Source organism: Myotis myotis, unplaced genomic scaffold (genome assembly GCF_014108235.1).
Source record: "Myotis myotis isolate mMyoMyo1 unplaced genomic scaffold, mMyoMyo1.p scaffold_m19_p_9, whole genome shotgun sequence".
In the NCBI taxonomy this organism is placed as follows: Eukaryota; Metazoa; Chordata; class Mammalia; order Chiroptera; family Vespertilionidae; genus Myotis; species Myotis myotis.
Genome location: NW_023416401.1, coordinates 43,771,059 through 43,843,147, shown reverse-complemented (window position 1 = coordinate 43,843,147; position 72,089 = coordinate 43,771,059).

Genomic DNA, 72,089 nt, shown 5'->3' with positions numbered 1-72,089 from the left:
CTGCCCACTGGTGGTCAGTGTGCATCATAGCGACCAGCCCTTTTGCTGTCAGGCCTATACCAGCTCTCCAATATCCCCAGAGGGGTTGCAGGTTGTGAGAAGGTGCAGGCCAGGCCTAGGGACCCCACCAGTGCATGATCAGGGCCAGGGAGGGACGCGGGAGGTTGGCCAGCCAGGGAGGGACCGCGGGAGGACTCCAGGGCCTGTCTGGCCCATCTGGCTCAGTCCCATTGGCTGGACCCCAGCAGCAAGCTAACCCACTGGTCAGAGTGTCTGCCTCCTAGTGGTCAGTACATGTCACAGCAAGCAGTTGAGCGGCCTTAGCATATCATTAGCATGTTATGTTTTGATGGGTTGAACGGCTGACCGGACGACCGGACACTTAGCATATTAGTCTTTTATTATATAGCACTAGAGGCCCGGTGCACAAAAATTTGTGCACTCGGGAGGAAGGGGGGGTCCCTCAGCCCGGCCTGTGCCCTCTCGCAGTCTGGGACCCCTTGGGAGATAACGCCCTGCTGGCTTAGGCCTGCTCCCGGGTGGCAGAGGGCAGGCCTAATCCCTAGGTGCAGCCCCTGGTCGGGCTCAGAGCAGGGCTGATTGGGGAGTTGGGGCACCACCCCCTGTCATGCACAGAGCAAGGCGGATCGGGAGGTTGTGATGCCACCCCCAGTCACGCACAGAGCAGGGCCAATCCGGGGGTTGGGGCGCTGCCCCCTGTCACACACAGAGCAGGGCCCATCAGGGGGGTTGGGGAGCTCCCCCCTGTCACGCACAGAGCAGGGCCCATCAGGAGGTTGAGAAGCTCCCCCCTGTCACTCAGAGAGTAGGGCCGATAGGCGAGTTGGGGCGCCGCCCCCTGTCACACACAGAGCAGGGCGGATCAGGGGGTTGGGATGCCGTCACTGTCACACTCAGGGCAGGGCTGATGGGGAGGTTATGGCTCTACCCTGTCACACACAGAGCCGCAGGGGGATCAGAGGTTGGGGAGCTCCCCCGTATCAGGCACAGAGCAGGGCTGATCAGGAGGTTGGGGCGCCTTCCCCTGTCACAAACAGAGCAGGGCAGATAGGGAGGTTGTGGCCCCCCACCCCCGTCACACACAGAGCTGCAGGGCGATCAGGGGGTTTGGGCGCTGCCCCTTGTCATGCTGATCCCGGTGCCGGGAGGCCTCTCGGCTCTGCTGATCCCGGTGCTGGGAGGCATATTACCCTTTTACTATATAGGGTAGAGGCCTGGTGCATGGGTGGGGCTGGATGGTTTGCCCTGAAGGGTGTCCTGGATCAGGGTGGGGGTCCCCACTGGGGTGCCTGGCCAGCCTGGGTGAGGGGATGATGGCTGTTTGCAGCTGGTCACACACCATTCACGGTTGGGGTCCCCACTGGGGTGCTTGGCCAGCCTGGGTGAGGGGCTGAGGGCTGTTTGCAGCTGGTCACACACCCTTCAGTGTGGGGGTCCCCACTGGAGTGCCTGGCCAGTCTGGGTGAGGGGCTGAGGGCTGTTTTCAGGCTGGCGGGTGACAGAAGCTCCCAACCGCTCCTTTTTTTCTTTTCTTTTTTTTAATTCTGGGCCAGCTTTAGCTCTGAGGCTCCAGCTCTTAGGCCTCTGCTGCTGAAAGTAGGTATCTGGTTTGTTTCGGTTTGAAACAATGTATAACTCCAGCTCTGACTCCAGCTCTGAGATCCCAGCTCATTGAAAGCTGGTTTCTGGGGTTTTTTTAGCTTCTATATTTGTTAAAATGTTTCAAACTGCAGGCTCAGAGGCCTGCAAGGCAGGCGGGGAATGTTGGTTTCCTCCGTCACTGAAGCAAGCAAGCCTCATGTTAGTTTCAAGCTGCCTGGTTGCCGGCCGCCATCTTGGCTGACAGTTAATTTGCATATCGCCCTGATTAGCCAATGGGAAGGGTAGCGGTCGTACGCCAATTACCATGTTTCTCTTTTATTAGATAGGATGGATCAGCACAAATATCAGTTCTTCTAAAAGAGCATACTGAAGTAGTCACTAAAGAACTCAACACCAGAAAAACCACCTAATTAAAATGTGGGAAGAGGAACTGAATAGACACTTCTCCAAAGAGGACATACATACGGCCAACATTACTAATCATCAGAGAGATGCAAATCAAAACCACAAGGAGATGATACCTGAGATCTGCCAGAATGGCTATAAATCAACAAACAATAAGTGTTGGTGATGATGTGGAGAAAAAGGAATGCTTATGCACAGCTGGTGGGAATATAGATTGGTAGAACCACTTTGGAAAACAATATGAAGGGTCCTCAAAAAAATTTTAAAAAATGGAACTGAAATAAGTCAGACAGAGAAAGAAAAATACATATTATTTCACTTATATGTGAAATCTCTAAAACAAAGAAAATAGAAACAGACTACTGATACTGAGAACAGACTGATGGATACCAGAGGGGAAGGAGGTTGGGAGTCTCGTTGAAAAAGATGAAGGGATTAAGAAGTACAAATTGGTAGTTAGAGTATAGTCACAGGGTTATAAATCACAGCTTATAGAATATAGTCAATAATATTGTAATGACTAAGTACAATGCCAGACGGGTACTGGAAATATCAGGGGGACCACTTTGAAGTACATGATTGTCTTACCACTATGCTGTACACCTGAAACTGATACAGATAATATTAAATGTAAACTGTATTTTAAAAATTAAAAAAAAAATAATTAAAAAGTAAAGAATAAAAGCACATACTGAGTATGGCATGAGTATTAAGAGATTTAAAGTTATAAAGTTAAAATATTTATAAATCTGGCCTATTAGGTGGGATTCATGTCTTCACAGATCTATCTGCTTTTTATGTTTTTACTATTGCCGAGTTTGACCTGGTTTCTGACAATGGAACTGTAGCCTAACATCTGACTCATTCAACAAGTCCATCCCTTTTGCACAATCCCCTAGGAGCACCATTTGTCCAAGGTGAGATACCAGATTGTTGAGCTGAGATCATGGATGGAAGCATGTTTAGACTCCACTCATTCTGGTCTGTTCAATAGGGAATCTCCACTCAGAATATTTAGCAAAAGTAAACTGAGCATTGGCCAAAAGAGCAGGTGCAGGTGAATTAAGCATGAAAGAGAATTGTATAGATACATTTATGGGGTTGCAAACTTGTTGTTATATATATTTTTAATTTTATATTTAATTATAAGAAATTCATTGGTAAATATATGTACTAGTAATTGTTATTAGGAACATTGAGTGTTTGTTACATGTTTATCTTTACTAGTACTAACAGTTAGACTTCAGTGACTGTTCTTTAAGTACCAGGAAAACCGCCACTGAACATTGCTTCATCTCTCACACTTGAAAATTATGCAGACCCCTGTTAATTAAAGAGGAAAGTGCATACCTCAAATATCCCAGAGGGCTTCATTCATGCCTTCTCTAGTTTTAGAGGCTGACCTAAAAAAACAGGAAATTACCATTAAAAATACTTTTCAACTTATAAAATATCTTACTTTTTCAAAAACCAAAATTTCAAACATTCTCAAAGACTTCATGAACCATTTATGTATCTCCATGAACCAAAGCTTAAGAAAACTGGTTTGCCTCATTCTCTGTTTAGAAGTTTTCAGCAAATGAGTGGTGTTAGGTATCCACTCTCATCTGAGGAAGCTGGAACTATAATGAAATGACAGACATGGATTTTAGACAATTCAGACCTACTTTCCATCTATTGCTCAGGTGAGTGTCTTGGCCTATAACCATTTTATTATAAATTAAAGGGTATATTTTTGGCAGCTAATGAAAGGCTCAATTTTAATTCATCTAATAGTCTCCTTAATGGTATCTAATTAGAAAATCTGTTAAAGGTTCATGATGTTACATTCTTCATTTGTTTTTTCTCATTAAATTAGCATTAAGGTACTCTTATTAAAAGTTCATTACTAACGGTTCTATATATATGTAATTTCTACATATGTGTGTAACTTTTGTGATGCTAGAATATGCTTCCTAAGTAGGCTGAATGAACTTGTTCTTTTTCTTTTAGTTAATAATTAAATTAATCTTATTAAGGATTTAGAATCTCCTTTTCCTTTCTTTCTCAGAAAATCTCTAAATTGGAGTACCCCCATAGAAGTTCTATCATTAACTAGATATTTCAGGTGACAATGACTCAATGATCAAAGTGATAATGTAATGAGGATACAAATATATGATGTCTTTTTTTTCTTTACGAATTCAGTTATGCATTAATATTACAGTAATGAGGCTTTGAGATATCTTCTTGAAGAAAAAGAAACCAATTTTATCTCCAGCTTATAAAATTTATAAGGCCCAAAGACTCATTATTAATTATACTTAATGGATTTTTCAAAACATCAATGAAAAACTCTCTCTAATGTTAATATATGTGTTTCAGTTCCTGCAGTGATTTTCTTTAACCATACAAATGACAAAATATAAGGATTCAAGTGAAGTTCTAACTTTTTTTCCACATGAAACTACCATATTAATATTTTCATTTGTAAAGATATACCTAACTTCAATGTATATGTAGTTTTACCATGGAACATAGATTATAAATTCAGTAAAAATCCATCATACATATGTATTTAACTCTCCCAATTAATGTCACAGGCTTTCAGAATTAATGCATTCTATTAAGTATCCCCTAGTGTAAATAAATTAAGTTCATTAGGAAACAATGAACTTATTCTGGTCACTGATTTACCATTTTCTTTGAATTAATATTGGTATAAAAATATCACATAAGCCTACATTACCAATTTCTACATAAATCTATAAAAATAAAACACATTTTTATAGTGTGTCCTAGTCCTGTATTCCTATTGTTATTTATAATGTAATAACAATACTTACTACCGTGTCTGCCATGGTTCTAAGTACTTTATATGATTTAATGCTTACCAGAGCTATATTTGGAAAGTATTAATACTATCTCCCACTTATTGATTAGGAAAATGAATCACAAAAATCTTTCATTCAAATTGCCCACACAGCTAATAAATACAGAGCTGGGATCTGAACCCAGGTCACCTGTATCCTTCATCACTGTTGACACCCAGGCAAACAAATGTTCCCACTTTCTTTGTCATCATCACTGACCAACACATGGTTCAATCCATCCTGATAACACCCACTAGAGTGCCTTCAAACTTATGACCTGAATATCCTGTTAAATAAATGTGTGAAGGCAAAGTTATTTCAAATAATATTATTTAAAATTGTTAAAACTAACTTGTTAGTCAAGCATTACCTGTAAAGTATTTTATTAACCTTTATAGCAGTTTGTGCATCAGGAAGTGACAAGCATCACTAACCCCATTTTGCATACTGTCAAACTAAAGAACAGGGAACTTGAGCTATTGTCTACATTTTCAGAGACCATGCATTGAAAGGATTAGGACACAAATCTTCTAAAAGACATTTCCATGATTAGCTTGAAAGCCCTGGCTGCCTCCTATGCTTACCAAACATATTTCTATTGCCTTACGACTTTAGCATCTAGCATAGACTTTATTGATCTGTCTTTTCTCATTTTATCCTGCAATCATTTTCTCTTTCACTACATTTTTTTAGTTCTTTGGCTTCATTTCCTTCTTAGTTTCAGAGCTTTATAAAATTCCTGCTTTAGCAAAATCCTTCTTTCAACCTCTCCTAACTTCCCAACAAGACTTTCCTTTCCCTATTATACTCTTGTTTCTTTGAAGGACACCACCATTAAAGACCTTCTTCCACTGATTTTGTTTTTGTTTAAACATTTTATTTCTCAAAAGTTTTAAAGATGTACAGACTGTATTTTCATTTTTGTTGTCACTATATTATGTAATTATCCTACTTTATCTCAAATGGGAAAAATGACAGCAATACTGAACTTCCTGAGTAAGTAGTACTTGAAGTTTCACTTTTCACATTCCTCACTCCATTTTTCCCCTCACACACACTTTAGGTAGAAGTGGAGCAAACCTTCATCAATTTTCCCAAAATTTCATCCCAAAACCCAAGAAATGTTTTCACTGAATGGTGTGAAAACACACATCAGATTATAAGTATTTGTGTCTGATGTCTCAATGTAACTAATAGTACCTTTACTAGTATTTTATATAGAAAATTACTTTCATAAATTTTTTTCAAGTTCATCTGTATACTCTGAACTGTTTTTAATCTATAGATAAAATTATTATTTGTGAGGATTTCTATGTCCAGCATTAATACAGACAAGATACCCTGAAGACCTTTCTAATAACAAACAACTACTAGTAAATTGCTAAAGTCTCTCTCTCTCTCTCTCTCTCTCTCTCTCTCTCTCTCTCTCTCTCTCTCTGTGTGTGTGTGTGTGTGTGTGTGTGTATGATGAGCACATGCATGTATATATCTGCCTGGGGAAAAGGTAAGATGATTCTAAGAATACACTGCCCTGTGAAAAGACTCTAACCAGGGGTGGGCAAACTTTTTGACTCGAGGGCCACAATGGGTTCTTAAACTGGACCGGAGGGCTGGAACAAAAGCATGGATGGAGTGTTTGTGTGAACTAACATAAATTCAAAGTAAACATCATTACATAAAAGGGTACGGTCTTTTTCTTTTTTTTAGTTTTATTCATTTCAAACGGGCCAGATCCGGCCCGCGGGTTGTAGTTTGCCCACGGCTGCTAAGCACAACTCCACAGACCTGCAAGCAAGAGCATAGAAGATTATGTCTGTTCTAAACACCTGTGCTAATCTGTGGTCTTTTTTTTTAAGTGAGGGGAAGAGCAAAGCCTAGGTGGGGAATTGCTACAGAGACCTGGGCATGAAGTTATGAAGACTGTAAAAAGAGGATCCAAAACAAGCAAGCAAGCAAATAGCTAAGCCTCAAATGTCTCCAAGATACACAGTACAACTATCTCAGGTGTGACTTTAGGTGTGTGGGGACCTCTTGTGAAACCCAACATTGTTTTCAAGTACGTTTCTCACGTGAGTTAACATATTCCACATATATAAAAGCAAACAAGCAAACAAACCAACCTTCAGTGTCATTGGGTTAGTCTGGGGAAATAGGCATGGTCCTGGTTAGGTAGTGACTTGGCAGGTGATGGTAAAGACCACTTAAATCTGGGAAGGTGTGTAAGTGGGAATGTAATATGATTGATTTCCATTTGGGAGAATTGTTCTGGCCACTGCATGGAGAATAGGTGAGAATGGGACACATGTGATAGATTTGAAACCATCAATGAGGTTCTTTGTAACATGATTTGGAATAGTTCAATAACAGAGGATGGGTGACAGTTCTAATTAGAGTGGTAAAAGCAAAAAGGGAGAGACACATAAGCAAAAATATTTAGAGGCATAAGTCATATTAGTTGCTCACAAATGAAATTCACAGATACTGAAGTAGAAAAAAAAACCAGCTTTTGTCCAACATTTCCAGGGAGACCAGGTAGACGAAGATTAAAATCATCAAAATCACCCAAAAGTTTCTGAAATATATCTGTATATTCACCCCTTGCTAATCCCAACAATGAGACATAACTGAAAAATGATACCAACCCTGAAATTCAGAAGAATATGATCTTCATAAATCATGGGAAATTTCCAGTGACAGTAAAAATGCTGAACAGAAAGCACATAACTTAGAATGTCTGCCAGTGAGGGGTGACTGATCAAACAACCGTGCAGCAGCATCCATGACCGATGGTGCACGAGCTCATTCAAGGTCAGGCTCTGCCAAGACCTTCACCCCACAAAAGCAGCGAGTGCAGGGCAGAGACACATGAGCTTGCAGTCACCGCTGTCACCAGTCGTCAGCAGTGGAGTGGGGCAGCCCCCCTGGAAGGAAGCATCTAGTATAAGGCAGTATTTGAACTCTCTCCATTTGTTTCTTAGGAAAAAAGATTCACTGATAAAATAGAAAGGGCCCTCAGCATGTAGTAGAAAAGAAAGTGACTGTAGAGTCATATGACCGGGGCTTACATAAAAGGTCTTTGTCTGACTAGTTACCCAGCCTCTTTGAACCTCAGTTTACTTCTCTGCCAGCTAAGTTAGTTGTTGTGAGGAAAAGACATTATAATTACAAAGGTCATCAATAGTTGTGTGCATTGGAGAAAAGCGAGCTAGAGATGGAATAGTATTAGATTCTCTATTCATCTCACCATATCTTATTGATCATTGCTCTGCTGAAACTCTCCCAGTCTCTGCATGCCATAAAGACACAGCTTTTAGAATCAATTCACCGATTCTTAGGAGGTTTCCATGCTCCATCTATGTCATGGGTGCAAAGTTCTCTTCAGGAGGCATGCTGGGTCTTCACAAATGCTTTACATTAATATATGGACACTGGTGGTGGTGACAAGGCAGCAAAGTTACCTTAAGAAGTTTTAAATAACTAGATGCTCCCTTGAAGCTTCTGTAATAATATATACCATATATGAGCATTTAACATATGCATAGTACATTTTAAGTATTTTATATAACTTATATTTTATCTTTCCTTATGAGACAGTTGTTGTACCATTCTCATTTTACAGATGCAATGTGGAGAAGCAAGCAATGGATCTGAGGTTACAGAATCAGGATGGAGTCTGGTTGCTATTTCCAACAATTGTTCTCATCACACACCTTGTGTTAAATGAATACAAAGTCCATAGGAGATGAGCAGAGGCCAAGTTCATGCTTCACAGAATACTTGTAACACATGGATATAACATATGGTAAATCTGTGAAATTACATTTTTCATTGATAATTCCCCCATTGCCAACCATTTCTCTTGCTTTGAGCTCCTAAATCATTCTATGCCCATTACCTTAGGAGAGGACTGTATTAAGGACAAAGAGGGGAAACATGTCTTTTGGATCATGTGCTGTGTCCATGTGTGAGGGGATGAGGGGGTCTCAAATAGTATCAGACACCACATCCTGTGTTTTCTTGCCAAGGATTTCTACAGAGCCTAGCATGGCAGAGATACTGCAGCTATAAAAAAAATGAAGAAATTTCTATTAACTGATATAGAACAATTTCTAAAATATGTTGTGGAAAGAAACAAAATGCAAAATAGTGCCTACATTATATTACCTTTTGTGTAAGAAAAAAGGGAGTAAGAAAATACAAATGTGCCTTGAGAGGGAGGGGTTCAGATTTTGCTAAACTCATTTTTTTAATATACCAGGGAATTGATATCTTAGGAGTCTGGTATAAAGAAAAATGAGCCTATTCACCTCTCAGTCAGTAGTTTGAATTCAGCTCAGCTGACTATGAGCTCTAAGTATGAAATATGTGTTGTTTAGGTTGGCTCCAGAATAAAAATGGAATGGCTGCCCTGTTCAGAGCTGAGAGTCATTCATATTCCCCAAATCAGCAGCCCTCTCTCCATGACAAGTGAGACTAAACACAGTAGAATGCAGTAAGGTCCCTCCATGGAGCACCTCACTCAAGAAATGTGTAATTACTGGTATGCTTCAAATCTCTCCCAAGACTACTTTTATTCAAAACTAGAGGCCCGGTGCATGAAATTTGTACACAGGTAGGTTCCCTTGCCAGTGATCAGGGCTGATCTGTGGGGCAACCAGCAGGGCAATTGGGGGGGCTCTCACTGGCACCAGCCTTGGCCAGCCTGCTGCTGCTCACTTGCCAGCCCCGCCCCCCACCACCACTACTGGTTGCATCCCTCTGTGGGATAACCAGCAGGGCGATCAGGAGGCCCCGGCTGGCACCCACCTTGGCTGGCCTGGGGCCTGAGAGCTGGGGACAGCTCCTGTGTTGAGCATCTGCCCCCTGGTGGTTAGTGTGCATCATAGCGACTGGTAGTTCTGCCAGTCATTCTGCCATTTGGTCTATTTGCATATTAGGCTTTCATTATATAGGATAGGAATTTGGGCCATGTAGCAATAGTGGGATGTATGAGTCTATGTCTAAATAAGATGATAGAATTTGGGTCAAACCTTATTTAGGCTAAGTAGGAGGCTTTCTTTGGGAATGAAGAACATACCCTAAAATCCAATGTGCATTAAATGAATATGTATATTTCACTTAATTCCTATAATTATATTCTTCAGTGGCACCATAATGCCTTCCATCAATGTAGATGCTCCTAAATCTTTTCTACAGGATGGTTGATTGAATAGATGAAGAGTTTATGAGCTAAAAATAGAAATATAATCCATAGTGTATGTCCATGTCTAGTTGCCAAATAGATTCGTTTCCTATGGCTGCTGTAACAAATTACCACAAGCCTCGGAACTTAAAACAATACAAATTTATTATCTTATATTTCTGGAGGCCAGAAGTCCAAAATGGGTCTGAATGGGCTAAAACAAAGACGTCAGCAGGACTGTGTTCTTTCTGCAGGCTCTAGGGGACAGTCAGTTCCTTTGCCCTTTCCAGATTTCAGAGGCTATGTTTATTCCTTTGTGCCCCCTTCATCCATCTGCAAAACCAGGGACATTAGCTTAATCTGCTCACATTGCCTTCTCTCTGCTTCTCTCTCCCAATTCCTGTTAAGAACTTGAGACTCCCTGAATAATCTCCCTAGATTAAGATGAGCTGATGAGCAATATTAGTCCCCCCCCACACCCCCTTTACCTAAGGTAAACTATCATATTCACAGGTTCCCAGAATTAAGATGTGGACATCTGTGGGGGTCCATTATTTGGACAGTCACAAAGTGATACTATCAGGAAGTAGAATAGAATAAAGTAATGGTTTTGCCCACATCATGAAGTGACAGCTGGAAGAACCTTGGAATGTATATCCAGGTGAGTTATTATAATGTCTAATTGTGAAATTTCAGCAGAATAAGGAGGATAATGGGTACATGACAGTCTTGAGATACTCTGAAAGGAGGAGTCAACGATATTGGGATTCAAGTTACAGGGGAATGAGCAGAAAAGATATGATGCCAGATGTGTGATGTTTGAAATTGAGATGAAGGAAAGGTGGGTTACAGGTAGTGGTTAGGACAAGACTCAGGTGTGAATATGGGAGTGAGCAATGGGCAGGAGAGGAACAATCATTGCAGGAGAGCAGGTCAGATGATTAGAAATATCAGCTGTGTGGATAATGAAATAAAAAAATATATGGCACCATTCAAATAGAATTCTCCAAATAATGTGTCCAGCAAATAAAGGAAGCTTAATTTAAAAAGAAAATTGACAATTTGGCATATTTTGGGCACATAAGAGACTTTTATTAAATGTCTGTGGAATAAATCTGATGCCACTGATTTGTGTATGCAGAGCTACACTGAATAGAAAGGCTACACACCACCTGACCTTTCTTACTTTATGAGACAAGGTCACATTATGTCCCGTATCTGACTGGTATGAGTTTGTGTCTCACTGGCTACCATTCCAAAACACCTACACATGCTGGAACCTTCTACACTAGCCCTAATGCACGCTGGCCATACATTTATTCTAAATATTTCTGAGAGGCAGGATCTGGTAGTTCTAGCTCTCAGGCACCAATACTTCCCAATGCACTGATCCCTAGGCAAATAAACACCTGTGATGATTCAGGGCGGCATAGTGCAATGAAGGCATTAAGATTCCTCAAAGAGTATACAAATCACTGCTCAAAAAGGAACTAGTAAAATATTTTAAACCATGAATTTATGCAATTATCTTAATCCTATTTAAAATTCATTTGCTTAACTTTTTCAATTAAAAGCAAAGTTTTAATTGAAAGACTATAGCAGAGGATCAATACAATCATTTTTTGCTATTACATTGTATTTGGTACAGGGCGTAATGTTTAACATAGATTTACAACAGAACTTCCACAGATTTATTTTGATGATTAAAAACAGTGAACTATTTAAGGAATTTAGAACAGTGCTTCACAGATTAATTATTCAATAGGTACTAAGCAAGAAATAAATTGTACAGGTAACCTTCTAAACACATGTAAGCTTTAAAATACACAAATGTTTGTCATTTGTTTTTATAATGTATAATAAGTGGAATCTGCCAGCTGTTTCTTAATTATTTTTATTTCATTCAGTTGCAAAAAAAAAACCCTGAAGCATCAAAAGCAGTGGTCAATTTCAGAACTATGAGGCAATAAAAGAAACAATCTGTCTTCACATCTGAAGAAAAAAAAAAGGGTGGGGGGCAAAAGTAAAGATGTGGAGGAGAGCTGAATTATTGATGTTAAAATGAGAGCTTGAGAAAATTGTCATTAAAGTGGCCCGGGTCCTCTGTCTGGGTTAAGAAACCTTCAATGAATGGAAAGTGATCTGCAAAAAATTCTCACTCTAGTGAGATTATCCCAATCAGACACCTTAATGAGACAGTTGCAAGAGCTGCAGAAACTACATTTTCTGCTGGCTGTGAAGCAGGGAGGTCAAGAAAGATGTCTGAAAGGAACTGTAAGTTTTAGATTAGGCTAAAACCCCTTACCAGGTTTTGTTTTTTTGGGGTGTTTTTTTGTTTGTTTGTTTTTTGGGTTTTTTTTTTTTTTTTTTTTTTTAATGAATCTTTTGCTACCAGCTTTTAAATGCTACTACATTTAGAGTCTCTGTTAAAAATACAAGTCAAATTGGAGCTGCTGATTGCCACAGAAAACGCTGGGAACAAACACTCACCAATCATGGACTCCAGCCCTGTCATTCTGTGAAAAACGTTGGACTGTGAAGTGGTACGATCACTCTATAATGAAAGGCCGGCTCCATTCCCCCAGTCACTGGCTAATATTGATACAGGCAGGACTGAAGGCCAGACTTCTCCAACCAAAGCACCGACTTGTATATGAGAGTTAAGGAGGGATCATGACTCTTTTTTTTCAAATTGAGTAAGTAGCAGGTGGGAGATTAAGATGAGAATACCAGGAGAAAAAAGGAAGAGATCACAGAGATGGTAGGGGGGAGGGGAGGAGGTGACTTTTCTGACTAATAACAGGGCAACAGTGAGAGGATGGAGAAATTCATGTTGTCTGTAAAACACACCTGAGAGCTTATCTAAGTACTGTATGGGTTTCCAATCGGCGCTATAACAAATTACCACAAACTAACTGGCTTAAAACAACATAAACTGATCATCTTACAGTTTGGGAGGTCAGAAGTTTGCACTAGGTCTTACAGGGCTAACGTCCAGGTGTCAGCCAGGCTGTGTTCCCTTTGGAGGCATGGAGAGGGGTTTTCTTGCCTTTCACAGCTCCCAGGGCTGCCTGCTTCATCTTATTGCTGTGAGCAGTAGCGTCTTGGCCATAATGCAACACTATGAGGGAGGCCCCCGCTCTTCCATTTAAGACTCCTGTGATTTAGCTCCACCTGGATCCATCAGGATGCTCTCCTTAAGGCCAGCTGGGTAGCAGCGTCAATTCCCTGGGCCAAGTACAAGTAACATAGCCATGGGTTCTGGAGGTCGGGGCCCGGGCAGTTTGGAGGCAACCAATTGATGTGTCTCTCTCACATTGATGATTTTCTATCTTTTCTCTCACCCTCCTCCCTTCCTTTCACTCTATCTAGAAAACAATGGAAAAAATATCCTGGAGTGCAGATTAAAAAAAAAAAAGAAAGAGTTTACTGCTATGAAATTAGTTTTAGATAAACATGTTAAGTAACATATAAAATATATAAATATTTATATATTTATAACATTGAACCTTTATTTACATTAAATATATGGCTATTTAAAAAAGATGTATTATAGTGCAAAAACCATTCATATGAAAATGAGAGTAAATGGATCCCATTTCTCACTTTCTGTGCCCATAGCTCTACATCAAGTCACTTAATTATAGAGACATCAGTTTAATAAATCATAAAACAAAGACATTGGACTAGAATTCGGAGATACATTCTAGCTATAATGCTATAGTGTTGAACAGAATATTTCAAATTATGATATGGGATATTCATAGGCCAATTTTAGTGAAAATGTTAGGAAAAACTATATAGCTAACTCAGAGAATCAAAACAATCATTGCATATTAAAGCTGATTATAATATGGTAGTAAATTTTTAAATGATTATTTTTGAAATAATATGTACTACACAGTTTAAACTAACATATTGTGATAAAATATTGGATTCCTTGAGTATTAATTAAAGAACCAATGGATGTTTTTCTACTCTATGTTCAATTTATTTCAAGAATATCTGGAATATATAAACCAATTTTAAGAAGTAGAATATACTTACAAAACATATATCTTAAAATCAGAAATGTCAGATTTTCTTATGGGAATACAGAGGGTAGAAATGTTTATGTGTCAGGAATTAGATAAGTGTTTTATAGCATATAGATCTGTGGGAAATAGCCTAAACAAGATTGGGTCATAGTAACAATGGAAATACAAGTGACACGCGTGATGGAATCTTGGAAAAGTCTAATCTAGAGAATTTTACTGATCCCTCCAAATGTGAATGTTTAAACTTCAAAAATAGAATTATAAAACAAAATAAATTTCAGAGAAATATTTTAATATGTAGAAAAATTCATAATTAGGTAAAGCTTCCTAAGGAAGCAAACCAGGGATAAATATAGAGACAAATGAATAGAAAAGTAGAGGTGTACTCAATTCTAATAGTTGCACAAGGCAGGAGATACTATATTCTAAGGCAGCGGTGTCAAAGGGTGGCCCACACCATCAGCATCAGCCTCCCGGGTACTTGTTGGACAGCATATTCTCATGCCTTACGTCTCACCTGAGAAGCAGAAGTTCTGGAAGAGGGAGAAGGGACTGCGTTCTTATTCCCTGAGCCCTTCTGAGATTCAGACTTAGACTAGTTTGAGAACAACTGTTCTGAGGTATTTAGGTGACACATAAAAGGAAATACATGAGAAGAGAAATACATTTACTTCTGATCCATTACATGGTGTTCTTGCCACTTCGTAAGTCAACTGGTCTTAAAGTCCTTTTCTTTTTCTCAATAAATAAATTTTTAAATATATTTTTATTGATTTCAGAGAAGAAGGGAAAGGAAGAGATAGAAACATCAATGATGAGAGAGAATCATTGGTCGGGTGCCTCCTGCCTGCCCCCATACTAAGGATCAAGCCCACAACCCTGACATGTGTCCTGACCGGAAATCAAACCCATGACCTCCTGGTTCATGGGTGGATGCTCAACCACTGAGCAACACTGGCAAGGCTAAAGCCCCTTTCAAAATGATGAAAAGAACCAACATTATCAATACTGTCACATTTGGAAACATTCCATCTCAACTCTAACTTTGGTGAAATATAAATGATTACGTTGTACATTTACCCTGGATATTCTCAAAAGGCTCACTTTTCAATCATGATATTTTTCTCCTTAGGGCAATCTAAGCTTCAATAAATAAATAAATAAATAAATAAATAAATAAATAAATAAATAAATAACAAAGTATTAACATTGATTTTGGATCAAAGATTCCTATCCACATATATTACTATTTTGTAGATATATTGAGTAGCTGTAATGGATTAACACCAGTTGGTTTTCTTGTCTCATGTATAGTTTTACATATCCAGTTGCTCGGAAACTATAAAAAATAAAATCAATAGGTTTTTTTTCAATTATATTCACAGCTGGCGATTCTGAATTTGACCTTTTAAATTACTATAATTTTATAAGGTTGATTGTGTTATATTTATTGCAAACATTTAGCTTTCCCTTTTGTCTTTAGCAAATTAACTTTTCAGAAGTTAATCTCAAACACAGTTGCTAGCAAGAGTCTTTCCTCGGTTCAGTAGTTTGCTAGTACAAAATATTAACAATAAGCCTAGGGAATTCTTCTTAATCTAAAACAAAACAAACAAACAAAAAATGGTTTGAGAAAAACAGACTGTTATCCTATGATAGTTGCTATGGATACTGAGCTCCTTCACAGACTGGAGCTGTGTGTGGGAGCAGAAAATATTATCCATTTGATTAAGTTGTGATTTTATTCAGAATTGTGTAATTCACATGTTTTATATGTTCTACCATAGATTAATGTATTTTCATTCACAGATAAGACAAGATTGAGAACACTCTGCCAGCTGATTTCCAATTTCTTTGGAAGAATGATTAGAAATACAGCAAGAATGTTTGAAACTCTTTAGTTCTTGCTATCATTTCCAAGTTTTTTATTCTTTAGTCTTTTATTATTCCACTCATTTTATGTCATTTTAAGTCAAAACACATTACCCTTATAACTTAGCAAATTATGATTTCTCTTGCTCATTTTTGAGTTTAAGAACTGCTAAAGAAATAACAATTTTTCTATTATTAACTTTTTCCTTTTAATAAAGTATCCTTTGCAAAATATGTTTTAATGTTTTAAAAAAAGCAGAATCCCTATAGATAGGTCTCAGACTCTAGAATTAATAAATAATTAACTTGGAAAAAAATGAATTATTTAGACAACTAATATTTTTTACATTATAATTATAATAAATAAATATTTTTAAATAAGCTCTTCTTTTATTTTCCATATATGCTTTTTGGCATATTGGAATATATAAGAAAGAAGTATGTTTGGTCTGGTATAAAACTGAAATTTAAATATTATTTAGGTACAAATCAACAACCTACAAAACTGTTACATGATCACTATGCAAACACTAACTGTGTCTACATGCAATGGCCATGAATGTAAAATTAAGTGGAAGGTATTTTCTGGTTTGCTTATATTTAATTACACCTCATTCATAAAATATTGACAAAGAAAATATATACAGTGAACTTTACTGTTTGTTTCTTGTTGTTTTAATGGTGCAGGTGATTTAAAGTCCCAAAGTCTGATTTAGACCTGTATTGTGGAGCCTTTGTATTGTAAACAAGTCTCACTCAAAACCAGGTTATAATAAAAATATGAAGCAACCATAATATTTGGCAAGAAAAATACATATAATGTACAAAGATCTCTCAGGGACTATTAAAAGAGTAAGAGCCAACAATTTTTGAATTTCTGAGGTTCTTGGTCCAATTTTTATAAAACAAACAGAAGAAAATATGCTGAACACTAGATATATTTTCCAAAGGTGAATACAGAGTATTGAGGCTTTACCACTTCAATAGAGCAGATAATTAAACAATTGCATTAATTATAAGTTGTTGAAGCACAAGCAAACCCGATAAATTATTAGTGTCAGTTATAAATGTAGCAAAAAGAAATGCAGTAAAAGTTATTTTTTAGAACAGCAATAATACCATGGAATTTCTTTCCAGTTTTAGGTAAATAGTAAATCTTACATTTGAAAGATGTAAAAAATTTATTTTTAGGAAATTATAAATCTATGAAATGGGAGGTACTTTTGATATGACTAAACTAAGAAATAAAATTTCTGAGTCTTTTCTTAAAGTTGTTTCCATATAATTAATCATTCAACCCACATATAGCCAACACACAGGAATTTAACTCAAAAGAAATGGAATATAATAAAGATTTCAGAAAGAGTAGCTGCATGTGTAAATGTGTACTTAGCAAAAGTCACTTAAATGTTAGTGGGTATGGATAAATGATACTGGAGGCCAGGGTACCAGGTGGAAAAGCTTAATGGGAGAAAATCTGGTCTTGGCCAAGAGCAGAGAAGCTGGAGAGGAAGGACTGGAGCTCAGAAATACATCGACACAGAAGTAGCAGAACTTCATAATGATCGATTCAAGCGAGGCAAGTGCCAAGGAAGAGTCTACAATGATCTCAGTGTAGATGATTGGCTGGGTGATGTAGCCTTGATCCATCCTAAGAGAGACCACTGAGAAGTATGGGATGGCTGGGGAGGGATGGAGACAGCGTGAGCTCCATTTTTGACAAGTTGGACATGAGGAGTGCTCAAGGTTCCCTGAAGTAGATAGGCAGATGCTGAAAAGGAAAGGATCCAAAGTGAGGCCAACCTCTACACTGAACAGCAGCATCTGTGGAGTGGACAGAAGATAAGGATGAGGTGAAATGGATGGAAGAGAGCGTCAGGAAGGTACAAAGAGGGCTAGGGGGAACTGCATCACAGAAATCAGGTGAGAAAGAGAACTGCAGAGGAAAGTGAAAATGTAACAATTGAACTAGCTGCTCAGGGCCTAGCAAAGGGGTGCAGAGAACTAGAAGCATCTGGCCATCACAGCTACATATCAGATAGACACATTTTCACATCTGCTGCAGATAGGCTTAATATTGCTTTTCTGTCTGTCTTCCTTGCTCAGAGCCTGTGCTTTGAGAGTCTATTAACCTTTATTCCCTTTTACATCCCAAGATGTGCATTACCAGAAGGCTATGTGACACAGGTATATGGACTATATTCTGAATTTTTCATGCTTTATATCAATGAGGAGAAACTAACCCTATCACAAACTGTCTTATCACTGAGGCTTGTCAATGAAATCTGGTACCAGTGCTATCTTAAGACTGAGGTGAGAATTTAGCTTCATTCTGGGAAAACTAAGAAATAAAATGGCTATGACCTATCTAAGTCATGAATACATTTAGAAAAAAGAAGCAAAGCACATTGTGTATTTTCTTTATTCCTCTATCAGATATCTTTTCTCTACCAGTCTTCTAATTTATCCATCAAGTAAAATCTCTTTCTATTTATTAGGAAAACTAAATTAGAGCCACACTCATTCCTATTGGACCATCTGTCAATGCAAAACTTTCATTTGCAAAGTGGACCATTATTTTTCAAAGCAGAACAAATTCTCCCCCTCCCCCCCCCCCAGAGTAACACTGAGATAAGGATGATGATGTTTTCTTTAGACCTTTCAATTTCCTCTGTGGTATCTCTAGTTATGTGAAATACTAGGGTAAGGGAAAAGTTTGACAACTCACTCATGTGACCCAAGTGGCAAGTTGCTCTGTGGTTGAAAGACGAATTAAGACAGGTGCTAGAGGGTAAGGCAGTGACCACCCTTGGGATACCGTTTCATGGGTATTTGGCGTATCAATGGCAAGTTAGATCGTTTTCCATTGGCAGTTATCCAAGAGAACATTGAGAGCTCATAAGTGCTCAAAAATCACGAGAGGCTGCACCTGCCAAGTCCTGTGGTTCATGACCAGAACCTGTGCCCTGCTCCTGCTGCTCATCATGCTCCTGCTTGATAAAGATGGAAAGCATTCAACTTTCCAGCATGGCGAAAGCGTATGATCAATGAGTTTTCCCCTCTCAACTGAAGGGACTATCTTTTACTTCTGCATTAGCAGATGGATCCGAATCCCATTTTAAGTAAAACGCTATGAACAGCTTTGAAGTGGCAATTCTGAGACACGTGCACCTTCCTCAAACATAATACAGAAGGAAGGATGTGATGGAAGGGACTGAAGATTTTAATGTCTTATTTTATCATGGTGAGAGATATTCAGATTTTTATTCCTCTTTATTAAATAGAATGAAACAAGTGAGGAGAGAGGATTATGTGTGATATGCAGGCATTTTAAATCCCCATCATGCTATTGTTTCCAGCTATGAACATCATTTATCCCATCAACCCAGGTCCTTGAAAATAAATGAGCAAAGACACTTGTTGGATATGCATGGCCACCCTGAGCTGAAGGCCCTTCATTACCTCTTCATGAAAGATTTTTGTTTTGTTTTTAATGTTTTCTGATATCTAGGCCAAGATTTTTTTCCCTCTTGTCTCATTGGATTATTATATCACAATCTCCTAAAGTTCCTTCTTACTTTGCTTTTATGTTTTAATTTTAAATTTACATAAAAGGCATCTAACTGGACCAAAGTAGGGTTTTGTTTTAGGAAAAGAGGTAGGAAGGATAGTGGGACAGACGGGTTAGAGCTTGGGCAATAGGATGGTAATGTAAAGAGACCCCCCAGACATGAAAGGGATGGTTTCAGCTGAAAGCAGAAGGTACAAGGCATGGGAATTATTAGGGATCTTAAGCAGGTGTAGGCATGAGAGAGACTTGAAAGAGAAAAAATTTAGGGCTGGAATGGAAGCCCAAGCATCATTCTGGAGAGGATGGTGAGGGCAGGACTGTTACTAGAGACCTGCAGTGATGGTCAGCACACATCTTGAACACAAAAGATTTTATGATCTATGTGTGGCATGAAGGACATAAAAACCATGCTAGGCAAAGATAGAAAAGTTCATACATAATGTAAACTTGTAAAAATTTTCACTGAAAAAAAGGTTAGCATTGAGTTGGGTATTTCTGTCACCTCTGGCCAAACATCATGTTAATCTTAACCTTTCCAATAGTCAAAAAATATGCAAAGCTTCTTTCTTATTTATTTTCGCTCCTTTTCTTTCTTGTTTGCATTCTTAACATCTTTTTAAAAAAATGTTCACAATACCAATAAATACATGATTAATTTTCAGTAAGATTATAATTCACATGTATTTAAAATTTTAAATTAAACCTTTATCTAGTCAAGCAAATATGTGCTGTCACATTGGGTCACTAAATTATTTTAAATACATACTCTGGTTTCTCTTCAGACCATATAAATCTTTCACCTTTTAAGTAAATGTTATGCCCTACAAATTTTGAGAAGAAAATTGCATATTATAGTATATCTTAGTGGCTGGGTCATGGAATACTGTGCTATTAAAAGATGATTATGTAATATACGATATTCATTTCAAGGGAGAAGTGCTAGATTTAGATAAGAAAAGGATGTCTCTATGGATCATGTTTGGCTATTGGAGTCCATTTAGACATTTTACTAGCCCATAAAACAGGGCAAATGGCCAAATTTAGTCTTATAAAAATAGTTTAGGAAGATTTACTATTCCTCAAATAAGAGATAGCTCAATTTTGGAAATATTCTTTTTATTATTATTTTAATTCTTTATTGTTTAAAGACCTCTCCTCAGATGTTCCCACACCAGCACATGCCCTAAATATTCTTATTTTTATAACATTGAACTTTCTTGTTGATAGAGAAAAGGCACTTTCTCAAATAAAGCTTTATAGATTGTAGTGAGCAAAGACACTATCATTCAAATCATACCTTTTACAATGTCTTTTATTTTCAAGCTGAAACACAAGTGACACTGTTTGCTTAAACTGTTAGCATCATATGTATCTTGGACAGGGAGTTTTGGGAAACAAATCGTGTTTAGTATGTGTATCTAAATGAATGCAGCAGAACCACGTCCAGGAGTGATAGGATTATATCACAATGCCGTTTCTGCAGGGCCTTATTAAAATGTTTCTCTTAAAAAAGATTTAGAGTTAGAAATGTCTGTGCTCACATTACATCTTCATTTTCTCTCACTGTGAGTATACTCTGGTGCTCATCACAATCCTCTATAACTGCTGCTGATCACGGACACTTCCCCAAAGTTTAAGAAATGAATCAAGTCATAGGTTACTGTTACCACTCTTTTTACACGTATGTGTTTAGTCCCACCCTAGCCTTTGATTTATTGCTTCTATAATGCAAAATATGACATAAAAACACCCGAGACAAGGTCAATGCCTGCCCCCTTTATATGCAAGGTCATAGCTCACTAACTCAGGGAAGCATCTTTATTCTAGATTACCCTGAGTAAACACATTCCATATTTATTATACTAGAGGTTAGAGCACAGATGTTCTTTGCAGACTGCCATTTTATAATTCAGAATCACTCCATGTAGCTCTAATTTTGTGAAGCCAGCTTAGATTTGGCAACAAAAGGAACAGAGATGTCCCATGCCAGGGGTACTGTGCAGTTGCATTATCACGCATGCCTTTGGCCAGGTGGAATTAGCCATGCAGTTTTTCTTTTGACCCTGTGTACTTTTTTCTCTTATTCCAGCTGTGTGGAAATTCTCTAGTCCACCTTTAATCTATGTATCAAGGCCTTTTATAAATGGTCTAATGACTGATCATGAGGAAAAATATTACACATTTGCCAACATTTCAGAAAATTTCTACAGAAATTTATAATTGAATTTGTCTATATTTAAGTCATATTGTTCCAGTATTGTTCAAATAAAATAAAATGTATAAGCAAACATTAGTCATGCAGGACAATGTACAGACTCTGGAGGAAATGTGTTATTTAAGGCGCAACCCATGGCTTTGATGAGATTCCAACCAACCTGGACAAACAGAACTAAACCATATGGACAATCATGTTTCTAATGCAGTACATAGGCAAGTTCTGAACTGTATAACTTTATCAGGGCTGGTCAATTTAGGAGAAACATGAGGATAATGAAAGAGGAGGTGTCAGGAAAAAATGCATATAGGTGGAAAAATTGTAGCTTAGAAATAAAACTCATGAACTTACAGACTGGGTTATAATCCAGGCTGCAAAATTTACAAGATGTATGACCTTGGACAAACTCATTAAAATAGCTAAATCTCAGATTTTTACCTTAAAAAAACATGCAAAGTGAAATTACTAACTCTTACTAGGGTTTGATAAAGTTAAATGAGATAACAGTAGTTAGCAATTACAAAATACTGTAGGCACTCTTCAAGTGCTTTACATTTTTTAACTCATCAAACCCTCCCAACAACCCTATGCAATAGATACTATCATTTTCCTCTATTATAGTAGAGAAAAGGAAATATGGTAAAGGTAAGTAACTAGATTAAGGTCACCTCTATTAACGGGATTCTAACTCCAGAGTTCAGGCACTGGAACACTATATTCTCATTGCTCAATCCCTTTGCTGATTATCACTATTGTAGCTAGAGAGAGTGAGCTATGCCCTGGACATTGAAACATTTTTAATGTAAAGAGTCAGAAGAAATATATACACAACAATGCCTTGACATATCTGCATATTCAGTCTATGAGATCCGGGAGTGCTTTAGTTGCAGAAAGTTGTAATCATCCCTAAAAATATATTTTTAAATGTTAGTCATTTTTTACAGATTTTTGCCTACATAAATAATACTACTGAGAAGATATAGGTGAGAATCATCACAATTTTTCCACCCACAAATAAATCAACCACATTAGTAATTCATTACACTCTATGACAATTTAATGGCCTTGCTTCTTCAGTTTGAGTTCATAGGTATGTGGAAGATATCTGACCAAGAAAATTATTAGTGAAGCTTAAACCTCAACAGTTGTTACTCTCAATAAAGTAATATTTTATTGAAACATTTCAAGAGTATGAAATGAATCTCAAAGTCGTGACTGATGAATTTCAAAGAGCGTGCCAGTATATGAATTGGGTTTTCTCTTAGAGACACAGTAATCATGGATATTTCTCAGCACAATACATGAGGAAACTGATGAGGAGTTTTAATATTCTCTGCAATTTGTAATTCATATTATCATGGACAAATTACATTTTGTTCCATTTCATAAGTAAGATAAAAGGGGGAAATTTTCTACTGCCTATGGTTTTGATGTAGTTTTCTGCCTAACAGTTATTTTTATTTCAAGAGAGGGAAACAATGATTATGTCAATCACGTATATCTATTTAAATGAGAAATATGAAGTTGTCTCAATCTTCATATTTACTCTGGGAATTGAGTAATGCCATATTGAGGAAGTACATATTTACACCTCATTTTCTGCATGACTACTGAAGGGTCAATTTCTTTCTAACATAAATCTTAAAAGCTAAACTGATCATAAATGTAGGCATCACACTTAAAAAGCCAGATTCCAGGCTCAATCCCTAGTAAATGGAATTTTCTAGAGCAGGTAAAGAATCTGTAATTTTTGGAATGCAAGCTGAATATTACTAAAGCCTTGGAATATCAGAAATACTATTATAATAAAATTGCTACCTCAGGAGATTTAAAATTAATAGCACACAGAAGCTTCTTTAACAATGTATTATTAATAGTGTGAGAAGTTCTGTGACAAAGGGCAGCAGGAACATAAGAGCGTTCAGGGAAGGTGCGCCTAACAAGGAGGATCTAGGTAGTCAGGAAGGAGAGAATGAGTCTGAACTGAATACTGCAGGAATCAGGGGTGAAGAGGAGGTGAACAAATGCAATAAACTGGTTCATTCCCTTTACCACCAGGATCAAGAGCAAATTCCCTAGACTTGTACAGTCATTCTAACTTTCATTGCATATTTTCTATTTCATCTCCCACTCCCTGACTGCATCACTAACTTTCTGCTCCTATCAAACTTGAATACGTGGGTCTCTTAAAGTCTTGTGCTCTCAGGCCTCCTCTTTGGGGATGGTGAGCGTATTATTATTTATTTATTTATTTATTTATTTATTTATTCTCTTTAAATGGCAATGCAGCCTTTAACACCTACTCTGTTCTTTCAACTCCTTGAAAATTCCCAAAGTTTTCTGGTTCATGATTCCTTCTTCCTTTGAATTCAAAGCATTTTTTAAAACCATACTCTGAAATTTCAGCTATAATATAGATAATTGTATGTCAAGAATTGGAGTTGGCTCTGGTGGTTTCTGCAGCTTTCTGTGCAACAAACAACACAGGGACAATAAAACAAATACTCTGAATCCAATGTAATTCTATTATCTTTTCTTAAAATATTGCACAATAACTGGGGAATTAATTACATTTTAATGTCCTTATATTTTTTTTTCATCACTTGTACCCCTCAATTCTCCAAATAATGAACTTGTGTGAAAATCATTGTTTTAGAAATTTTAAGCCTTCTGGGATCTCAAATTATTTGACAGAGGGAAAGAATAGAATAGGAACTCATCATTATTGATTGTCAATGTATCAGGAACTCTGCAAGGTATGTGAAACAGGTTAACTTTTCAAATACCTCCAAATACATATAAGTATTATTTCCATTTTCTGTGAAATAAAACTATTGAGGGTCACTGTAGCTGGAAAACCTACCCAAATATCTAGCTGGCATCCTGAATGTGGAATTCAACCAGCAACAAAGTCCAGACTATTTCAGCTCTAGCATCCCACCTCCTCTGTGCAAGCAAGCGAATCAAGACCCATGCAGGCAAATTACTTCTCAATGTCATACAGCTATTTAGTGTCAGGACCAGCCTGATTCTCACTTCTATGTAGTGGCTACATGCCTTGCTGGACATATGACCCAAAGCAATTTTCCACACACTAGTTTCCTCACTTTTAAAATGGGGCTTAAAATAGCAGCTATACTATAAGGTTTTTGTAAGAAATGAATGAGATAACATAAGGAAAGCAACAAGCCCTGTTGCTATTATTGTTGTTGTCATTATACTGAGTCATCAGACTATTTATTTATTTTTTCTTTTCTTACTCTTCTATGGCATAGAAATCATCCAATACTTATTTATTTTTATGGTTTCTGGTTTTAATTTTATGGCAGTCTTTTATTTTCCAGGATATAAAAAAAAAGGAATGATATTTGACTTCAGTTCAAGAGCTTGACAGTGTAGTCACACATAAGTGCTTAATGAAAAAAAAGGTATAGTTAACTGTCAGGAAAACATGGGGCTTGTCACACAGCCTTGGGCAGTAGTGACAGGGGCAAAGCTGGTCATGTAACCTTCTCTCTCCCTTCCTAAACATCTAAGTGTGCTAAGACTAGGAACTTTGACTTTAAGAGCATGCCAAGAAGAGATACTATTTCAAATAAAGTGAAAAAATATATAATATATGTATATATAAAAGGCTAAGTGACTGACTGGCCATCCGACTGACTGACTGGCCGGTAGATATGATGCACATGGAAATTTAAAAGTAAACGTTGACTTGCATATGCGCAATACATATAAAGTTTTCACTGGTGCCAATCGCATGCGTGTTTTAATTTTATAATACTATATTATATATACTATTTTGACATGTGATTTTTTTGCAGTAACCTAATTATCACACGAATCTTTCTTCTAATTAATTTCCTTTCAATATGCAAAAAATCGTACATCAGGCCACTAGTACTATGTTAATAATTAGTTCTCATGTGTAATAGCTTCTCAAAAATTGTGAATAAATTAAGTGAGTTTTTAATATTCTTTTGAACCATGAATCCATGCACAGCATTGTATTACATAATTAAAAATGTCTTTGATCTGAAGGTCTTAGATTTATCCTCACAAATTAAGTGTGGAACTACTGATTTCTGGGTTTTATTCAGAAAGCAAACAAGTCAAGGCAGTCAGTGCCAACTTTAGGGTGATGCTCAATATGGAGGGGACACTGGACCTTCATTCATAGCAACTACCATTATGTGTGATGTGAGAAAAAAGGGGGGTTGACATCATGAGAATTAATTCTGCTCATATTACAACAGTAAACACATTTTGACTGTTGTGAGTCTGAAGGTAGACAACCAGATGTTCAAATAGACCCAAAAAACAGAAAAGGAGTACTCAGCAAAGACATTACTTCACCTGGTATTCCATCAAACAAACCTGAGTTCATGTCACTGTTTCCCCAGAAAAACATGTAACACTCTTCAAAACAGGTCAATACTAAATAATAGAGAGTAAAATATGAATTTGTGTATCTGTATGGTGATCGACAAGGTCGCCCATCACATGAAAAAATGTACTATCTTCAGTTCCTCATGACTAACCATGCCCACGGTCAACATGGGTCACTGTGGATAAGCTGAAAGTCAGTGTGAGGTGGATGTGATTCAACTTGCTCTTCACCAAAGATTACAGTAGCTATTTAAACTTTTCATTCTGCACATCTTTTTAGATGGAGATCAAAACTGTACCACAAAGGTAACTTTAAAATGCTTGATCTTAAAATCCCACCTTAATCCATGGATTACTGAAGCTGTACATCATGGAATTGTGTAGGATAATCAGCCACAGTACTAAGATGTGACATGTCTATGGACCTTCCTGGCTCCATTACCTTCCATAACTTTGCTGTGGATACTAAAAGCATATAATATGTGAGAATAATTTAGAAATAAGGAGTGCTATAAATAATTTTGTTATATTGTTATTCTTTAAGTGGGCCATGCCCATGGCAGAGCAGGTAAAGTTTTTATCTGACCACTTACATGGTTTTATTTTAAAAAGTAGACTATTGATGATAGCCATTCTGACAGGTGTGAGGTGACACCTCATTGTCATTTTGATTTGCATCTCTCAGATAATTAGTGACTTTGAGCATTTTTTCCTATGTCTCTTGGCCTTCTGTATGTCCACTTTCTAGAAGTCCTTTGTCCATTTTTTATTGGATTGATTATCTTCCTTTTGCTAAGTTGTATGAGTTCCATATACTATAAATTTTGGAGATTAAACCCTTATCGGATGTAACATTGCCAAATATGTTCTCCCATGCAGTGGGCTTTCTTGTTGTTTTGTTGATGGTTTCTTTTGTGGTTCAGAAGCTTTTTATTTTGATGTAGTTCCATTTGTTCATTTTCTCCTTAGTTTCCATTGTCCTAGGAGCCTTATCGGTAAAGATATTGTTACGAGATATGTCTGATATTTTGTTGCCTATGGATTCTCCTAAGATCTTATGGTTTCCAGTTTTACATTTAAGACTTTTATCCATTTTGAGTTTATTTTTGTGTATGGTGTAAGTTGGTGGTCTAGTTTCATTTTTTTGCATGTATCTGTCCAATTTTTCCAACACCATTTATTGAAGAGATTGTCTTGACTCCATTGTATGCTCCTGTCTCCTTTGTCAAATATTAATCCAGCATAATGGCTTGGGTCAATTTCTGGGAAATCAACAAACTTCAAGTTGTGGTAAGGATGTGGAGAAAAAAGAACCCTTGTATACTGCTAGTGGGAATGCAGACTGGTGCAGCCACTGTGAAAAAACAGTATGGAGTTTCCTCAAAAAATTAAAAATGGAACTCTCATTTGAACCAGTAATCTCACTTCTAGGAATATATCCCAAGAAATCAGAAACACCAATCAGAAAGAATATATGCACCTCTATGTTCATAGCAGCACAATTCACAATAGCTAAGATTTGGAAACAGCCTAAGTGCCCATCAGCAGATAAGTGGATTAAAAAACTGTGGTACATCTACACAATGGAATACTAGGCTGTTGTGAAAAAGAAAGAACTCTCACCATTTGCAACAACATGGATGGACCCGGAGGGCATATGCTAAGCGAAATAAGCCAAAGAAAGATAAATATCATGTGATCTCACTCATTTGTGGAATATAATGAACAACATAAACTGATGAACAAAAATAGATACAGAGACATAGAAGCATCAAACAGACTAACAAACCTTAGAGAGAAAGCAGAGGAGGGTCGGGGGTGGGGGTAAGAGATCAACCAAAGGACTTGTGTGCATGCATATAAGCATAACCAAAGGAGACATACAGAAGGGGAGTGAGGGCATGTTCTTGGTAGTGGGAGTGGGTGGGGAGAGGTCAATGGGGGGAAAAGAAGACACCTATAATACATTCAACAATAAATAATTTAAATTTAAAAAAGAAGTAGACTATTAAGTGATGTAAATGAATCAAATTTGGAAAGGCCACCTTTTTATTTTGGATTAATGGATAAAAAGCTATGACTATTGAAAGAAAATACCATTATCACATCACCAGCTTTGCATATAGTTTATTTATTACAGTAATTTATATAATGTGTAGCACTGAATATATAGGCCCCCTGTGAAGAATAAATGAGCCTAAAGAACAGGTCCATGCAGCCAGTAAAGGGACTTGGAGATACCAGGGTTTGAACCTAGGGCCTCATTCATGCAAAACATAAGCTCTACCCCTAAACTACAACCCTAGCCACAAGAGTAGCTTCCTATGTTGATAAATCAACACAACCATTCTTGTTAATAAGATGAGCTAGACAATCTCTCTCTAGAGAATGAAAGAGCATTGGATTCCTCTAGTTTCTATTGCCAGTCACAGAGAGTTCTTAACATTTCTCATGGGCTTATCCATTTTGTCCTATTACTTAGTGGTTCAACATCATGCTAGTTTCCTTATTTACAGAGATGAAGAAACACATCTTCCTTCAAAATTTATCTTATTCACATGCTCTCCTACTCAGCAGTCCAAGTCAGTCCAAAAAAATACTTTAATTATATTTCTCAATTTCCCCATTATATTAGTAGGGTGGAAATAAACAAACAAACAAATAAATAAATATTAGTCAACTGCTCTCCTAGGTTCTTTAGCTGGGGTCCTTGTGGGGCACGGCTAGAGTGTTTTGGACAGGTTCAAGCCTTGGACTACTGAGAGGGCACAGTCCTCTCATTGCCACGTGCAAGTCCCAGCTTGGCTGGCAGAGCCCTTCCAGCACAATTATATACAACAGCTTGAACCTGTGATCCGAACACGTGGCCCCACGTACCTGAGTGATAGAGTTCAGGTGCATGTAGTGGAGTGGGACTGAAACTAATGAGAATGTTGTAAACAACTTGATCACACCCTTACTTTGCCTCATGGCATCAGCTATAAAATAAAGACATGGCTTGTGGGCGTGGTTACTGTCTCTCTCCATCAGAGGAGCAGCATCCCACCGAGACCTAGCTTTCGTTCTCATATCTGTCTTTTCTTAATCCTTTCATCACCCCTACTTGGGTTCACTCTTGGTTGTGCCAGCGTGACACAATTGGCACCCGAACAGAGACTGAGTTCTGGGACCAGGGACTGAGTTATGGTGCCCGAACAGGACTTGAGTTCAGGCTTCCCACAGGTCCTGAAAATTAAACTGACAAAGGACAGATGAACAAGAGGAAGACAGAATTTATTATCATGAGCAGTGCCAATATGTATGGGAGAAACCCACTTATGAGTAAATCAAAGGGTGGTTAAAACTTGGGACTTAGATGGCAGCTTAACAAGAACAATGAATTTGTAGATAAGTGACAAGACAAGGAATGTAGGGTTTAGGGGTGGCAAACTCTGAGAAGGTACATATATGGGAGAAATTAATAGAAGATAAGGAGGCCCTTGCAAGGTTTGCTGTAGACTTCTGAATGCCTTGCAGTCTCAGGTGACAAGGTTGGTGTCCCCTCCCTGGCACAGTGGGGTGGTGACAACCTTCACAAGGGGATTTATAGTCTGCTTCCAGGCAGATGGGTGATGGCAGAAAGTTCATCTTGGGTCTGTGTGGTGTTTTTTTCCCATTTCCTCAGCTCCAAGTTATCTTTGTGCCAGACTGACATATTTGAGGGTGGCATATTCTAAACCCCTCTAATTCCATCCTGTGGTGAGGGTGAGCATAGAGAGTCTTGTTACTGAGAAAAAATGAAAAAGAAAACGAGCTTACTTGTTCCAATAACAATACTTCCCTCAGACAGGGACATGACAATTCATTCATTGACAGAGCTAACCATCTACCCAAGTTACATTGCATATGGTGGGAATCACCATCGCTCTGAGGATTCTGTTTAGAGACACATGTCCAAAACATGGAGCATGGCCAACACTTGATTTTTATTGGCTATGATGATAAAGGTGAAAGAGATATTGGATAACTAACATTTTCACAATGAAAGGACAAAAAATACTACAAGTTAATGTAAAAGGTATTTTTTATTTCATCTACTTTACTACCACAACCCATAAAGCTGAGTGCAGCATATCCCTTGATGTGATATTAGCATAGGGCCCTCTAAACATTTTATGAGCTTGTTGGAGCCTTACAGAAAATCTCATTTCCAGGTTCTCACTAATCGCATATTCTGGCTCTGGCACTGTTTCTCTTCCCTAAGAAGATGCAAACTTTAAAGCACATTTTTGCTCTACCTTAGCAATATTTGGACATTCTTGGTCAAGATAAGATAAGATACTAAGAACAACACTATCATTTATGAACCAACCAGTGATATAGGAACCACTTTTATCAATAAAGCTAATAGGGGCATGGTCCACAATGATGTAGAGTTACCAAGAAGGAAAGAAAGCACCTCTTCTCTTTTTAGCTCAAGTTCCAATATTATGACAGCTTACCCTCACATTATGTTCTGTACGATACCAGATATTTAATTTCATATGTATGTGTGTCTGTATATGTGTCTGTACTGATATTCCTTTTGAAAAATTTGAAAGTAGAGAATAATTAAAATTTTGATAAAAATAAATTCAAATCATAGCTAACGATCTTGAGCAAGTCGTGACTCAACTTTCTTTTCTGAAGAGAACAGAGATACCAAATAAACAGAGCACTTGAGACTGCCTCTGAGAGAAGGAACTATTTTATTAATTCTCTTACTCTTTCAAAAAACACAATAGAGCTACATTTTCTTCTATCACTAAAAATATATTGAAATTGTTCTTTCTCTTAGAAGCTGACAGTACAATAGAAAGAAAAACATATAGAAGTGAAGCGCATGTGCTGCAGTTCACTTGAATACTGGTTGGCATGGACACACAGGAAAAATACTAAGAATGGTGGGAGGTCAGGAGAAATATCCAAAAAGGGAACATTTGAGCTAGGTTTTGAGGTTATTTTTCAGTGAAAGGAGTTCACTGGGGAAGGTTTGCCTATGGTAAACAGAGCAAGTGGGTGGAACATTGGGGAACTTCAAAAATGAGGGCTAGATGGGCAGATTCTAGAAAATAAGGGAGAAAGAGATGTGGTTTGAGATTGTCTTATATCAGGTAACCGAAGGCCACGAAATGTGAATGGTTTTATTTTTTGAGAAAAGGATAACAAGTTAATTAAAGATTTTGAAGTAGAAGGACATGATTGAATATGCATTTAGAAATAAATTTTTAAGACAATATTGTTCTAGCAGACATAATTAGTTGTTAAAATGAGGTCATATTGGAGTAGGCTGGATTCTCATTCTACTGTGACAGGTGTCCATACACTAAAAGGGGAAATTTGGACATAGATACACAGGAAAACTCAATGTAAACGTGAAGGTGGAGATTGGGGTGATGTATCTACAAGCCAAGGAACGCCATAGATGGGCAGCAAACCTCCAGAAGCCAGGAGAGAATCCTGGCAGATTCTTACAAACTCAGAAGGAACCAACTATGTCAACACCTTGCTTTTGGACTTCTGGCCTCCAGAACCTAAGACAATAAACTTTTGTTACTCAAGCCAACTTGTTTGTGGCACTTTGCTTTCGCAGCACGAGCAAACACATCCGCCCTCCTCCGCCGTGACTCAGCCAGCCTCCCCCAGTGCTTTCTCGTAGTCCATGGGTCCATTTTCAGACTCCGTTAGGCTGTTTCCTTTCACAGCCTCCCCAGGGCTGTTAATGGGGAGTCATCACAGTTGTGTTTTCTTCTCATCTCAGCGGAAACTGCCAATTCACCTTTTCAGAGAGTAACATCTAAATACACGCTGAGAGACTAGATACACTTCGGTTTCCTCGCTCTCAGTGTTACACAGCTCTTTTTCAGGAGTGGTTTTATTTATTATTGATGACGTTTTTCTCTTACACTCTTTTGTTTTGTTAATAATTCATCCCCATATTAGAAATGGTTATATCTACTACAACTTGATCTCCCATAGTTTTTATTTGTCAGTTATGTAAAACCAGCTAATTCTGTCTCTAGTGTCGGTTAAAGTGAGGGGATCCACAATAGTCAACATCACTGTCCATTTTGCCCTATCTCCTATTGTAATATGTGATTATAGAAGAACATCTGTACATAGGACTACTAAAATCTTTACTCCCCAGATATTTCTATTCTTAAAAAAGGAAATCGGCAAAAGCAGTTAATATAACAAGAAATCAAAACATTCAAATGTGGCAAAAAATATTTTTGTATAGCCGGGTTGGATGGCATAAAATAATTTGTGCTTATTTTATTTTATGAATGAAAAATTTTATGACTATTAATAGACAAAAGAACCTAAATAATTATTCTGACAGTTTATTTTAGTGGTAGCTATTACATCATTTCGAATTACATAAATTTACTTTAGTTGGAATTAAATGCAGTCAAAACCAAATAAATTTTCCTTTGCTTATATACATAGAGATCTTTTATAACTATAATTTTGTTTATAATATGCATGCTATGATATTTTATGATTTTTAAGTTATTAGACGTTCTAAATAACTATTTGTCTCTAGTCATCACTTGTGGCTAAATTTTTTCAAAAGTTTGTAGACTTTTATCCATATCTTATCACTTCTTCAAAGTCCATATTAAGCACCATTCCCCCATAAGTATTTCTCAAACAACACTAATGGACCTTAAAATAGTAATGGTATCTCTTTAGGTCAGTGGTTGGCAAACTGCGGCTCACGAGCCACATGTGGCTCTTTGGCCCCTTGAGTGTTGCTCTTCCACAAAATACCACATGCGGGCGTGCACGTACAGTGCGATTGAAACTTCATGGCCCATGTGCAGAAGTTGGTATTTTGTGGACGAGCCACACTCAAGGGGCCAAAGAGCCGCATGTGGCTCACAAGCCGCAGTTTGCAGACCACTGCTTTAGGTAGTTCAAAAATTACTTCCTTATATATTTTTTATTTAATCTGTTTTCTTTTAAAATATTATTATATTGCTTGAGTGCAAGATCATTGAATACAGAGATCAGGATCTCCATTTTGTTTCCTGTTTACAAAGCCCTGAATATGGGTAGGCCCATGGTAGAATATAGATACTAAATTTCTAGTTAATTTACCATGTCAATCTTGTTTTACATATATTTTAAAGGTGCTACTTCACAAAATGGAGTTACTTTAAAAAAGTTATTTTATTTTTAGAAATGTAAAATCCTACAGGAAACTTAAAATTCCATTTCAAATGGAATTTTGAATACTCAGTTGCAGAGTATTCAAAAAGTTGATGAACATAAAACCTTTTACCATAGCATCAAGAATACAGAGATGTTTTTGTATCATTTTCATATATTTAGATTTCTTAAAATACAATTCTAAAAAAGTACTTGGGCATTAAAACTGACATCCATTACTCCATCAAGAAACATTTATTGGACATATTCAGCAGAGGCCAGAATGTTATAAATCATTTCAGTATTTTCCACAATAGTGTTCTTGGCATGATGTGTTTTCCTATCAGAATAAATGGCATGCCTTCTCTGTAATTAGATAGCCCTAATACCTGTGACCAGCATCATGCTTTTATTGAGGTATGAATGCTGTTTTGTTTTGTGTGGATTTTTTTTTAGAACATCATTTTTCTCTCTTACTCTGGAATGATGTCTCAGAGTATGATGGATAGGATGGCAGGAATGATCAGATGGTGACATTCTTTAGTGTCAAATTGAAATAGCAATTCTCTAAGTTCACAGATAATGTGTAGAAATGTTTTTTATACAACTATAATAATTTTCAGCTTATATAAGTATATAAAGGCAAAAATGAGTTGGAGATGAAAAGTTGTTATTAGCATCACATGAGTCATACATATCATCAAAATGTCACTTAACAAAATAAATGCACAGGTACATCAAGTAGGAGAGATTGACACATACCAATTACCAAGAGCAACTGCAGAAGTAGAGGAAAAGCAGCATCTTGGTAAGAAACTATTATTATCCCTGAAAAGGCATTTTTTTACTTCAGAGTGACTACAATAGGGTTGATTGTGTTAATTTTATCACCTAACATAGTTGATGATGGGTGTACAGTGTTGTCAAAACATCAGCAAGCATAATAGTTCAACATTTGTGACTGTTGACATCATGCAAAACAGAGCGATGAAAAAATGGGGCCAAAGAAACAGGCCACTACACTCAGCTTTCTTCAGACAAGATGACAGCAGATTGTGTATATTTCATATTTTATCAAACAAATTAACAAAATGTGGCTTCACACCTAATAATACAATACATTTCTGACAAATTGCTATCATCCCAACATCTATTGTTAGTGAATTTACTTAAATTCAAGTTGTCTCAAAATTCAGTATATATCCTATATAATAAAAGGCTAATATGCAAATTGTACCCTCGACCAGGAGTTTGACCAGGGGGTGGGACCGGACCACCAACTGCTCAAGGCCCCTTCCCCCAGCCTGATTGGCCCCAATCAGCCCGGATGGGGACAGGACGGCCAGACCCCACCCATGCATGAATTCGTACACTGGGCCTCTAGAGCAGTGGTTCTCAACCTTCTGGCCCTTTAAATACAGTTCCTCATGTTGTGACCCAACCATAAAATTATTTTCGCTGCTACTTCATAACTGTAATGTTGCTAAAGTTATGAATCGTAATGTAAATATCTGATATGCAGGATGGTCTTAGGCGACCCCTGTGAAAGGGTCGTTCGACTGCCAAAGGGGTTGCGACCCACAGGTTGAGAACCACTGCTCTAGAGTGTAGATAGATTGATAGATAGGTAGATAAATAGATATAGATATACAGAGATGATATAGATATAGATAGATATAGATATAGAAATAGATATGAATCCTATATACTAAAAGCCCAGCAACCAAAATGAGATCAGGCCTAAACCATCATTCAGACATCCCCCAAGGGATCCCAGATTTTGAGAGGGCACAGGCCAGGCTAGGCTGAGGGACCCCCCAGGCACAAATTTTGTGTACCGGGTCTCTAGTATATATATAAAAATAATTCTTGCACTGGAGGTGGGGGTCCCTCAGCCTTCCTTGCCTGCCCCCTCTCACAATCCAGGAGCCTTCAGGGGCAGGAGGCAACCTGTCAATCAGGGGAAGGTGGTGTCCCCATCACACTGCTGCTGCCACTGCTGGCAGCGCAAGTCTCAGCTGTCCTGGTTACCTTAACCTTGGAAGGCCCTGGGTGTATGGGCAGCCAACATTCAAGGCTTACCTATGCCACGGGCTGGCCCTCAGTGGTGGAGCAGCCACCATCTGAGGCTTACCTGTGCCTCAGGCCAGCCCTGGGAGGCTGGGGGGCTGAGGGGACTGGGCGCTGCCATCTTGTGGCTGTAGGCGTAGCCATCTTTGAAGGTGTGGCAGTCAATTAGCATATTCCCTACTTATTGGCTATGGGTGCTGCCATCTTTGTGACAGTGTGAGGGTCAATTAGCATATTCCCTCTTTATTAGATAGGATATATATATGTATATATATACTTTATTGAGGTATAATTGACAAATATTGTGTATATTTAAGGTGTACAAAATGATGTTTAGAAATATGTGGGTATTGAGAAATAATCATCATGGTCACGCTAATTAACATCCCCATCACCCCAATGGTTTCCATTTCCATTCCTTCCTTCCTTCTTCCTTCCTTTCTCCTTCCTCCCTTCCTTCCTTCCTTCATATATATTTAAATTGTACTCAGGAGACATTTGACGACAGACTTTATAAACTAAGGTAAAGGCATCAAGAGTATATCAATATGCATCGAGGGGTACAGGGAAACACCAGAGGCAGCTAACAGGTGGGAAAACATCAGATTTAAAATCAGACAACTGGTTCTAGATTTTGTGCTGTCTCTCAAAGTATTGGTTTGACTCCCAAGCCAGACTCTGAAGAACAAACTCCCATTGGAGAAGTCACAATAGTCAAGATATGGAGTCAAACCAAATAACCTTTGATGGATGAACAGGTAAAGAAAATGTGGTCTATATATATACTAGAGGCCCGTTGCAGGAAGATTCCTGCAAGAATAGGGCTTCCTGAGACTGGAGCGAAGCAGAGAAGAGAGCGAAGCCCACCGAGGTGGGCTTCGCTCCCTTCGCTGCCTCACTCCCACCCTTTTCCACATCATCCTCGGCTCCCTCCCTTCTCTGCCACCTGGGCTCTCTCCCTTTTCCGCCACTTTGCTCCCTCGCCGGGTCAGGGATCCTGGGCCCAGGTCCCGCGGGCAGCGTCATGCGCTGCCGGCCCCACCTGCAGTATGCAAATTAGCCACCATCTTTGTTGGTGGTTAATTTGCATATCGCTCCAATTAGCCAATGGTGGTGTAGCAAAGGAACGGTCAATTTGCATCTTTGTCTATTATTAGATAGGATATGCCATATATATAAAAATTTATGAACTATACATAAAATATGAAATATATGAATATATTACAATATAAATATATAACAATGAAATATTATTCAGCCATATAAAGGAGATCCTGCCATTTGGGACAACAAATTTGTCTAAGTTAGATAAACCAGACACAGAAGGACAAATACTAAAAGATCTTACATATCCTAGACAAATATCAAAACATCACATTGTACACCTTAAATATATACATTTTTCACTTGTCAATTATACTTCAATAAAACTGGAAAATGACATGTACTAGTAGGTAAATTATTTACATATTCTACATTTTGTCTTAAGAAAACACATGTTGCAGATGAGAAAACCAAGAACAAGCTGATTTGTGTTTGAATGAGAAATTAAAACAAACTTCACAATGAATGTGATGATGTTGGCATGGGAACCTAAGTAAAATGCTTTGCCTAAGACCTGCCTATTTCTGACAAAGCCAGTGTGTTCTCAGATTTCCTTCCTTCTATGCAATTCTGATTTCCACTCTGCCACACTGTATCAGCAAAAAAAATAAATAAAAGAAACTACAGATGCAGGCAAACCTTCCTGAGGAAATGGGGTAGTTACAGAACAGAGATGCTAAAAAATGAGTCCCAGATTGATAGGAAATTGCTGGTAAAGGGAATTATTTGTGACCAGGTCTAAGTTTATAAATGGTGAAACACAATCTCACTCTGAACTTTTTCACACACACACACACACACACACAGGAACACACACACAGGAACACACACAGGCACATTTAAAATAATAATAAGATGGGACTTTTCAATATGAACTTTATGAGAATCAGGTTAGCACACAGTCAGTCTAGCTTGTTTTAAATGTGCCTGGAGTGTTGGTCCATCCGACTTAGAAGATTCCTTCTTGCTCTCTGATTCTATGGAATGTCAGACCTTAATTGGGCTTTATCTTGAATAACTTGAAGAACATGTTTGAAAAGAACTTAAATTCTAAGTGAGACACTAGAAAAAGTATAACAGATGTTTATGCTTCCTTTTGTTCAATTTTAGAGAATCAAATATCTTTTGAAGCTGTTAGGAAGAACATGAAAAGGTCGTTTCTCAGCCAGCATGATGAGAATATATTTAAACTCAAAAACATCAGAGAATACAATGTTCTTTTAAGAACTAATGCTTCTTATTCTAACCCTAGAGCACTACCATGCTCATTGGTAAAAAGTTAAACGTAATAAAAAAAAAAAGTGATTAGACATGGTATTGTAGTGATCCGAAATACTCAAAGAAGGAATTTCATTGGCCAGATTTATCAACAGAAAAACACTGGCTTTATTTTCTGGCAAACTTACAATTGATTTTAACATTTCTTCAAATGTTATCAAATCTCCTATTTAGTGATTTAGCATAAAAATTTCAGTTGTTAATATTATAACCCCAAGGTGGAAATTTGATAACTCTGCCAAGAAATATTTATTCAGATAGAAAATAGTCACATTCTGGCAAGGAAAGTATTCCTTGAAACTACAGAAAAATAATTGTCTGGTATTTATACAAATTTACAAAGTTTTTTTATAGTGCCTATACACTTTTAAAATATCACATTGTATTTTATATTTTTACAAAAGTATTAGCCAAAATGAGTCTTAACCTTTATTGCTGTATTTTATAGGCTGCAAAAGCTAGTTTGGATCATTGTCCAGCCTGGACTAAACTCCTCAGCATACCTGAGGCACAAAGCTAATAGGTGTTGGAACCCAGGTTTTCTGAGTCACTGGCCAGAGTTCATTATTTGAGAGTGCACCTAATAAAACTCAGAGGATGTGCGGTTACTATGTTAAAAATTTGAAAGACACACAGAATTAGATCTCTTTCCCAAATGTTGCTATTTGTATTTTTCCCATTGTTTAAAGCAGGGGTCCTCAAACTTTTTAAACAGGGGGCCAGTTCACTGTCCCTCAGACCGTTGGAGGGCCGAACTATAGTTTAAAAAAAACTATGAACAAATTCCTATGCACACTGCACATATCTTATTTTGAAGTAAAAAAACCCAAACAAAATGGGAACAAATATAATATTTGTATTTGCATATGGCCCACAGGTCATAGTTTGAGGACCCCTGGTTTAAAGTAAGCACACTAATGTTACCTGTAATATTTTCTTTCAGGAAACCTTTCTGATCATGAACACAGCCTTTACTATACAATCATCATCATGATCGTCATCACCACCACCACTACCATCATCATGACCATCATCATGATCACCATCATCTCTTTATGTGTCTGCATCTTTCACCAAGCTTGGAAACTTGAATGTTACTCATCTTTCAATTCCTGATACCTAAAAGCTAATTTAATACTTAGTAACTGCTTAACTAATTTTTTTCTGGGGAAAAAACAATAAATAAAAGAGTGAATGCATGAATGAAATTAAATTTGACCAGAATAACAATTAATGTAACTTCAGCTTCTGTGGAAAAAATTAGAAACCAAAATATTTCATAATCTGTCTTCTACCAAGAGTTTTAGATTCTCCTGACAGAGACAGTTTAGAAATTTAAGGTAATTAAATTTGCTTTTAGGAAAGCCATATTTCTTTATTAATAATTATTTTTATTCTTCCAGTTAGTTTCCCTGACCCCATCACAGAGGACAAAGATGCCAGGGCTTCTCAAACGACAATCAATCAAATCATTATGGCTTCTTAAAATGTCTGTGTTGGAGATAAGCTACAGCATTGCTTGAGAATGAGGAACTGAACCATAGGTACTGGAAATGAGAAGCTGTTGTTGGCAAGTGAGAAGACAGTAATGAGGTGGCTAATTGAAGAATGACAGCAAAGGGCATAAAAGATCAGAGAAGAAATACTGCTTCCTGCCTGAAGAGCAGTAAGAACACGGAGAAACTCCTCTTCTTTCATTCTCTCCTCATTTCCTTTGCTCATGATACATGAGAAGCAGATGGAGAGAGCCTGATGATTTTCTCTGACTTTTCCATCACACTCTGGAGCACCTGCACAGTTATGGAATAAACTCAATTTTAAGAATACATAGGCCTTAAGTCATAACCCAGAACACATTTCTGCTAAATTTAAGAGCTACAGATTAAGGAATATGTTTTAAGAGATAAAAATTGAAGAAGACATTTTCTGTAGATGGGGAATGACTTTCTAAGCACAAATCCATCCAAGGAAGATAAGTAGACTTGACCATGTTTTAGCTTTTTTAATGTCCAAAGGATCATAAAATTTTAAAAGAAACAAAAATTGCATAAATATAATTCATGCAAGTATAATAGACATATTATTGCAAATAGAAATTAAAAAATCAGTAAAAGAAATTCATCATCTACTCATTAGTTTCTATGGAATAAAACCCAGAAGTCACACTTGGTCACGCCTTCCTTTAGCCCCACCACAGCCAATCCACATGCAGGTTCTTCCCACGTAAGCATCTTCCCAGGTCTACAGTACTGGTGGCCAGATGTGCCATCCAGATTCCCTCCTTTAGGACCTAGACAGCATCCCAGGCTGCAGGAGTCTTAGTCCTGAGGTCTCACAGTGCGATCCATCTCTGGGAAACAGCCAAAGGGAACTTCCTCCACCAAGGTAGCTCTTTCTTCCTGGACAGGAAGCCTGCCTCCAAGAGCCGATCCCTCTTCATCACTCAGCAATTGGGAATTGTTCATTCCAGAATGGTATATGCTGTTTGGAGAATGCCTGGGACCCATTATTCACTAAGACAGGCCTTACACACCATCCAAGGTTTTTACTTCTTCATCACTATCAAAAGTAACCTGTGCTGTGTCTTTATGGGACATAAGCCTCCCAGGTGCATCTTATATCCATAGTCTTTGTCCACCACACTGTGATCTCCCTTATGCAGGAGGTATGTCTCCCTTTTTCCAGCTCCATCCACAGCCTCTTGGTGGCAACATGGCAGTGAAGGCATGGCCCTCATTTTATGTAAAGATTTCTCCTTGCCTGTGATGAGTACAGAGAGCTGACCCCTCTAGCAGCTGGCCCTGGACCTGCTTCAGCTTCAGACCAGAGTCAGGCTCTTGCATGGAAGCCCCTGGCCGGTGACTGAGCATGAGGGTGCCACCAGGACCAGGCCATTTCTACCCAGTGCTTGATGCCTCCAACAACCAGGCTATGTCCTAGAGCTCCTTGTTGGATTTGCCAAGACATCACCAGCTCTGCATCTGTACTGCCCAATCCAGATCCTTCCCTGCGTTCCTTTCCCAAGCACCTGCAGTCAGATCAGAACCAGGATCTGAAGGTTCCTTTTTGTTTTAGTTTACTTTCAATCTTATTTTGTATCAGTTTTAGGTGTACAGCATAGTGGTTAGACAACCATATATTTTACGAAGTGTTTCCCTTGATATTTCCAGTACCTACCTGGCACTATACATAGTTATTGAAATATTATTGACTATATTCCTATGATGTACTTTATATCCCTGTGACTATTTTGTACATACCAATCTGTATTTCTAACCCATTCACCCTTTCACCTGTCTCCCAACCCCGCCCCTCCTCTGGCAACCACAAGTCCTTTCACTGTGTCTATTTCAATTTTGTTTATTTTGGTCTTTAGATTCTACATGTAAGTGAAATCATGTGGTATTTGTCTTTTTCTGACTAACTTATTTCACTTAGCAAAATACCCTATAGGTCCATCCATGTTTTTGCAAATGGTAAGTCTTCATTCTTTTTTATGGCTGAGTAATATTTCATTGTGTAAATGTACTGAAACTTTTTTATCTACTCATCTATTGATGGGCACTTGGGTTGCTTCCATATCTTGGCCAACCTAAATCATAAAAGGCTGATATGCAAATCAACCAAACGGCAGAACAACCAAACAACTGGTTGCTATGATGTGCGCTGACTACCAGGGGGCATGCGTGGAACATGGCGGGTGTTGGCCATGGTGAGATGGTGGAGCAGGTGAGTGGGTACACCAGACCAAGGTGGGGCACCAGTTACTATCATCAGGCTGAGACTCTGGTGGTTACTGAAAATTCTTTGCTCCTGTGAGCAGCGGTCCCACCTGGCGCTCATACCTGCTGCCAGCATTGACCCTGCTTGCACCCGCAGCCGGCGCCGGGGCCACCACTCACTTGGCGCCATCAGTGGGTACGAGTGGCGACTGCTGGCCCTGATCACCCCTGAGGGCTTCTCCACCTTCCCCTGCTCCTGAGGTACAATTGGGGCAGCAGCCACCACATGCACCTGCTGCTGGCGCTGGCCCCAATCTCTCCTCACGGTCAGTGAGTGCAAGTGGGGCCAGCACCTTCAGTGCGTGGGAGTGGCGGTGCAAGAGAGGGGCTGCCGGCAGACAACCCCTTGTCTGTGGGGCTGTGGCGGGAGGGGCCGGGTGTGGGCACGGAGGATGGGCGGAGACCTGCCCCTGTGACTACCGGAGCCTCACAGCCCACAGCTCCTTTCAAGGTACACGGATTCATGCACTGGGCCCCTAGTCTTAAATAACACCACAATGAACATACAGATGCATGTGTTCTTTTCAAATTAGTGTTTTGGGTATCTTAAGATCAATCCCCAGGAGTGGAATTACTGGGTCATAAGGCAGTTCCATTTTTTATTTTTTAAGGAAACTCCATATTACTTTTTATAGTGGCTGCACCAATCTGCATTCCCACAACAGTGCTCTATAGTTCCCTTTTCTCAACATCCTCACCAACACTTGTTTGCCTATTTATTGATTATATCTATTCTGACAGGTGTGAGGTGATATCTCATTGTGGTTTTAATGAGCATCTCTCTTATGATTAGTGATATTCAGCAATTTTTCATATGTCTATTAGCCATCTGTTTGTCCTCTTTGGAGAAATGTCTATTCAGTCACCTGCCCATACTTTAATTGGCTGGTTTGTGATTTTTTTGGTGTTGAGTAGTATAAGTTGTTTGTAAATTTGGGGTATTACCCCTTGCCAGCAGTACCATTGGTAAATTCTGACAACTACTACCTCTTCCCACTGTACTTCTCACAGGTGTCTGCCCTGATCCCCAACAAACCAATAAATTGCTTGTACTCCTAACCGATCTCAGCATCTGCTCCCTGGAGAGCATAAAGCAAAACCTCACATAGCATTGGGAATAAGAATTTAATGGTATTTGTGGCTGGAATAAATCAGAACTACTGAAACCATAGTTAAAAAAAAAAAGCAAGAATGAAAAGAAAATTCACAGATGAGAAAACGTGATCAGTAATCAAAATAAAATAACTTTAAAACAACCCATATAGCAAAATTGTAAAGAAATTCATTGTTTGTTTTCTTGGTATGGAGGAAGGAGCTAAACTTGTATACATTTAACTGTTATTTCTAAAAATACAGTTGTTCTTGTCAAACCACATAGCCTGATTTCACCAAGACCTGATGGCAGGCTCAGATAAGATGTGATTGCAGGCTCAGATATGGGGCTAATGAAAATCTCATGTCTCTTTCAGTGCCATTGTGTCTTTCTCAGTGGGTGGGTGTCACTGTCCTCCCTCCCTCTGTCTTTCTGTGTCTCTGTGTCTGCCTCTCATTCAATTTTTTTAGTCACGGTGTATTTAGTCCTGGTTTAAAAACAAAACAATGCAGAGACAAGAAATTTTGATGAACTGAAAAGAAAAAATATTTAACTGTAAATTTCTTTTAATATTTATGACTAAGCCTTGAAATTCATTTAAACAACATCCTTAATTTTTTAAAATATATTTTTATTGATTTCAGAGAGGAAGGGAGAGGGGGAGGGAGAGAGAGATAGAAACGTCAATGAAAAGAGGGAATAATTGATCGGATGCCTTCTGTATCACTCACAATGAGGATAGAGCCCAAAACCCAGGCATGTGCCCTGACTGAGAATTGAACCCTGACCTTCTGGTTCATAGGTCGACGCTCAACCATTGAGCCACGCGGGGTGGGCAACATCCTTAATTTTTAAGAGTCCCATGTAGCCAAGTTTTCTTGAAAAAATGTGCCCATAGTGCTTCCCCCAAGTGGGGAACGCCCGCTTCATTTTCCCCCAAGTTCAGTGACATTAACTTTCTGAGAATCTTAGTAGACTTAGTAGTTAAGAAATCTCATTTTAAAATAAGAAGGCTTTACTTTAGAACACTCAGATATATTATTTCAATAGTCATAAGACTCTCTGAGCCTCATGTTTCCCCATTTTAAAATAAGCCTGGAAGAAGAATATTATGAGTTCAAATGAGACAAATTCGTACAATGTAAAGCATGATAAACTATCTGCAAAAGATCATAGATTTGACATTTTCTACTCCATTTAAAAGTGGCTATTTTAAAGCAATATTGTAAGATTAATTTAGAATTTTCTTGCTTTATTAACTTCTCAATTATTTATACTTAAGTAATTCAGTAACCACATAATAAAATAAGATGATGGATGCCTGCAATGTACAGATAGAGAGGCTTGATTTTTCTGTGTCATCTTTTTTCAAGAACTGTGAAGTTAGTCCTAAAGTTTAATAACAAAACAGAACAAAGAAACAATAAACCTTGATAATGGACTAAAAAGAAAAGAAATATTTATCTTTAAATTTCTAAAATGTTTCTGGTATAAGAAGCTATTGCTATCTTCTAAAGAAAAAAAAACACTATTGCAATCTTTACTATTTTTAAAAATTTTAAACAAATCAATTTTGAGAGCAAATTTATGATTCCATTGACTGCTGTTATCTATATGTTGCCTATCACACTTATTAGAAATGTGTGTGCTATGTATGAAAATTAGCAACCACACTAGGTCATTTTAAAATAATAAGTAATTTACACCATTACTGTGTGATATTGCTGAATGGACACTTAAAAATAAATTTGGGCCTTTCTTATTTTAATTAATTATAAAAGTCAATATGGATTTTAAATGAGCTTTTCTAAAATATTGTTGATCATGATTATAATTTAAATTAGATCAATTATTTGTCAGACATTAGAAACAGGATGATAGACCTGATGAAGTAAAAGTTGGCTAATTTAAAGCAGTATCAAATTTGAGATGCTTTCCACTCGTGCATTGTTCTGTCTGTGTGTGTCTGTGTCGGCAGTATAGGCAGTGTGTTTTTGTAAGAATGTACTTGTCTTCACCAGCCCAGGCTGCTATAACAAATACCACAAACCAAGTGTATACACATCACATGTACTTCTCACAGTTCTGAAGGCTGGAAAATCTATGGACAAGGTACTCACAGATCAGACTCTGTGCCTGGCAAGAGCCCTCTCCCTAGCTTGTCCATGGCCACCTTGTTCCTGTGTCCCAGACACAGAGAGAGTGACTATCTCTTTCTTGTCTCTTCTGACAAGGGCATTAATCGCATGATGAGGATTAATACCCTTCTAAGGCTCCAGCCATATTACCTAAGTATCTCACCAAGGCTCTATCTCTAAATACCATCACCTGGCAGGTGTTAAGGCTTCAATATATGAATTTTGGGGAACATGCCCATAGTGACATATCCATTTATTAGTTGAAAAATTCCCCCAGATAAGTGTATGCTCATCATTGATTCTGTCTAAATTGTTTACAATTCCAAATAAGGGTTGCACTATATGAATTATTACCATGGAACATATCCAAAATAAAAAAGTTTAACTAAAAAGCTGTTAAGAGCCATATTAATAATGTTTATAAAAGGTTTAACATAGGAACTATGAATGTGTCTATTCCTTCAATATAAAATATGTTTTTGTGCTCAGTATTTTTCAGAAGAGAAATAGGTGCCTACTTTTTTTTAGGAAAAATAGGTCCTTTGTTACTGATTTAAAAAAAAGCATTTACATAAAATGTCTCTAATCATACAAAAGAATATTGTAAAGAATATTTCTTTATCAGGGTACTTACTTGATTTTCTTAATAATATTCCCATTAAATCACTCTTATTTTTAATATAAATTGTTAATCTCATAAATGAAATTTAGAATCTGTTTTTAATAAGTTTATAATTAAAAACACAAATTCTAAGATTATTTTCTTAAAAGAAATACTACTTTTGATATGGGACTCCCTTTGTTACTTAAACTTAAAAAAATGCTATTTTTAATGTTGTGGATCCATAAAATTTATATTTATCTTATTTTATTTTCTTTGTGCATCTGAGAATTACAAAGCAAAGTATAAATGGCAAAATCAGCAACTTAACAATGTTCAATTCATTATTATATAAGATTTTTTAAGAATGCATTCTAAGTAAAAATTTCACCCTTGAAGTTGAAGAAGTAAACCTATATTTAACCTCTAAATAGTTTAAGAACAAATTCTGCTATATGTTCAAAGAGCAGATAGTTCTGATCATATACAAAGTATTGTAGAGCAAACAATGGAAAAATACCCACATCAGTTCCTGATACCTACAAATAACCGTGGTATTGTGCCAGAAATAATAGCAAAAGAAAAAAGATTAGCCGAAACCGGTTTGGCTCAGTGGATAGAGCGTCGGCTTGCGGACTGAAAGGTCCCAGGTTCGATTCCGGTCAAGGGCATGTACCTGGGTTGCGGGCACATCTCCCGCAAGGAGATGTGCAGGAGGCAGCTGATCAATGTTTCTCTCTCATCAATGTTTCTAACTCTCTATCTCTCTCCCTTCCTCTCTGTAAAAAATCAATAAAATATATTTAAAAAAAAAAAAAGATTACAAATCAATATTAGCAATAAGCATAGATGCACAATCCAACATAAAATTTCACCAAAAGCATTCAAATATATTAAAATAGCACTCCATTATCAAATTAGTTCAAATTAGATAAACTGTTACTATAATTATCTACATTAATAACTTAGAAAACTTTAATCACTTAAGATGCAAAACAAAATAAATAAATCATTCAATATTCAATATATATCACATCCAAGTAGAACCGTTTAATGAACATGACAAAACAATAAATTTTAAAACTTAATGAAACAATAAAAGTTTATGAAAAGCTAGATAAAGAACAAAGGATGAGGTTATGTCTTTCCAGATACTAAAAAATACATACTAGTATACTTAAATTTGTATGAGTTGAATATTAATTAAATTATTTTGGTATAATATAGGAATAAACAATATGAATGGAACAGATAGGCTAAAAACTAGGTTAAATAATTAATTGGAATTTGGTTTATGTTTCCAATAGTTAAGATGTTTGCACCTTCAAACTCACATTTATATTCTTATCAGGATGAACATGGCACAGCAAAGGCCAAGAGGGTATGCCAGTTTGACTTTTTGTGGAAATCCCATTTAGTAACTTTTGCAAACATTGCCTTGGCTGACTGAATCACACAACCACCCTAGTGGCAAAGGAATGTAGGTCAGAGAATGTATAAGCTTCCATCATCTATAGAACAAAGCAAAGTGGGCAGGAAGTTGTAGTTGGCTTTTGTGTAGCCAACCCTCTGACAAACTTGGTAAAGTTTGGCATTCAGATCAATGAGGGGATACTAAAATGGATGGTATTTATACTAATGTCTATTCATATAACACTATAAGGTTAGAGTCATTCATCACTTCATTAAAACACACTCTAGATGTATTTAAAGGATCACAAAACAAAAATATAAAAATATGGCAAAAAATATTGGCATTTTTATAAGCTTAGGCTAACCACATATTCTAAAACAAAGCACAAAACTAAAATCCATAAAGAAAAAGACTAATACAATATATTGCTTCAAATTTTAAAATCACTGTACAATATAATATATTATAAATACATTTTAAACTCAAGTGACAAATTAGGATAAATTATTTACACATAAATATCAAAGGATTCATACACAGATTACTTTTAAAATCCCTGTATATCTTTATGCAAAAATAATGCCATAAAGGAAATAGGCAAAGGAGATGAATAATTGATTCATTAACACATCACTAAGAAAACTAGATGCTCAACCTCAGTAATTATCAGTAAAATGCAATGTAAAAATGCTATAAAATTTCTTTCAACTGCCACACTGGAAAAATTAAGATGCTTAAAGAAAATTTGTTGTGAAGATGTGGTAAAAGCTGATAAAATTTTAAAATTGTTATGAATCTTATTGTAGGAAGTTCTGCCTAGACTATGAAAAGCATCCCAAAACAAAATATCATTGACATATCACTCAAAGATAAAAAAGTTGTAAAATTTTGCATCAGTTTGGCAAAAATACTTGCACAGATATAAAAGATGGTTTTAATGATGTATATTGCATAATTGTTTGAAGCAGAACAATTGTGAATTACCTGAATTTCTACCAAGAGAGTGGTAGACATATTAAAAATACTATATGAGATTCTATACATAGAAATGCAAAAGTTCTCTATAACATGCCATTTGTTAAGTGACAATAAGCAGGACACAATATTATTTATATTTAAAATGAAAACCTGACAGCTTACATGGGTAGACAAATGATTAATAGATACAGAAATGTCTGTTATGTATATATTTGCATACATAAATATAATACGTGTGTTTTATATAGATGTACTAGAGGCCAGATGCAGGAAATTCATGCGCGAGGGGGAGGGGGGTCCCTCATCCTGGCCTGCACCCTCTCACAATCCGGGACCACTGGCTCCTAACCACTTACCTGCCTGCCTGCCTGATCGCCCCTAACCACTCTGCCTCGGCCCCTGCCACCATAGCTTTGTCCAGAAGGATGTCCAGAAGGATATCTGGAAGACATCCAATCTATCCTGTCTAATTAGCATATTACCCTTTTGTTAGTATAGATATTTGTATAGATGTATAGATGTACTTCAACATGATAACAGTGAATCTTTCCAGGGAGATTAGAGGAGATAATTGAGAACATCTCAATCACTGAATTTTTTTCAATGAAAATATATCTACTTATATAAAGGAGCAATATTAAAAAAGTAAAAGAAGCTAGCAGGAATACCAAATAATTTTAAATAGTGTTTTCTCTTGCACTTTAACAGTGATGGAATGAAAGGTGAATACTGATTTACAATTTACATGCCAACACTTGGAGATAGTCATCACCTCAGAGCTATGGAATTAAAGTCTCTACACATCAGCAGAAAGACAAACATACCATAGATATTAAACAAGATGACTTTGCTCTTAAAATCAGGCTACATCGAATACCAGATTGGCAAGGATATTTCTACTCATGTAACAGGAAACAAGAACTATTTTTCACATTAGCAGCATTCATATGCTGTGAGACTCAAACAAAAACAAAGGCAAACAGGTTGGATCATAGACTAGTTGGATCTAGAATCAAGGCTTTTAAGGTCACAATACAAATCTGTTGAAACATATGTTTTAACAAACCAGTATGAGTCCCTGAAATTGCAGCACTAACTCAGGGCAACTGCAATAGGTGCTTCCTGCTGCATCTCGGCAGGTAGGAAACAAGAAAAGAAAGTCACGTGCTCAGTTTTCCTAGAATCATTAAAAGTGTGAAGATAAACTAAAAATCTGTTAAACTCCACCTGACACTGTGAATACAGTAATAGCAAGGAAAATACATAACTAGCAGCACTGAATAAAATTTAAATATTGTCAGTGTCCATGTTAACTAAGAGGAATTTTGTAGCATTTCCTTTATTGCTCTAAGTTGAGGATAGAATAGTTAGTTTTCCAGCCCAGCTGACGTGGCTCAGTGGTTGAGTGTCTGTCTACCTATGAACCAGGAGCTCGCAGTTTGATTCCCAGTCAGGGCACATACCCAGGATGTAGGCTTGATCCCCAGTGTGGGGAGTGCAGGAGGCAGCCAATCAATGATTCTCTCTCATTGTTGATATTTCTATCACTCTCTCCCTCTCCCTTCCTCTCAGAAGTCAATAAAAATATATTAGAAAATAAAAAGAATGGTTAGTAGGGTTAGGGTTAGGGTTAGGGTTAGGGTTAGGGTTAGGGTTAGGAAAAAAAAAGAAAAAAGAATGGTTAGTTTCCAAATGTCCCCATAGCTAGGCAAAACTAGAGCATGTATTCAATGGTTTGAAGCTACTGGAAGCTTCGAAACAAGTCATAAAATTACAGAGAATTTGAAGAGATTTCGTATCAACAAATGTTTACAAGGTGTGCACCTCAAGCCAAAGTTGGACAAGTCACCAAGCCCTTCTGGGGGTGTCTTGTCTCTGCAGTGTTCATTGTGCCCAGCTCTTGTTTGACATTGGATAGCATTTGGTTGATTGACTAGAGTCCAAAAAGTTGGCTCTATTTCTCTCCCTTGTTAGCTGTAATTGGCCCAAATAAATGATTATTTAGAGAAAAGAAAATCCACAAAGGTTGCAAACTTAGGAAAATATCACAACACATAGCCTCACAAGAATTTTCCAGTAGCTCTTCCACTTCTGAGCGGATATGAACCCACATTTCCAAGGACATTCAACAATATGAGGGCATCATTCTAAAAAGTTAACTTCCCCTCCTCCCACCATTCCTGCTGGCCTCCAGAGGAGTCACCTGTGTAGCCTGCTCTGTCATTCTGAAGACAATGTTGCTTTTACAATATGTCTTGTTCAGACACCTCAGGTTGCCACGGCAATCCTCTACAGAACAGACAGGAGACTCAGAAGCCTTCCAAATGAGACCTATAGCTCGCTCATAGAGAGCTCCCAGAAGGTAAGTATTTACTTCTCAGGATTTTTAAATCCCTGTGCAGCTTAATCGCCTGTAGATGCTCAAATAATCATCCAGCAACATGTCCATGATATATCCTCAAGTGTGTCTAAAACATTTTCCCTAGAGCCAATGTTTGCTTTCTGATGAGGAGTTGGTATTATAAATACACACAGTATAATGGGAGTTTTTCCAACTTTGGCATGGATATAATCTCCTGCAATAGCTACTGCCACCACTTCCCCCACAGACCATTCCCTAGATCTCTACTGGTAGACTAGAAGGCCAAAGCTTTCATCTCAGCATTTATTCATACTAAGTTCATACTTATTTTGTTTTTATTTAATTCTTTCTTCTAAAACATTTTAGCTGCCAAGGTTAAGATAATAGGAGTGTGCTAGGAAAAAGATAGCCACTCTTTCAGAATGATAACTTATGAAGTCTATGCTGGTAAAAGAATAAACTTTCCTCCTCCTTCCTCCTTCCTTCCTTCCTCCTCCTTCCTTCCTTCCTTCCTTCCTTCCTTCCTTCCTTCCTTCCTTCCTTCCTTCCTTCCTTCCTTCCTTCCTTCCTTCCTTCCTTCCTTCCTCCCTTCCTTCCTTCCTTCCTTCCTTCCTTCCTTCCTTCCTTCCTTCCCCTCTCCCTTGCTCCCCCACTTCTTCCTAATTGTTGTCACATGCTCAAATGTCATTCCTAACGCAGCTCCTGAAAGATATGGGGATCATCACTATCAATACACATGATATTGATCACCTTCAATACTTCCCTTGCATAGCTCATCTCAAGCTTTTTGGACAAAGATGCATCCTTTAAAAAGCTGATGGCTTAAGTAGCTTTTACAAGCTCATATAATTATCATTCTGATTTTTTAAATATGACAGATATAATTAGAACAAATCCATACATTAGGAAAAGCAACAAATGCTTAAAGTGAAAAAGAAAAAAATTACAAACAGCTTTTTCTTTGCTCAGTGTAATATTACAATAGAGGTAGTAATGAAATAGGATCTGTTGATATAAAAACTTGGCCATTAAAAATAATGAAATCTTACCATTTGCAACAGCATGGATGACCCAGAGGATATTATGTTAAGTGAAATAATTCAGACAGAGAAAGACAAATATCATATGATTTCAGTTATGTGTGGAATCTAAAGAGCAAAATAAATAGACAAACAAAATAGAAATAGTCCGATCTCATAAATACAGAGATTAGACTGATGGTTACCAGAGGGGAGGGGGTTGGGGGATTGGGAGAAAAGGTGAAGGAATTAAGAAGTACAGATTGATAGTTACAAAATAGTCAAGGAGATGTAAAGTACAGCAAAGGGAATATAGTAATTAATATTGCAATAACTATATATGATGCCAGGTGGGTACTGAAAATAACAGGGAGACCACTTTGTAAAGTATATGATTGTCTAACCCAGTGATGGCGAACCTATGACATGCGTGTCAGAGGTGACACGCGAACTCATTTTTTTGGTTGATTTTTCTTTGTTAAATGGCATTTAAATATATAAAATAAATATCAAAAATATAAGTCTTTGTTTTACTATGGTTGTAAATATCAAAAAATTTCTATATGTGACACGGAACCAGAGTTAGTGTTTTTCAAAATGCTGACACGCCGAGCTCAAAAGGTTCGCCATCGCTGGTTTAACCACTATGCTGTACACCTGAAACTAATACAAAATAACACTAAATGTAAAGTGTAATTGAAAAACAAAATTAAAATTACAAAATTATCTAAAAGAATGAACCTACTATTTTTCTTAAATGGAGTTTGGCAAAAAATTAATCAAAGTTATACAACACTGATATCATACTTGAAAGAAAATGTAGTCACAGAATCAGAAAGTGGAATGGCGGCTGCCAGGGACTGGGAGGAGGAGGAAATTAGGACTTTTTCAATGAGTACCATGTTTTAGTTTTGCCTGGAGATCTTGCATAACAATGTGAATATACCTAACACTACTGAATTGCGCCATTATATTAAAAATAGTGAAGATAGTAAATTTTATGTCATGTGTTTTGTGCCATAATTAGAAATAGAAACAACACAAAGAAGAAAAAAGTGTGAAGTAGTACATATAATATGATTTTTATTTCATAAAACAGTGACCTAACACTTTGTGTGTGCATGCTTAAATGTGTACACATGGAGTGAGCTGTAAGAGATGGGAGACAGAGGTGGAAACAAAGAGACAAATACAAGGGAGAGAGGGAATATGAAAGATGAGCCTGGAGATAGTTGGAATGTTTTATAGCCAGTTGTTAACACAAGGAAACATATACAAATATATTCACTGAATTAATTTTAAAATAGGGAATGTACTATATCTCAAGAATATGTTGATTAGTGAAAAAGCAGATTATTAAATGAGGGCAATGAATATACCAGGATACCAATTTAGACAATCTGAATGACTACTCTCCATTTAAATTTTATCATATATTATTATTGTCCTTGATCCCATTTGTGCTTATGAATTCTTTGGATCATCTTGTAAGGAGAAGATTACAAGATTAATTTAAGCCAACTGAAAGTCAAATAAAGTCATGGCGTGGTGGGCTGGCGCCTGTTTCTCGGAAGTTCATGGAGACACAAGGGCCAGAATCCAGTCACCACACAGAGACGTGGCAGTATGCCCAGGTTACTGAACAGAAAAATTATTTCAGCAGCTCTTGCATTAAATACATCTTATTCATTTGATCTTTTTGTTTTACTTTTGGGGTAAATTTACTGTGTTTTATACTTGTATAAGTTTATGAAGTTAATTTCTCTTTTCATATTAAGATTAGAATAAAAATATGTCAGCACTGGATATCCCTGAGGCTATTGCCCTTAAAAATGGGACATAGATTATTTTGTAATAATACTAGAAAGAAGAACTACATTTATTAAACATTTAACTCCAAGGCAGCCATTAAATTAAGTGCTTAACTATTTCATTTAAGCTTCCCCATATGCCTGTGTTTTACCAATGGGAGCCCTGAGGCTTAGACAGGCTGTGTTGGATAGTTCTATCGTCGACTTGGTTAAGCTGGAATTACATTTCCAGATTCTTACTCCTGTGTGGGTCTTAGTCATCCAATGCAGAATGTTATCAATGCTATAAATTGAAGAGAAAGTTACATAACACAAAATTATAGATAGGAAAGAGTCAAGATGCACTGAGGGAATTAGAGACAGCTTTATGCAAGGAATTGTGATTGAGGTTGTCTTTAAGAATGGTGATTGTCAGGAACTAAGGGGTTGAGAAAATGGAGAAGTATTTTAAACGGGATCATATCTACAACCTTTCCAGTATTTCCTCTCACTTTTAACTCAGTACATAGCTATTGTGATCTTATCTTCCCTATTTTATTATTTCTTATTACATAAGGAAGGCTTCTGCCTAATCATAGCATCATCCAGTTGTCTCCACATAAATACATTTTGGTACCAACTCTAAGCTGGAAAATATCAGGTACTCAGTAAATATTTGCAAAATGTCAGAAACATATGTTTTCCATTCACAGGGAGGTCATTTGACTCTTGAAAAGACATCGGGTCAGTTGCATTTGATAAAAGTGGGATGTAGTTACTTTAGTGTCATGTTACAAACCTCTATAGACAAATAGAGTGCCCAGTGTCAAGCAAAGCACTCCTTATTCCTACTTATGAAAAACTAGAGGCCCGGTGCATGAAATTTGTGCACTTGGGGGGGGGGTGTCTCTCAGCTTGGCCTACGCCCTCTCGCAGTCCGGGAGCCCTCAGGGGATGTCCTAGTGCTGCTGCAGGGGCAGGAGAGGCTCCTGCCACCACCGCTGCACTTGCCTGCCGTGAGCCCAGCTTCTGGCTGAGCGGCGCTCCCCCTGGGAGCGCACTGACCACCAGGGTGCAGCTCCTGCATTAAGTGTCTGCCCCCTGGTGGTCAGTGTGCATCATAGCAACCAGTCATTCCATCGTTTGGGCGATTTGCATATTAGCCTTTTATTATATAGGATACCCTCACTTGTCCTTTGTTACCTGCTTTCTGATGCCTTTATCAACTTCCTGGTAGAACTGTACCTCTCACCTATGACAAAGCAACAAAATTTCATATTTTAAGAGAGGATTACAGTTTCATGGCTCCAGAACCTTCCTTGCTTCAGTGTGCTACTTACTTTCAGGTTAAACCCCTAACACTGCAGGCTTGGATCAGTGACATTTGTAGGACTGCTGAAATATTTAGTTAAAAGAAATTGCTTCATCAAGTGTTTAAGGACTTTTAATGTCAACACTTGCCAGGATACTGAAGTATACTCTAATAGAAAGTCTTTATTTGGGCTTATCATTCTAACATAAGTCAGGGCTGTAAAATTATATAACTGGGATTTTAGGAAACAAATCAGCTTACATGTAGAATTGAGTCTGCTTACCTCAAAGAGGCCACATAGAGAAGATACATACTAATTTAATCATGATGCCTCTACAGAAAACCTTTTTCTAAAACGTTTTGCTTTGAAACTACTCAGCTGAGCCCTCAATGATACTCACCAATCTCTTTAATTATCCTGAGTTGCCTCTCTCTCTAATTTTCCACAGCAACTGTTCCAAAACCTTTCCACTTTCTTCTGCCTCCCTAATGCATTTCCACTGGTTCACTTTCAAACAACCTTGCTTCTAATTTTACCAAAAAAAAAAATCTCTTTACATGCAATTTCTTCCACCTTCTCTTGGCTCCAACGTGACATGCTCTAGTAATTCTTACCCTCTTAAGTCATGGACCACACTGAGACTGGAATGAAAACCTCTTCAGAAAAATTTTGCATATACTGTCAGCTCATAATGTTAAAGTCAGCAGCTCTAGGATCCCCTATATCCTGCCCTCCTTCTGTGCTATCTGAAAAAATTAAACGCTGCTCAAAAGTTCAAAGCCAAACTTCTCTGTGCCATTTTACCTAATCCTTCACACTTGGAAATCAAGTTGTCCAAACTAAATCCATGATCTTCACTCTGAAATGTGCCCTCTTCTGCCCCTGCCTTTATCTTGACTACTGAGTTTTTTATGCCCCTTGAAATGGTGTGCCTCATTCATCTCACCCTAGTTCCACCCTGCTTCCTACATCTCATCGCTCAACTAGAGCACATTTCACCAGCTCACCCAAGCAGGCAACTTGGGAATCCAAATGCAAACTTTTCCTCCATTTTATTTTATTTTAGTTCCTTTTTATTGAATTTATTGGGGTGACCCTGGTCAACAAAATTACAGAGGTTTCAGTTACACAATTTCACAACACATCATCTGTATGCTATATTGTATGTTCACCACCCCAAGACAAGTCTCCTCTGTCACCATTTATTCAATCAATCATTAAGCCCCTCAGTCATCATATGAATATTTTTCCCCTGAAACTCACATACCACTCCTTCCCTGGGTCCTCACCATTTCTCCTGAGGGCTTTGCTTAGAACTGGATCACTGCTCTCCACGTTTCCTTCCTGAAATGCATCATTTACTGGAGCATGACTCAGCTTCAAACACTCCAATGTGACTCCATCACCACAAGAATAAAATCTAAATGGCCTGCTTTATTCATCCATTTATTAAGCCATCCAAGGTCTAACCCTTGTCAATCATTCAGACCAATTTTATATAAGCTTTTATCACTTTTTAATTGTGATATAATTCACTCATGAAATTCATACATTTTATAGGTATTTCTGCAAGTCCTGACAAATGATGCACCCATATAACCACCATCCTAGTGAAGAAATAGAGCATTCCATCATTCCAGAAAGTTCCTTTATGCCTCTTTCCAAACAATGCATATCTCAGTAGCCAGCATCACCACCACCCCCCCACCTCTGGACAACTATGTTTTGATTTCTATTATTGGAGATTATATTTATTATTTCTAGAGTTCCATATGCATGTGCCTGGCTTTTTCTCCACAAAGTCCCAGAAATGGAGCAGAATAGCAGAGACCCACATCTGATTCACACTTGGGCACAGGTAGGTCCACCAACCACAGCAGCAGTTAGTAGGTGTCTTCCCTACCCAGGGCAGTGGTGGTGGGACCTGTCAGCAGTGTCAACATCAGCAGAACCTGGACTGACACCACCACCCCACTGGTCCCACACCTGGTGACATGGGTACCCCATCTATAGTGTCTGCAGCACCATCTAGCCAGATGTCTCCAGGCCTTCCTCCCAATAGCAGAAAGTCAGCAGGGCCAGCATCTCCTTGACCTGCATATAACACCAGAAAGCAAACCAGGAGCAGCATTCCTTGAACCTTCCACTCATATGCACCTACAGACATAGAAATGGGAGGCCCCGGGGCACGGGAGCAATGAAACAGAGCAAAGAGTGTTGCAAGCACTCTGAGCACTAAATTGATACTGGACATGAAGGCCTTAAAAGTACACCGAGACCTACAAGCTAAACCTAATTGAAGTGTCTGGCTGCTGAAATAGAAGGTTTAAGTAGACAGTCTCCAGGCGTCACATCTACAATATCCAGAACACAACTGAAAAGGGAACCTCATGCCCACAACCAGGAATAGCCCAACATGAATGAGAAAAGACACCCATCTAATGCTGGCATCAGAATGAATTTGATGTTTGAGGCATGTGACAAGGATTCTAAAGCAGTCATCATTAAAATCCTTCAACAAACAGTTAAGAATTCTCTTGTATCAAATAAAGAAATGGAAAATCTCCACAAAGAAATTAAAGCTACCAAAGGGCTCAAAGGCCTGATCCAATAGCCTGTGTGTGCCAAGGTGTCTTCTTGTCAATCTCAGGATGAAGCTCTGTGACAGGGAAGCCAAGGCTATGGGCCTTCAGAATCAGGCTCTTATTAGGACATGCGGCTGCAGTGTGAGGTAAGCCACCTGGGCCAGGCTGTCTCACCAGTGAGTGAGGCTTTCCTGCCAGGTAACAGATTGAAGGACATCCTTCCCCTTTCGAGGTAACAGATTGTGGAATCCCAGATTTATTTGTATAGACAGTGAACTATTCATGAAGGTGGCTGAGGACTTGGGGAGAAAAGGCTTGGCTTCAAGTCTTGTGTTGTTCCCTTTTCACAGTGAAAATTTCTTGGCCTTTGCTCACATTATGACCCATGGCAAGATGAGATCATGGGGTCTGAGGGTCTCAATTTACCCCTTGGTGAGACAAAGTGTTTTCACCTGGTAAGTAGCATATGAAAATTGCACTCAAAACAGAAAAAGCCTTCAGGAGTGGGGAAGTCCGGAAGTCCAAATGCCTAAGGGTTGGTGGAAGAGCAGATGAATGTCATTGCCAAGGCTCTAATCAGATTTCACGTTGATCACAGCCACTTACAGCTCCACAGAAACCCCAAGAGTTTGTTGTGAAGTTACATGTGGCTTCATTTGTACATCTAAGCTTTGTGATATTTATTTTCTAATTTTTAAAATCCTCTTTGAAAATACAAGTGAGAATACACTATATTTATACAAAGTATTTCAAGAAGATATTTTAACTCTATATGACTGTCAGTCTTTATCTTAATAATTTTATAAATAAGACATAATATATGCAAATTTATTTCCTTAGGTAGCTGCCAACATAACTATGAGGTATTAAGTTTTTTAAAGATATATTTTTTATTGATTTCAGAGAGGAAGGGAGAGGAAGAGAGAGATAGAAACATCAATGATGAGAGAGAATCATTAGTTGGTTGCCTCCTGCACACCCCCCACTGCAAAGTGGGCCTGTGCCCTGACCAGGAATTGATCCGTGACCTCCTGGTTCATAGGTCAATGCTCAACCACTGAGCCATGCCAGGCAGGCTGATTAGATTATTAATTGCCATTAATGGTAGTTAATGAATGCATTTAATTTGAAATTAACTTTATTAAAACACTAGACTTGCTTTCTTCACCAGGTTCCTAATTATTAAAGATGAAGTTATTTCAGTTCTAATGAGGACAGCAGTAACCACGAGCAGCCCCATTTTTACTGATCGCTGTCGGCTCTGGCATTTTTGCTCAGAAAATATTCTCTCCTGTTTTCAGCATTTCCCAGTAAGTTCTAACCAAGACAAATATTTTGGGGGAAAATAGCTTTTCTGATTTTATTGCACCTCACTTGGTTCTGGGCATGATCAAAATCAGAAATATGAGTCTAACAAAACTTAATTGAAATTTTTAAATATCCAACAATAAAAAGTTTTACTTTTTTAGTTCATTTCCTTATGTAAAAGTCTGCTTGGAAAATTGGTTTTTAAAAGCATTTTGGGATAATTTTTTCTTAAATTAGGAAGACATTTTATTTTTATTATTTTAATGAGCTTATTCACTATTGAATTTCCCTACTTTAAATAAATTATTTTTCAAAAATTTAGTTTAACTGAGCATTCTAAAATTTACTTAGAGTTGATTTTTCTTTTGGATTATCTTCACTTGGTGCCATATTTAAAAACCTAATTAAACATTTAAGTAATTCTTTTTGTTACTTAGAAGGGCCAGCCCAGAACTATGACCTTGATTGAAATTTATGAGATCATATTAGGGTTTAAAATAAAAATGTATACTGTCCTTGTTGTGCAACTAAAGATCAGCATCTGAGAATTTCTGATATCTCAGATACCTGGAAATAAAATACAAGCAAGTGAAGTGGTTTCAAAAGCTCTAACAGCAAAATGAAGCTGTTTCTTGGAGTTTAGTGGGGTTGCATATACATGATGTAATTAAGAGCTTTTCCAGAGAGACTGAAGTGAATGGTAGAGATAACATAAAAAATTTCAATAAAAGATTAAGCCCTTTGGCATGACATCTATTTGCCATGAGCCAACGTTTCTCAGAATTAGAGTAGAAATTAATGACCTTTTAATTGAGTGCTTCTCAAGGTTCCTTATGTGTATCTGAATTACCTGGAATATGACAACACATAGAATTTTGGCCTTATTCTCTGATTTCTTCATCTGAAGGCTGGATTCCAACTCAGGATTTTTATTTCCAACAAGTTTCCATGTGATGCTGATGCTGCTGGTTGGGATGGAGAACACACTTTGATAACTATCATTCTAGATTAAATGTGATTATATGTACTAATTCTAAGGTAACTAACAAGCTCATGATGAGCACTTAAAAAATGCCAGCTAGCTAGTAACAGCAGCCAAGGCAGAACAGGAGCATACCTAGAAGCAGTGGGGCTGGGAGAAGTGAGTATGCAGTCTTGGCCATGTTCCCACAGAAAGAGTAGAACCTCTCTTCTGCATACCCCTTCTCTGAGCAGATTGGTTTTGTCAGGCACTGCTATTTCCTACAGAAATGGAAATTTCTTCTCCATTTCCACATTTAGGGCTTCATATTCTCCCTAACCACCCATAAAAAGAAAGGGACTAAGAGAAAGGGGAGGATTTCAGTTTCTAATATGGCAATGAATTTAGAAAAAAAGGACTAAAAGTCAGCAGGAGGATGAGAAAAATGAGGTTGTAGTTCAAGATCCATATATTTCAGTTCAATATTTTACTAGCAGAGTGTGTGGTAAGGAGATCCAGGAAATGGGCAGAGCTTGAGTTCCAGGAAGCCCTAGGCTATATTTTTTTAGCCCGTCGCTATAGAACAGCGTTAATTTGTAGAATGAATGAATTCAATCAACCAAAATTGATTGAAATCTATAAACATTGAATTCTAGAAGGCTAGATGGAGGGATATCTGTGTGCTGATTGAAAACACTAAAGTGAGCCCTAGCCAGTTTGGCTCAGTAGATAGAGCGTCAGCCTGCAGACTGAAGAGTCCCAGGTTTGATGATTCTGGTCAAGGGCACATATCCGAGTTGCAGGCTCTTTCTCATTTGAAATCAATAAAAATATATCTTAAACAAAGAAAACACTAAAGTGAGCCAGGTACCGTATTGTTGCTACATGAAGAGAAGTGGCGGGGAATGGCTAACCCTAAAAAGAACATCTAAATAGAAGGGCAACCAAATGGTCAGATCAGTGTGCTGGAGGACTGGATGAGCCAGACTCTAAGAGAGGAAACATGTAATTAAATCGATAAGTACATCTGTAAAGTTTTGTATCAGGTGTATGAACAGAATTTTATGAGAGGGAGTGATCTATGTAACACCAACTGAATTAGGAAATAATTTTAAAAGGTGCAAACATTTGAGTGAGACCTCTTGCTGGGCTCCAACCCCAGCAGGTCCAGGGGTTCCCAAAGGTGTAGATGGAGTCGGCGAATAAGGAGGGACACGGAGACAGTGTTCAGTTGATCAGCAGCCTAGCCAGGATCTCCAGCCAAGTTCTGGTCTGGATCTCCAGAGAGGTTCTGCTTTGGATCTCCAGCCAGGTTCTGTATCCATGTTGTCTTGCTAGGTTCTCCAGCCAGGTTCTGTAGCCATGTTCCCTCGCTAGGTTCTCCAGCCAGGTTCTGTCCAGGTTCTCCAGCCAGGTTCAGTCACCAGGTTCTAGTCAGGTTCTCTTGCCAATTTCTGTAGTCAGGTTCAGTCCAGGATCTTTTGCCATGTTCTCTCCAGCGAAGTTCTTCTGTCTGTAGGTTCTGTGTAGGTTCTGTCTTCTTAGTTCTGTGTTCTAAGCTCTGGAGTCTAAGTTCTGTCTCTTGCTGTCTTGTTACATCTGTATTTATACCAGTTGATTCAATCCTATCAATCTCTATTACAAAGGTTAGGGCGTTTCTTATCTCCATTCCAGGGAGTAAAGATTATGTAGCTTAAGCATGATTGTTCGTAGTTAAAGTGATTAATTACCCGCCTGGCACTTAGTTGAGGGGTTTTATTCCCTCCCTAACTTCAGGGGAAAATCCCTACCTGGGGAAACAACCTTTCTCAGAGACCTTGGTTAAAATACATAGTGCCAAGAAGGTGAGCAAACATATTAAGAACAGTATGCCATATATGCCAGGTCCCTTGAAACAGCAAGCATGGACCGGCTCCCGGCAACCTCTCAACATGAGTAGGAATTTTGTAGATGGAGAAAGATATAAAATTATGAACATTGGAAGGAATGGTGCTTGAAATACATGGAAGCACAAAATAATAATAGTTGACCCAGAAGGAAAATAGAATCATTCATCACAATAAAATCAACAAAAAAATGTGTGTGTGTTTCTCTGGAATAAATTATAACTTTGTTATGGTCAGGAGTCATCCTTATTTTGAACTACTTAGCACACCATTATTTAAGAATCTGGCTTGTTCATTCTTTTGCCTACCCCAAGTCCGTACCCATAAGACTGAGTGCAGTTAGGAAAAAATACAAATCATGCTGATGTGTCCCATTTTAAAGTTATAGACACACCGTTCATGTGATTCCATGGCATGTACTGGTAGTCATAGGACAATTTATAGTCAACTAATAGCTCTATTCACTGAGATGTTAATCTTACAGCCTCACATCTCTCCTCCTCTCAGTGGAGGTCCTCACTTATTTCACAGATAACGTAGATGAAATAAGAAGATTGCCTTGGTTTTCCAGCACTAAACCCAGCATTGCTATAGACTGAATGTTTGTGTTCCCCCCAGATTCCTATATCAAACCCTAGTGCCCAATGGGATGGTATTAGAAGGTGGGGCCTTTGGAAGGTGATTAGGTCAAGAGAGCAGAGCCTTCATGAATGGGATCAGTGTCCTTACAAAAGAGATCCCAGAGAACTCCCTCACCTCTTCTAACATGTAAGGTCACAGTGCGAAGAAGGCTGTCTATGAATCAAGAAGTGGGCCCTCACTAGACACCAGATCTGCTAGCTCCTTAATCTTAGATTTCCAGCCTCCAGAACTCTGAGAAATAAATTTCTGTTGTTTATAAGCTACCCAGGCTGTGGACTAAGACAAGCATACTCTGAGAAGTAAAAATCTTTAGCAGTTACCATGTTAAATGTGTCACCCGTAAACATAATGCGCTGACAGGGTAATGTTGTGAATCAACCCCCATCAATATTTATTGAGTAAATGCTTCACAGAACTTGTCCCTCATTGAGCTTCTCAAGCATTAAAATATATTGCATCATAAAAATGATATAAATTGATCTAATCTAAAATCTAGCTCTTAAATTTTCTTACCAGCCATTTGAAAAGCTAAATCTCTGCTTTAGAGAACAATGATGCCAGAATTTTAAGTGCCATCTAATGAAATCTATTGTCTTCGTAAAGAAATTTTTAAATCTTAAAAAATGTATTCCATTGGCTGCTACTTACAAAACAATAAAATATCACTGATTTTCTTTACTAATGCATTTCATTTTGATGCAGGGAGGTCCTCCATTAGAAAAAATCTTAATCTCTTTTGAGGTAGTTGATCAAAGAGATAATTAGTACCAAATTTAGATGTGCTTTGAGTGATAAATAATAAAAAATGATATGAGAAATTAGTCTAAAATGAACCCAAAGAAAACAAAAAATACAAATTGTTTAAAGTCCTTTTTTATGTTAATTATATGTTTTAGAAATTATTCAACTCATATAAATTCAGGCAAGGCCAGTAGAAAAACCTGACATATTAGGAATCATATTTAAACTTAAATTAAATTAAAATCCATCAAATTCTAAATGTTGAATAAAGCAATGACAGAAATTACTGGATGATGATGATGATCCATGCCCCAATTATCTGAAACTGCCTCACAACCAGTATGTATTTTGATATTCATAAGTGTCCTGGAATAGGAGATACAGAAAAAGTAAAAGACAGATAATAGCCTCCAGTTTTAAAGATCAAAATATGTGACTGGGATTGTTCCATGACTTTCCAGCATTGACAATGCTATGTACCACCAAAGGGAGGACTAATATTCTTCTCATCACAGAGTAGCCCTAGGGTTTGTTTATCTTTGTGACAGTGAGCGGTAACACTGAGCACTTAAATTATGGGCTCAGACTCTGCTTTTCAGGCAGCACACATCCAATTTTGTGTTGATTTCTATTCTGAGTGTTCATCCACCTGGCTTTCCACAAGACACTGAGGAAGCCAAGATAAGAAAAAAGGAGATCTTATTTTATTGGAATTGTATTCCACTAAATTGTTTGTTGTGATAGGCAACAAACAAGTAATCATTCCAATATGTGTTTAATCTACTTAGTATTTCTGTATATTCATAAATATTCATGTATAATTCTACTTCTATCTTTCACTAGCAGTTTTCCTGGGACAACTCTCAAAATATCTCTGTGCCTTAATGTGCTCACCTGGGCAATGGGGTCGATAACAGTGTCCCAAGCTGTTGCAAAGATTAAGTGGAAGAGTTTGTGTATACTGTTATACAATGGCCTGGACACCTAGCAATTTTTTAGCAAATATTGTTACCATTTATTTATAGTGATTACTATCACTCTACTTATATAAATAAAATACTCCTCTTACACAAATAAGCAGGATTTAAAGTAATGTATGTACTATTGTTATAGAATTAAATACATATTTTTTTCAAATGCAGAATATAGTTTTTTTAATCCTCACCAGAGAATATGTTTATTGATTTTAGAGAGAGAGGAAGAGGAGAGAGAAACATTTATTGGTTGACCAGGGATAGAATTTGCAATCCTTCTGTTGTATGGGACAATATTTCAACAAATGGGAGCCACACAGCTGGACCAGAATATAGTTTTATTGTGTGAGTTTTTTTAAAAAAATATCTTTATTGATTTCAGAGAGGAAGGGAGAGGGAGAGAGAAATAGAAACATCAATAATAAGAGAGAATTATTGATTGGTTGCCTCCTGCAGGCCCCATACTGGGGATCAAGTCTGCAACCCAGGCACGTGCCCAAACCAGGAATTGAACCAAGACCTCCTGGTCCATAGGTCAATGCTCAACCACTGAGCCATGCCAGCTGGGCAAGAATATAGTTTAATATAAATGTCTCAGTGGACTGTGTTTTTTAAAATTGTAAAGAGCCTTTAAGAATCACCAATAAGCCATTAAATTATATTTAGGTTAATATAAGATATGAGATAAATTTCTATATTATACATGGTCAAGTCTCACTTCAGTCACTGGTGAGCATTGGGCTAGATGACACTAAACTGTTGCTCCTAAGAGGAAAACCGAGTTAGTGTCCTGCAAGTGTTCTGGTCTCATTTTCATCAACAGATCAATACATTAACTTGTTTAACATGTGTTCTGCTTGAAGACCCCTTATTTAATAGACAGTGTTGGTTTATTCATGTTGAACTCCCTGCCAACAACACTGTAACTAGTGCACTATACCACATATATCTCTATATGCATTTCCTCTGGGACATCCCAGCCTTTTGAGCTTAGGACCAATAGACAGCCCTCCTTTGGATGCCATTGTAAATGCAAAATCATGAACATACAAAGAGCCAAGAAATGAGAAAAACATGGAGCTAACTAGACCAAGAATAGGACACAAATTTACAGGGCAAGAGCTGAAACAAAGCAGGTGAGCCTTGGGAACCCACCACAGTGAAGGTGTGAGTCAGTTGACTGCACATGCCCAAGAAAGGCCATGAAAGCTCCGACTGTGAGTATTGATTTGGGGCTATGGATAAACTTTCTCAAGGAGACGATTTGTCAAATACAGAATCTGGGAAAGGACTGACTGCACTTGTGTGTTGTTGATTGTCCTTTAAGCAAAGCTTACAGAAATTTGGAAAGGTTTGGATAACACCATGTTACATTGAGCGGTTAATGGATTCTTGTTCCCAGAGGGACTTACGAAACTGCAATGCTAACCAAAAAATAGTGTGTACATAAAAACTAGTTTTTTTGCATTTTGGCTGTGATTCTTTAAACAGGGGTTGATGGCCATGGTCATCTTTTTAAAAATATCTACAAATCTCACTCCCACCATGCTGACGTATATCTTTAAGAACAATGGGAAAATAGAATTTAGTTTGAAAAGCAAAGGCAGATTTGGGGATTACTCTGGTCAATGATTACAAAAGCATCTGAATAATAAAATATTGCCATCATCAACAAGTACCTCACACGTAATTGCGCTAGACCAAAACTCTCTCCTTGGCTAGTGTGTTGTCCCAGAACAGAATTAGTTGTTCAATACTTAATAACAGACTTAGGCCTGTCCTTTCCATTGGGCATCATGGCCCAGGTTTCCTGTTTCACACTGTTATTTAGAGTTGAAAGAATAAGAATCCTAAAGCAGTTCATCCATCTCTAACAGGAAGCTAAACATTTTTAATGCACATCAAAAACAGTGCCATTTCTTGAGACAGAATTTTGTTGCTTTCATTTGATCAATTTATGCATTATTGGATATCTGTAGATTTCAGAATCTCTCTCTCTCTCTCTCTCTCTCTCATTCTTGAATTATTTACTCATTTCACTCCTTAGGCAATTATTTTTCTTTCCTTCAGTTTTTTCTTTCTTTTTCTATTTATTGGATAAATTTCTTTGAAACAAAATTAATCTTTCCAGGATAACATAAAAAATTAAAATGTATGTGTGGTGTGTGCATGGAAGGAAGGAGGGAAGAGAGGAAGGAAGGAAGGAAGGAAGGAAGGAAGGAAGGAAGGAAGGAAGGAAGGAAGGAAGGAAGGAAGGAAGGAAGGAAGGGGCTAGCCGTAATAGATTTAACTCAAAATGGAAACTACCAGCATTTCTTAGAATGAAAAACACATGATAACTCCTAAAGAAAAAGATTCTTTGAGGAGGAAAATAATTCAAACTCTTTAGAAATTTCCTAGAGGAAATGTCAAAGGGTAATAAAAAAGTATTCTTCAAGGAAAAAAGGCTTTTGCCTTTTATTATTATATTTTTCATTAGCTTCCTGTTATTCATATTCACAGGTGCATTCCCACCATTATTAAATGCAACAATTTCTGAATAAGATATACTTAGTTCCGGTAAACTTCTATGTAAGCTTTCTCTATTCATTAGTTCCTCACTTTCTGTAACTGAAAATGTTCCCCCAGCCATCTGTCAGTGTGAGTCACATCCTAGCCTCTTTAGCAGACTTTTTGCAAAGAGCTCTGTTGTCTAGCAAAATCATTCCTTATATGGATTCTGAACTGAGAATATAGATAAGAAAGTAAGAGGTGATTACCTGAGAGGGTAATAAAATGTTAGAATTATTAAAACTTTGTTAAAAAGAAAAATAGTGGAAAACTTTGTTCTTATAGTTGTCTGAGATCAGAAGAAAATATTATATGATATTAACAAGGAAATATATATATCTCCATGTATTTATGTACTGTATACAGTCCATGATTTCAGGAGTAATCATAAGATCATCTCCAGCAATGTTGTGCCTAAGTGTGTTTGAGGTACAGTTCATACTGACTGAAGAATATACTTGATCTGCTAAGTGGATGAAGGTATAATCATATCCAAATCCCCCAACAAATGAATTGATATTAAACTACCCATTTCTGACATTATCACCAATAAAGCTTAACAGGGCAAACACTTGTTCTTTGTCTTCTCTGTCACCTGGGATGTGGGCTTATGATGGTTAGCCTATGCCAGTGGTCAGCAAACTGCGGCTCGTGAGCCACATGCGGCTCTTTGGCCCCTTGAGTGTGGCCACAAAGTTTCAATCACACTGTACGTGCGCGCCCGCACGTGGTATTTTGTGGAAGAGCCACACTCAAGGGGCCGCAGTTTGCTGACCACTGGCCTATGCCATGCTGCCTCTCAGGACTTTATGTAGGATTACTATTTATAAATATTTCATGGACGGTAGAAAACTATGCCCATTCTGCAGTCACGGTAGTTTTCTATCTGTGTTCAGTGGGCCAGGTTTGCTCATTTTACTGTTTAAAACATCTCTGTTCTCAGTGCATGCTTCAGTCCACTGGTTTCCTGTTGGAAAAAGGCGTGTTCACCATGATTCTGTGTCTACTGTGATTGTGGAGTGGTCTATTTTTTTTTGTAATTCTATTAATTTTAATTTTATTTTGAGACAATCTGATTAGGAGAATACAGTATTCAAGTTGTTTTATATTCCTGGTGAAGTTGGATCTTTTCTCATTATGCAATAATGCTTTTATGTCTAGCAATTCTTTTTGCCTTAAACCCTATTTTGTCAGGTAGTAATAGGTCTACCCTAACTTTCTTACTAAGTATTTTTTGGTGTATCTTGTTTAGTTGTTTTACTTTAAATTCTTTGTATCCTTATGTTTCATATAGCTCTCACAAATAATTTATACTTGGACTTTTTAGCATAGTCTATATGACTTGTCCTCTGTATCTTTTCTCTATACCCCCTTGCCTTCCTTTAGATAATTTTTTAAGTTATTATACTTATTCACTCTCTTATTTGGAGTTATCTATTCTTGTTTCTGTTATATAAATCACAGACATCTTTTTAATTAATCAAAATGTAATATTAATCAATACCTACACACTCCCCTAGGACAGGAAAGACTGAGAACACTATCTCTTTCTAACTTGCATGCTATTGGTGGTGTGTATTTTAATTAGATATTTGTTAAATACTGTGGAGTGGGATTTTATGTGGTTAAAATAATTTAGAGCTATCCACCTATTTGCCACTTTCTTTTTTTTAACTTTATTTTCAGCTCAGAGCTACTATCAAGTTGAATTTCATCAGTCTGAAGTAGATCTCTGAGTATTCAGTATTCTTCAGTACTCAGAGTAAGTTTCCCCCATCCTCTCTCTTTCATTCACCCCCAGACTTTCATGAAAATAATGAGATCTTCTATAATCTGTATGCCCTCACTCTATTTGATATGATTTTCCTCCTGCTGTTCCTCCCTGGACAATTTCTCTTGATCCTGCTATGTTTCACTAATTCTCTTTTCATCCATGTCTATGATATTTTTAAACTCCTATATCAAGTTTTCAATTAGAGTCTTGCATTATTTCTTAAAGTTTTATATGACATTAATCTTCTTTGTCTCTTCATAATTTTCACTTTACATTTATATTGAAGCTCACTTTTATTTTAGCACACTCATTGTGAGTCTGTTTTCTTTTTGTTGTTATTTTCCATTCAAAGATGATAGATTGCTTATGTGTCTAGTTATTTTTGACTTTGTATTAGACAAAATCATGGAAAAGAACTGTAGAAATAACGTGAGGCTCACAATAATGTATGTTGTAATGGGGATGAGTTGAATTTGCTGCCATTGGTTACCTAATATTATTTCAGTGAAATCCTAAACCATTTCAGGATTTGAGCTTTTCCAGACTTTCCAAGATACACAAAACAATGCAAAAAACAACAACAACAACAACAACAAAACAGCCCTGGCCGGTTTGGCTCAGTGGATAGAGCATCAGCCTACAGACTGAAGGGTCTCAGGTTTGATTCTGGTCAAGGGTATGTACCTTGGTTGCAGGCACACCCCCGGTGGGGGGAGTGCAGGAAGCAGCTGATTGATGTTTTTCTCTCATCAATGTTTCTAACTCTCTATCCCTCTCCCTTCCTCTCTGTAAAAATCAATAAAATATATTTTTTTAAAAAAACCCACAAAACAAAACCACAAACTATAAAAGTGGGTAGTTTAATTCCAGTTTGCTCTTATCCAAAATGTATACCTCTTTGAAGGATCAGATGAAGGTAGGAGTGGTAGTTATCAGCTTTCCCTTTGGGTCACTCAACACAGTCAGCCCCACCACTCTGCCAAATTCCACTCATAGGCAAATGCCCTAAAGCAAACTGACTTTGCATTTCATTTTACCTCCGTGGATTCTCATTTTTCTTACCATTTTTGGCCCTGCAACTCCTCCCTATCTTCTCAGATTATAGAAACTTCTGAGGTGAATATATTTCACTTATATTTATAGTTGTTCTTAATGAAAACATTATTCTTAGTATCCTAGCTCACTGTAAGTTGAAGTAGACGCTCACCATATTTTCAACACATGATCATACATGTTTCATGGTTCTTTTCAACATTATCAAATAATATTGAAGAGAAGTACTATCCTTGGCTCTTTCTGAAAATAAACATGCTCAGACTCACCTCCAGGTATTCTGACTCCAAAGGTCTGTAGTTAAGGCTGGACATTTGTAATTTTTAAAGAAATTTCCAGGTGATTCTGATATAAGCTCCCTAACCCCCACCCCCTGTCACCATCATGAGCAATTTGAGAACCCTAATTCAAGCCATAAATTTTTCACAAAGGATGTCAATGTTCTAAAAAATAAATACTTGACATACAAATCATACCCCTTATATATAGCAGTGGCTGTCAGCTACATGGAGTTTTCTCACAGAGAGAAGAACCTTAGGGATGGGTGATTTGAAAAGGCACAGGGAGGATTGCAGTGTCCTCCCCACCTGCTCTTATTTTAAATGTAAGTGTCACCCCACACCTTTCTATGGAAGCAGGTAAACTGCATTTAGAGAAACCAATAAATCAAATATTGATGCTATTTTCTGTCTGTAAAGATGATGGGCTGACTTTCCCCTTTAGTATTCTTTGAGTATCATATGTATCACTCTGTACCTTTTTATTTCAAATGGTGACCTGTGTATACAGAAGACAGAAAAGAGATCTTCAAAAGCCCTTGTTTTCCCACAGCCTAGCTGATGTTCCACTTGAAAACAACTTTACAAAATAAAATGGAAGAGCAGTTTCTATTTTCTCCTCTTGGCAATTAAATGCTGATGGGGGTACAGGTACAAATACCAAGTAGTGATTTCACAAATGAGGCACTGCATACCCCAGATCACAGGTAACTAGGCACAGGTGTTTATAACAGATCTACTAACATTTGTCAATAGTGAAAAATTAGCAGCAAATAGAACCAAAGACAGTGAAGCAGTATGATCTCCATAACACAGTATTTGGCTGGCGCTTGGTCCTTACTCATACAAGCACTTCAAGAGACCACTACAACATACTGGGTAAGCCTCACGCAAAAGATAGTGAAGCTTATTCCAGCTTTCCTTTAACAGTGGTTCTCAACCTTCTGGCCCTTTAAATACAGTTCCTCAAGTTGTGACCCAACCATAAAATTGTTTTCGTTGCTACTTCATAACTGTAATGTTGCTACTGTTATGAATCGTAATGTAAACATCTGATGTGCAGGATGGTCTTAGGCCCCAAAGGGGTCGCGACCCACAGGTTGAGAACCCCTGCTTTAGAACAACAGCATGTGTCAATCAGAAGAGGGAAAAACCATGCTGTATCCTAAAGAAGCACTGGACAAGTGGCGAGTTGAAATTTACATTTTTGTCCTCTTCTACCACTTCTCAGCACTTCATATTTTGCAATCTCACCTCTGACAAAGTGTCCGTGCTCTGAGGGATGGATTCACAAATGTTCTTTTCAACCATCAGCACTACAACCTAGGACATTGATTTGGCTGCAGGATGACACCTCAACAGTCATCATTTTCACCCATTTTGCTAGGAATAATATATTATGATAATATGGATAATGGTTATAAATGTACCTCACTCTTCAGGCATGTGGCAAGACTAAGAGTTTTATACCATTTTCTTTTCAAGAAGTCAATGTGATAAAATGCACTTAATGTGATGTAATTCTCAAAGTTTTGAAATGCATTTTTTAAACTCAGCGAGATGATCTTTAAGAATACTTGCAGACACATCTCAGGTCCATGTATTCTTGATGCAAAACAAACAAACAAATAGATGTACTCAAGGTAATGCAGCAGGAAATTACAAAAGGGCTTCGCCAAAACTTCAGTGTGGAATTCATTCAAACAACAAGTTCTCTTAGTGTAATTAGCATTAAACAGGAGGTGACAAAGACATTGCCTTCTGGGAAAGACAGTATGAGACTGTTGTGAACTGATTAATGGAATTTGTGGAAAGACAAGTAGGAAACATGCTGACCATGATGAGCAAAGTGAATGGTCAAGAGATGAATAAATGGTCCTTTGATGAATGGACTGTTAGGAAAAATTGGGGTGATAATTATAGTTTGTATACAAAGGAAGTATAAACACTGCTGCCCAAATTATTTTCTGGCTGTTGCTAATTTTCTCTGTTTGGGAAGACTTCATGGCTAATCTGGCCCAAAGTCTCAGGTTCAGCCCATTATAACGACTGGTCCTGATTTTTTCTGAATGGGCAAGGAGCCACACTTACATTGACCATAGAATGAGGGATATTCATGATTGCTATGGTCAGACATGAGATGAAACATTAGAACTATTATAACTGTGGCTGGTTTCACTGGAGTATGACAGATTGGGGGGCATAATACCTTCCAAGGAAGAATAGCAACATACCCATGCCATTTTACAGTCTATATCAAATTCTAATGTGGTGGTATTAGGAAATGGGACTTTTGGGAGCTAATTAAGTCACAAGGGAAGGGCCTATGTGAATGGGATTAGTGCTGTTATAAAAGTGACCCAAGCCAGGCCAATGTAGCTCAGTGGTTGAGCATTGACCTATGAACAAAGAGGTCACAGTTCAATTCCCAGTCTGTGCACATGCCTAAATTGTGGGCTTGATCCCTAGTGGGGGGCATACAGGAGGCAATCAATCAATGAATTTCTCACATCATTGATGTCTCTCTCTCTCTCCTCTCTCTCTCTCTCTCTCTCTCTCTCTCTCTCTCTCTCTCTCTCTCTCTCTCTCTCTCCTTTCCTCTCTGAAATTAATAAAAATATTTTTAAAGTGACCAGACAGCTCCCTTGCTGCTTCTGCCATGCAAGGTCACATCAAGGAGACAACTCTCTATTAACCAGTAAAGGCAATGTCAAGAGAAAAAGAAGACAAGCCACAGACTGGGAGAACATATTTGCCAAGAACAGATCTGATAAAGAACTATAAACCCAAATATACAAAATAACTAAAACAACAATGAAATAAAAACAATCCAATTAAAAATGGTCCAAATCTTAAGAAAGACTTCACGGATAAAGATATGCATATGAAAAAAGGATATCATATGTCCTAAGGAAAATGCAAAATAAATCAACAATGAGATACCACTACACACTTATTAGAATAGCCAAAATCTACAACACTGACAACAACAAATGCTGGCAAAGATGTGGAGCAACAAAAATTCATACTCATTGCTGATGGGAACGAAAAAGGTACAGCCACTTTGGAAGACAGT